At 37.9% G+C, this 72,089-nt stretch overlaps 1 protein-coding gene and 3 pseudogenes across 1 annotated transcript; 2 read left to right on the top strand and 2 right to left on the bottom strand.

Annotated features, from left to right (window-relative positions):
• Positions 1–10,596: 10,596 nt before the first annotated feature.
• LOC143409580 (eukaryotic translation initiation factor 4H pseudogene) lies at positions 10,597–11,391 on the top strand (annotated as a pseudogene).
• Positions 11,392–26,430: 15,039 nt separating this feature from the next.
• Positions 26,431–27,096, bottom strand: LOC143385887 (fatty acid-binding protein 5). The gene has a single exon (XM_076841358.2). The coding sequence runs from the start codon at positions 27,047–27,049 to the stop codon at positions 26,642–26,644; it is 408 nt and encodes a 135-aa protein (XP_076697473.2). The 5' UTR covers positions 27,050–27,096; the 3' UTR covers positions 26,431–26,641.
• Positions 27,097–44,860: 17,764 nt separating this feature from the next.
• LOC143385878 (importin-5 pseudogene) lies at positions 44,861–48,218 on the bottom strand (annotated as a pseudogene).
• Positions 48,219–52,416: 4,198 nt separating this feature from the next.
• On the top strand, positions 52,417–54,511 carry LOC143410420 (kinesin-like protein KIF3B pseudogene; annotated as a pseudogene).
• The last annotated feature ends 17,578 nt before the right edge of the window (positions 54,512–72,089 follow it).

Here is a 72,089-nt window from a genome sequence, read left to right as displayed (position 1 = left end):
GTGAATAGCAATAAACATTTCTTTCTTTATTTCCAACAACACAGCAATTAGGATCCTAATCTGTCACCACCAGCTTCAGGTTTTGGCTTTCATCAAAAGAAAAGGAATTTTCCAAAGAGAAAAACACAGTGCTACCTTCAATCTAAAAATAGTTCTGTCTTCTACACAATCTGCACTTTCACATAGCTCCAGCAAACCTTGCTTTAAGCAGTTTCCAAAGGAGACGCTAGGAGAAGTGCACAAAAGACACAAATATTAGGTACTGGGTTAGCTTAGAGAGATGCAAATAAGTAAAAGCTGATAGAAAAGCAGAAAAGACAATGTTAACAAGTAAATGAGGCCTCTAATTTGTTGATGTTTCTTGAGGGAATCAAAATGAGATACAACAAAATAACTGGACATAGTAAATATACCTAACCTCTAATATACCTAATTTTCAGAAACTTTTAAAAAAGTCTATACCAAAGGGCTTATTTGTAAAAAGTTGAGTCATGAGGATTACATGAAACACTTTTTATTAGCAGAAAACCAACTTAAAAACAAAGAATGAAGTAGAGACAATTCCCCAGATGGTATTTTACTTAGCATAGTCATAGGTTATCTAAAAAGTGATAATAATGATAATTAATAGCATTATTATAACTACTTATTAAATGCTTTTCATATACCAGGCACAGTACTAAGCAAGAACTAAGCATGCACATTATCTTCTTTAATATTCTCAATAGCATCATTAGTTCATAATATTATCTTAATTTTCCAGTAGATTCCAAAACTCAGAGGGGTTAGGAAACTTGCTCTAAGACTTACTATTAGAAAAAGCCACTAAACTGACAGTAGTTTGTTGAAGTAGTTAGTGTTCACCAGTAATTAGTTTCTCTGAAGTTTTCACAGTGATGATGTCATTTAGGTATCTATTGTTTACTTCTCATTACATCATTGTGTTTCTGTGAGATATAGCAAATAAGAAAGAAGTGAGGGCTGGAGATGTGGCTCAAGCGGTAGCGCAATCGCCTGGCATGCATGTGGCTGGGGTTCGATCCTCAGCACCACATAGAAATAAAGATGTTGTGTCCGCTGAAAACTAAAAAATAAATATTAAAAATTCTCTCTCTCTCTCTCTCTCTCTCTCTCTCTCTCTCTCTTAAAAAGAAAGAAAGAAAGAAAGAAGTGAAAGTGTTCTCACCACAAGGAGACCAGGAATTTGCCTTGGATCAGTTCTTGCTCACTCTTGATGTTTAACAAATGTGAGAAAAGTAGCTGGATGCCATGGTGCTCACCTGTAATCCCAGAAGCTTGGAAAATTGAGGCAGGAGAATTGTGAGTTCAAAGCCAGCCTCAGCAACTTAGCAAGGCCCTAAGCAACTTATCAAGATTCTGCCTCTAAATAAAATATAAAAAGAGCTGGGATTGTGGCTCAGTGGTTAAGCACCTCTGGGTTCAATCTGCAGTAAACTCCCCTCCAAAAAAATTAAGCAAAGTTAATTTATTCAATAATAGTTAATAAGCACCTATTATTTACTAGGCAGTCACTGTTCATCCTAAACTTGACTGTGGAAAGAAATGAAAGAATTTGTTCCATCTATAGCTAGAGTTTGCCCAGTTCTCATTCATGCAACAAATAAGGTTGCATGAATCAACTAAACTGGATTTCATGGCTTTCCCCCTCAGCTCATCAGGATGCCACCATCAATTAAGCATTTCCCACAATAGCTCAGAAGTCCCTCAATGCATCTCACCTGTGATAATGAATAAAACTTGTCAGATACTGTGGCTTCCAAATTCTCCTGCCCTTGTCCAGTCCTCTCCATGGATGGCATAGGAACTAGAAGAGAAGCCCTCTCCCTTCTGGCTTTACTGCATTCTATCAGAGAGATCTCCAAGTAATCTTGTTTCTACCTCCAGAGTTTCAACAAAACAACTTTCTTAGCACTAATTTGTAGCTTTCCCCTCAAGTCTCTAAAGGATTGAGTCTCAAGGGAGGCCAAGACTAGAGACAAATCTGAGTTATAGACACCACACCATTCTCAGAATGGCCCCTCTCCCCTGATGACTAACGCTTGTTACTGAATCAAGCTGTCGCCCCTGGATTCCTCTTTCTCTATAATAAGCATCTCCTATGATGATATTCAATCCTCCTACAAAAGGACTCTGACTGGTCCTTCCTACCAGGAATTTTACAATGCCCAATAATAGAAGACACAGTTTGAGTGTATGGCCATGTTCACACCCCACCCATCCACACAGCCCTTAGTAGGAAACAAGCACCTTGGAGCTGGTCATGGAGTACTAAAGATGGAACTAAATTATGCCTGCATTCGGATACGGTTTATTTGGAAGATTTAGGAGACAGACAGGATAGAGTATAACTTCTGAGTAATTAAACCACCAGAAGACACTGATCAAGATCGGTCCCAAAAACAGTACTGTAAAATTGCAAGAATAGATTGAGTTCAGACAGGATGACTGTTAAAGGGGATTTCAAGGATAAGCATAAATTAGCTACAAAAATCGCAAAGCATTAAAAATCTATTCTTATGATCTCTAACAGAACAGGTTATAACTTGAGAGAACGTAAGTCCAGTTTCCTCATTTTTGACAATGGTCTTCTGATACAGTTGGTACCCTACCCAAATTCCCTTGACCCACTCCTGTAAATTTGGTTTTCTATACCTTTGGCAGATGGCCTCCTTCAAAACACAATGGGCTGGGCTGGGGTTGTGGCTCAGTGGTAGAGCACTTGCCTAGCACATGTGAGGCACTGGGTTTGATCCTCAGCATCACATTAAAAATAAATGAGTAAAATAAAAGCATTGTGCCCATCTACAAAAAAATAAAATTTTAAAAGAGGCAATGGGTTCCTAGCTCAAACATTTGTGTCTTTGCCTGCAGGTCAGAAATAGAGGAAAGCTAATTCGTTCAAAAACAACCTTTTATTCCTGAAGGCAGAGGATAGCAGGTAGATGCTGCAGGTTCTCTGCCTTTTGGGAGTCTCTAAGAGGGTCCTGGAAGGTCAGAGTTCCAGGTGCCCCCAGAGGTAGTCACTCCTGAATACACCTTGATTGACTTTAACTCATCCCTGTCCCATATTCCTACTCATTCATGGTGTTCCTGGGACAATTTCAAAAATAAACCACTTAACTCCCAAATAACCAGCTTCATCACTTAAGAAGTGACTTGAGTCCAAAATTAAAAGATAAAGAAATGTTTCCAGGCAAGTTCTCATGGCCGTGCACAAAGTTTGGGCTTATCAGGGAAGGTAAAAGGATAGAAAAAGGAATCCCTCTTTCCTCACAATTTCATCCTCTCTTTCAGAAAAGTGTCATCTAGAATCCTCAACAGAAGAAAAAAGAAGAGCAAACTGGAAAACCCATCCCAGAGGTGTTCCAGTAATTCTGGATAGATAGTATATACAGTCTCTGCTAGTTTACTAGGGTTGCTGCAACAAAATACTACAAACTGAGTGGCCTTAGACAAATAGATTTTTTTTTTCTTCTCACAATTCTGGAAGCTACAAATCTAAAATCAGGTGTTGGTACACCTCAGATAGAGCATGAATCTCCAGGATATATAAAGAACTAATAAAAGCTTAACACCATAAAACAAATAACCCAATGAATAAATGGGATAAAGAACTGAACAGACATTTCAAAGAAGAAGAAATACAATTAATCAACAAATATATGAAAAAATGTTCATCATCTCTAGCAATTAGAGAAATGCAAATCAAAACTACACTGAGATTCCGTCTCACTCCAGTCAGATTGGCAACTATCAAGACTACAAGTAACAATAAATGTTGGTCAGGATATGTGGGGGAAAGTACACTCATACATTGCTGATGGGACTACAAATTGGTGCCACCACTCTGGAAAGCAGTATAGAGATTCCTCAGAAAACTTGAAATGAAACCATCATTTCACTCAGTTATCCCACTCCTAGGTTTATACCCAAAGGACTTAAAATGAGCATACTACAGTGATGCAGCCACATCAATGTTTATAGCAGCTCAATTCACAATAGCTAAACTATGGAACCAATCTACATGCCCTTCAACAGATGAATGGATGAAGAAAATATGGTATATATACACATTGGAATAATACTTAGCCTTAAAGAAGAATGAAATTATAGCATTTGCCAGTAAATGAATGGAACAGGAGACTATCATGCTAAGCACAATAAGCCAATCCCAAAGAACCAAGGGCCAATGTTTCCTCTTATAAGCAGATGTCAATTAACAATAATTGGGGAAAGAATAGAAGTATTTTGGACTAAACAGAGGGGAGTGAAGGGAGGGAAGGTGGTCTGGGAGTCAGAAGGATAGTAGAATAAATTGGACATTATTACCCTATGTTCATATATGATTACATGACCTGTGTAACTCTACATCATGAACAATCAGTAAAATCTCCTAGGACTCGTTTACAATATTTTCTTGTTTAAAATACCAATACATCCTCCCTTGTTATAAGATAAATTGAAGCAAGCAAACATAATCCCAGTGGCTCGGGAGGCTGAAGCTGGAGGATCACAAGTTCAAAGCCAGTCTCAACAACTTAGCAAGGGCCTAAGCAACTTAGTGAGACCTGTCTCAAAATAAAAAAATAAAAAGAGCTGGGGATGTGGCTCAGTGGTTAAGAGCCCCTGGATTCAATTCCTGGTACCAAAAAAAAAAAAAAGAAAGAAAGAAAGAAAAATGGAGGCATGTGAGTAGAGCATTCCACAATTTTTCATTAAGCAGCTTCAGACCATAAGCTGTTTGGGGGATCTTGCCAAGGGGGCCTGAGGGGAAAACTTTTTAGGATGAGCACTCAGAAGCAAGGTAATGAAAATACTTGATTGTTAGGGTGGAGCAATAGCCTTCCTTGGACCATTCCAGTGGAAAGTCCATAAGGTAATTAGGGGTTTCTGATTGGTTAAGCAATTTTAGTGTTTACACTGAGTTGAGCTGGGGTCTTTACATAGAAGCCCAGTGCACTGGAGCCACCTCAGCCTAATGCCTTCCCAATTAATTATTTTAATAACCTGAATCAGAAGGCCATGGGAATCTGGCTTTCTGATTCAGGGTATTAATATATATCTGAGATATATATATATATATATATATATATATATATATATATATATATATATATATATTAGTTGTAGATGGACAAATACCTTTATTTTGTTTATTTATTTTTATGTAGTGTTGAGGATCAAACCTAGGGCCCCTTACATGCTAGGCAAGCACTTTACCTCTGAGCCATGACCTCAGCCCTGGGAATCTGTAACTTTAACATGCATCTACATAATTCTTTTATTGATAGTTTGAATGATGGGTTCCTGCCCTTAATGAAATCTCATGCCTTATTGTTCTGTTTATCTAATTCACACAGGTCCTTTCTAGGGATATTCCTGGCCACCATGTCTTCTTTATGAACAATTCTCAGATTCTCTGTTTATGTTTGTCTGAAATGCCAAGCCCACCCACAATTCCTTAAAAAGTCAGTTAGTAACAATGCATATTTTGCCATTTAAGTCACCACCTTTCTTTCTTACACCATTTCCTCTTTTCCATAACCAAATGGTTCAATGCTGACAGAAGTCCAACCATCTCACTAAATGCAAGTATCATTACAGGCTTTTCCAATGTAACCTTGTTTTTTCAACGAAATAGAACTTTCAACAGCAATTACATGGGTGAGGTCAGCTGAAGTCCTGAAGCTAGATGGAATTTGAAAGGGTTCTGAAATTTTCAAAATATTGAAAATCTCTGTTCAATGCATTAGCTGTCCCTGGCTTCAGGGAAACCCTAGCAGAGTTCTTGTTTTTCAGAACAGCCACCCTTTTAGTCATGTTTGATGTATTTACTTCAAGGCATGGCAAATTTAGAATACAAACAATTGTGTTGATTTTCTTGGGTGGCAACAAATTATAACTTCACTCAGAAAGCAGACATTTCTGTTGTTGTCTCTTAGAGGCTGCCTGCAATGAGTAATGATTAAAGGCTAGCATCACACAGGCATGAAGGTGACCAAGGGAATGTGCTAGGAGAGATTAGAGTGCATCTCCTGTGTCTATTTTCCTTCTCAGCAGCTGCAAATATTGTCATTTGTTGTCCCCCACTTCCCCACCCCTGCCAAAGGTTGTTTTGTCTTATCTGATGTTGAAACTCTTCCACACAGCTTTGAACACCAAAACATAAGAACCAGAAATCAGTTGGAAATGTGTTCTTCTCTCTTCCTATGCTTGACATTTTCACACTGATAAGGCACAGTTAAATATTGACTTTTGGGTTAAGTTTGGATTAGGTGTCTGGCCCATCGGCATTGATCGTGAACCATTATCTTTCTCCTTCTTCTAGAGGACTGAGTTCTCTTATAAAAGCAGAAATGGAAAAAGGGAAAAAATTGTTAGTTGCAGTATTGTCATTAATTACTTCAAGTTCTTTCCTGAGGTATGATTAAAATTGTCATTGAGTTTTAAGATAGGGAGCCTTTCTGTTAAAGATGGTATCCCAATACCATCAGCAGCTGCAAATACTGTCATTAGGACAGTACTTAGGACATATGGAAACACCCTAACATTAGGACATATTAAAAATGATATTTTAATGCTTGCAGGTTATTCACACATTTTTAAATTCTTCCATCAAGGAAAATGCTACCCTATGAGCAATATAAATGCACAAAATAGATAACTGGCTAATTTTAATTATTTTCCAGTTAAATGTATACTACTGCCATAGTAAAGTCAATTGGTGAAGACCTCTGCACTTAATTTAGCCAGCACATACCCAGATTGACTGATTAAGCTTCCTAGACCAATGAGTAATGATCAAGGGCCAGCATCACTCAGGTACTACTCCTTAGTAGGAAGCTAGTCAAATGCAAAACAAAGGTTACTTTGCCTCCCTGAACCTTTCTTGAGCCCCCACATTGTCTCCAATTGCAGACTATAAGTTCCTGGAAAGCAGGAAGATCTCAGTTGATTTTCCAAGATGCAACACTTTTTGTCCTCTGAAAATATTTCCTTCATACTCCACCAGTTTAAATAATAAAATACTATTCAGAATGCTCTTCACAGCACATGCTCAGCCAAATCAACAGATCTTGCAGGGCCACAGAGGGTCAAGGTATATATGTACAGTTTCTGCTCCTAAAGAGTTCATAATTTAGTTAAAAATAAAGTAATACAGATTACTTGCTAAAATAATGGTAGCAAAGAAAAAATCATTGAGTTTAACAGAAAGAACCCTCACTGTGGACTAAAATGGTGACAGCAGCCTTCATGAATAGATTTTCCCTGGGCCTTGAAAGAATTTTCAGGTTTTCTGTGAGACAGAACATTCCTATTACAGTGTTTTACCCACAACCTCTGAAGATTAAAATATTTTATGTAAAGAAAATTTTGTTGGGCTGGTGATGTGACTCAGTGGTAGTGGTAGAAAGCTTGCCTAGTATGCATGAGGTCTTTCTTGGGTTCAATCTCCAACACCAGAAAATAAAACTAAGAATATTTTGTTTTAGAGTCCAGGTGACTGGCTTAATTGCTTTTAAAGAAAACTAGGCACTCTCTTTGTTATTGTATTGGCAAGGCAGCTAAAATATAAAATATATATAAATACATACATGTCTGGTTTTGATGTCCAGGAACTGTAATTTCACAATATTCATTATATATATATATATATATATATATATATATATATATATATATATATATATGACAGAGAGTGTCAAGGTAAAACATCTCCCTTAATTGGAGCAAAATTTCCCAACTGTGCTAATTTTTAGTTGTACTAACATCTAACAGGCAAGTTATAAATTCTCAAGAAAGTAATTTTTATCAACACTAGTACATGTTAACTATAAAGTCTCTTCCCAGTATCTATGTAATGACCCTGACTTGCAAGAAATATTGCTTGATGATTCAAGTTGTGAATAATGAAACAAAGATTCCCATTCAGATAGGCAGTTCCATCAGCACTTCAGAATTAGGAATCTACACTCCAATCTACCAGAAATCAGGAATGTACAAAATTGAAAGTCTTGAGTCAGATCCCTACTAAAAGCACGAGTGAACAGACATGAGAATCCAGCAAATGAACCAAAATTAAAACTAAATTAAAAAGACCACTATGGGTATCTGCGCCTGAGAGAAAAGAGAAATTCAGAGAAGTCTGGTAGTGAAGTGAGATTGTCACAGAGCTAAGGAAAGCACAGAGAAGTTTGTCTGGTTTTCTCTATAACCAAGAGAACCTCATTCTGACCTCACACAGGGTACAATCCAACCTAGTCAAAGAAAAAAAAAACTTCAAAGTTTTTTTTTTTTAATATGGTAACCACATTTAAACTATTCCCACTCCCCCCCAAAAAAAGTCTTTTCCAGAAATTGCATTAGAGTTTATGACTGACTGTGCTTGTCCTCTTAATCTATAGATTCAACATGAGAATTTCTCAAACTGGAGTTTGCTAACCCATTTCAGATGATTTGCATATTCTCTGTTTGGAATATATTATTAAGAATTTATAGGAAGTATCAAAATGACAGAATAGGGAAGGTCACTTTTCTGGGTGTTTCATGATGTGAAACCAAGAAAGCAAACAGGCAGCTTCTCAACAAGGTGGGTGAACAAAAAAAAAGGGGGGGGGAGGACTTTACTGGAATTTAATAAACTGGAAATTCAATGCAGATCAAGGACTCAGGAAACTGGATATAATAAAGAAAAAAATTCCCAGTGCCACAGACGTTGCTGCAGCCAAAGTCACCAGCCAGGGCAGTCCCTCTGAGAGCAAAGTAGAGAGAAAAGGGAATTAAAGGAACCCCCATTTTCTTGAGGTTTCTGGGTATGGAGAGTTTAGAGACCAAGGATACTGTCCAACTAAACTTAAAGGCATGCTGAACAATATCCTTGTGCAGGAAAGAAACCACCATATCTCCAGGCTGCAGACAGGAAGGCACCATTTTGCAGACAGTGCAGGAGCTGGCAGCTGAGGGAGCTGATTCCTGGCAAACCCAAGTTTTGCCTGAAATACAGGCCTGGTAAACCCACACTGCACAACATAGAGTGTGCCTAAGTGAGCACAAGAAAACCAAATGTGGAGAGAGGTTTATACAGGAGACTACTGGTCATGGAAACCCGCCCAGCTCTACCCCTTCACCTCCAACCCAGCTGCTTGCAGGACTGAGAGAGACATGCCTGGCCAGGAATTCAAAAGAGCAGGAGCAGGAGAGTTTGAGTTGGGAGGCTGAACCTGAGACCAGGAAGCAGGGGGACTGCAGGAGACATAGTTGCCTGAGAATTGGCCCCTCAATCACAGGAGTGGAATCCAGAGGAGATACCTGGGGTGCAGTCTTTCAGTGCAGATTGACCCTGGAGGTGTGCTGATTTAAAGTTTCCAGACCAATTGGCATCCAGCAAAGAGCATGGAGCCCACCTGAACCTAAACACTGCCTCTAAGAATTCCACTTACAGGATCCTCTCTCACTCCAGCAACCCCACCTAACACAGCTGAGAAGAGAAACCGAGAATCTTCTAAACTCCAATGGACACAATTCTTTAACTTTTATTCAAGATCTTTTTTTCTTCTTCTTTGTTTTCTCTGTTTAATTGTGACCTTAATGATTTATGGACATTTATATATCATTCATATTTGCTTTTTTTCATTTCTAGCATTTTTTGAAGCCAATTATTTTTCATGGCTCAAAATTTTGAGGACTAGGATTTTTGATTAGTATATTTCAATTTTATTTTGTATTCTTTTATTATTTTTTAAATTATATATATATATATATATATATATATATATATATATATATATATATATCCACATTTGGTATTCTCTCACTTATCTGTTTACCTTGATACTCTTTCTCTCTTTTCTTCCTCTAACAGCCAATCTCTGCTGTTCTCTTTCACTCTTTAATTTTTTACTTCTATCTTCTCCTCCCTTATAATCATCACATCCTACATCACTTCTGTTCTCCCAGCAGACCATTCAAAATTGGAAAACTTTTGCAAACTTAACTGTTTTTACTGTGGGCAATAAGTAACCATATAATTTCTGCTTATTGTGACAATTAGCATTATAGATGCCTTAGTAGAAACTACTTCATTTAATGCTGGATATTGTTTGCATTGGTTGTTATTATTATTTGTCTCCCCCTAAGCTATGAGGTACTAGAAACCTTCAGGGACATAACAAGTCCACAGGATAGAAAGTCTTTTACCTCAGATCCATACTGCTAGATGGGTAAATTCACAAATAACATAAAAAATCAAGCCAACAAATTGCTCAAACTAAGATACTTCAATTACAGAATGTAATGACACCATGGTATAAAAAATGTCAGAGAAGTAATTTAGAATGTAAATAGTCAAACTGATCTGTGAAGTAAAGTTGATGTAGGAAATGAAATCAGAAAGGAAATACTGGGAGTAAAAAATCACTACAAGATAAAAAATTGAGATTCTGGGGGATGGGAAACAGAAATCCTTGAAATAAATAAATCAATAAACCAAATTAAGAATTGAATGGAGCATCACCAACAGAGTCGATCACTTAGAAGACAGTTTCAGCCTGGTTCCTCTCGGAGCGGAGAAGGCAAATGGCGGACTTCGATACCTAAGACGATCGGGCCTACAGCAGCTTCGGCGGTGGCAGAGGGTCCCGCGGCAGTTCTGGTGGCCATGGTTCCCGTAGCCAGAAGGAGCTGCCCACAGAGCCCCCCCTACACAGCCTATGTAGGAAATCTACCTTTTAATACAGTTCAGGGCGACATAGATGCTATCTTCAAGGATCTCAGCATAAGGAGTGCACAGCTAGTCAGAGACAAAGACACAGACAAATTTAAAGGATTCTGCTATGTAGAATTCGATGAAGTGGACTCTCTGAAGGAAGCCCTCACGTACGACGGCGCACTGTTGGGTGATCGGTCACTTCGTGTGGACATTGCAGAAGGCAGAAAACAAGATAAAGGTGGCTTTGGATTCAGGAAAGGTGGACCAGATGACAGAGGAATGGGTGGCTCTCGAGAATCTAGAGGTGGCTGGGATTCCCGGGATGACTTCAATTCCGGCTTCAGGGATGACTTCTTAGGAAGCAGGGGAGGCAGTCGCCCCGGTGACCGGCGAGCTGGCCCTCCGATGGGAAGCCGCTTCAGAGATGGCCCTCCCCTCCGCGGATCCAACATGGACTTCAGAGAACCAACAGAAGAGGAAAGAGCACAGAGACCGCGACTCCAGCTCAAACCTCGGACAGTGGCAACACCCCTCAATCAAGTAGCCAATCCTAACTCTGCCATCTTCGGGGGAGCCAGGCCCAGAGAGGAAGTCGTTCACAAGGAGCAAGAATGAGCTCACGGTTGGGAGGGAATGGGGGTGTGGGGGAGTTAGAACAAGACCACAGCCTGGTGGCCCTGGACCGGCAGCCCTGCAGTCACCATTCCTGCGCCTGACATTGTCCTCCTTTCTTACAATGGAAACACAGAGCTTGTGACTGCATGTCAGCTGGTTTTTAGTACATTCTTGGCTTCGCTCTGTCTCTAGTGCCTGTTAGGTGCTTCTTCTCCCCGTCCTTTCCTCCTCGCCCTCCTCTGTCCCCCCCCTTGCTCCTTGTTCTCTGTACAGCACGTGGGGTCTGCGGGGTCACGCAGTGCCGTGTGGGAGCCTCGGCCAAGGGGCTGCTCCGCTGTCCCCTCACTTCCTCGTTTTACTTTGGCACTGGCCAGACTCCAGGCGTTCCCTTGGTTTTTCTCAGTGCTTCTCCTGTCCTGCATGCTGAGTTCTGTTGCTGTGGTTTCCAGAAGCAGCCGAGATGCAGCAGCTCCACCAGCCGCATCTCAGTTTGTATCGATCTGTGATCAGCAGACAAAATTGACCCTTGTTTTAAAACAAGGAAAAACACCTGTCGATCCCTGAAGGTTGCTTCCTGCTGCTATTTAAAGGGGTCCCTGACAGTACCCCCCTGGGGGACTGTCCGGGCCAAATGGGCTCATCTCCAGAAGCCTTGGAGGGAGGAATAGCAGGCGTCGGGCAGGCGCACATTGACCGATAGTGCTGTGCTCCCGGGTTCTGCTGCCGCTCTTCCAGGAGTGTCCAGTGTCCTCCCTCCACTCCCAGGTGCTTGAGGCTCTGGGCTCTACTGGGTGTAGCGTTGACAGCTCGGCTGCACTGCTCCCTCCAGGCGGGGGCGCCATGGGGCTGAGGGGTGGTGCTGGCCAGCGCGGCCAGGCCAACGCAGCTCCTCCTGTCCCCCTGTCATCTGCTGTGCATCCCCTCGTGTCTCTGTTCCCCAGCACAAGCAACACAGAGGCTGCTTCCCACTCCCCCATGAATTCGCCTTGAAAGTGGGCATAACATCTTTGTATGGTTCAGGAAGGGCATTAATTCTTCAGAAGCTAAAGTAACATATGCCTTTAGTCATCTAACTAAATTCAAAGATAAAATACCCAAGTGGGTAGATAGGGGGCATGTCTCTTGGATAATTGTTCCTAAATATAATTTCCTTCAGGCAAGCTATTGGTAGATAGAAACCAAACATCCGTCATTAAAGATGACAGTTACAGACTTGGACCTGTAGCTAAGTTACTGAGCGAGTGCATGTAGTTTTATTAAATATCTCTTGCCTGCTTCAGAAATAACTTGAAAAAGAAAATTACAAAATAGAGGCCTGATACATCATATGCCCCAACCAGCAGGAACTTAAGTTTTCTTTTAGACTTGTCTATTCTTTAAGTCTAAAAGAAATGCTATTCAGAGCCCTAAGTTCAGATTTGGTGAGTCAGGGGTTATACATACCAGGAGATGCTGTGGTTTACTGATGGAATTTTTTGGCACATCTTTTCTAATGCCTGTAATGTAGAGATCTATATTTGAGTTAGTCCCAACAAAAGACTATAATGGAAGGTTTAGTTATCCTTTGATTATTTCTGCTACCACCACAGAATAAGGGAAAAACAATTAATATCCAATAATATTGAACTTAAAGTAGAACTATAAAGTACAACTATAAAGATCTTGTGCTAATAATCTCTTCCATTTTCATCACATTTTTCATCCTTTTATGCATGGTCCCATCTAATCCTCACAAGAATCTATGAGATGGTGAATAGCAATAAAATCTGACAGTAGCGATACTAAAATATAGGGCAATTGTGTGAGTTGATCCAAATCACAGAGCTAGTCAGTAGAATAATCAGGACTTAAATTCATGAGTCCTGGCTACAAATCCAGATGGCTTTCTGTAATTCCTGGTTAGCCATGCACTCTTTGATAAGAGAACCAAGGTACGAGTCTATCACCCCTTCTCTTCCCAGCACAAGGTTTTGGGATCTTCATTCCATCTGTTACATGGTTGGGAGGGTGTTGAGGTTTGAATATGTCCTCTGAAGGTTCATCTGATGGAAATTAATTTCCAAAGTCATGTTAAAGGTATTTTGAAGTGGGACCTTTGGGAGGTAATAAGGATTAGGTAAGGTCATGAGGGTAGATTTCTCATGATGGTATTAATAGATTTATAAGAAGAGGAAGAAATCTTCCTCTAGGCTAAGAGGCTTTCTGTCTTGTCAGATGATATTCTGCATCATATTATGAATCAGCTAAGAGGCCTTTGCCAAAAACTGAGCAGATGTAGGTGCCATGTTCTTGGGCTTCCCAGCCTCCAGAACCTTGAGACAAAATAAATATTTTTCCTTTATAAATTACCTGATCTAAGACATTTTGTGATAGCAACAGAAAATGGACTCAGACAGTCTTGTATGCACACACATCCCTCTATAGATCTTCCCTACACCTACTGTCCATGATAGAATAATAAAGCTTGCCTCAAACATATCATCTCTTAAATGTGGAGGCCCAGTACAAAAAGGGAGTGTTCATCATGAACACTTTTTTAACGTTCTTTAATGAACTGGAATTGCACTTAATCAGAAACTAGAGCAAATGCAAATCTAAAAACTCATAGATCACATCCTGAATGAGATATGAAATAGATGGTCTTTCAGAAATAAGGGTCATAGTTTAAGGTTTATAAAAAGTTATGCTTTCTTTCTTTTCCAGTTGGATTCTCCTACATGTGGAACTAAGTGTTATGAGATAAAATGAATTTCTTCAAGTATGAAATTGAGCTTCATGCTGTGGGAGGAAGGAACCAAGGGAATAGCTGGCCTTGCTCAAACAATGTAGGAAGACCTGGGGACAGCACTGCACAATGTAAGCAGGACGTTCTTTTCCACAAGTGTCAGAATTGCTTACCTTCAAATACCAGAACAACAAAGCTACTGGGAGAGCCAAAAATATGTTAAGTAGCTCGCCTAATTTTAAACCAGTGTTGACCTTCATTTATTCAAATGCATAAGCATACACTGAACTGCCAAAAAAAAATCATTTTGTATTCCTTTTCCCACTCAAACTGCCTAACAAGTATCATACCTGATACAGACCAGATTTCAACAGTCTCGAATCCTCTCATGGGTAAACAAGTGTCTGTTTCAAATCATTCTTCATAAATATGATTCCCACAGGTAGTGTAGCTCTAAAAAGGGTTGCCCTGACATTAGCAAAATACACATTCCCATAGAGACTGGGTTAGTCAGTTTTGCATGGCTGTGACCAAAATACCTGACAAGAACAGCTTAGAGAAAAGAAAGTTCATTTTGGCTCATGGTTTCAGAGAGGCTCAGTCCACAACCAGCTGAGACCATTGCTCTGGGCCTGAGCTGAGGCAGAACATCAAGGCAGAAGGACCTGGCTATGGGAAGCTGCTCTGCTAATGGAGGCCAGAAAACAGCAAGGGAAAGGGACTTCAGGGAAAATGAACCCTCCCAGGGCACCCACCAGTGCCCCACCTGTAACAGCCACGCCCCACCTGCCCATCGTCACCACCCAGCCTTGTCAATCTAGGATGGGCTGATGAGGGTGCCACTCTCACAATATAATTGTCTTACCTCAAAAGTAGCTGCATTAACACAGGAGCTTTGTGGGGACATCTCATATTCAAACCATTACAGAGGTGACGGTCACTACCCCATTGTCATCGGTGATGTGAAATCTTCAGTCACAAAAGGGAAGAAGATTAAGCAACGAAATAAGTCAGGTTTCACACTTTACTTAATAGGCAGCTAACCAGAAGGGTCTGTGCCCTATGAGGTTGACATAACTGTCATGGTGTGAAAAACTCAGGCACAACACGAAGAAGAACCCCTTTCTTTTGCAGAAAGGGCACACTTCTCTGTCCATGTCTCACAGCCTGAATTTATTTTTTTAATTTTTTTATTTGTTCTTTTTTATATACATGACATTAGAATGTCTTTTGACATATCATATATACATGGAGTATAATTTCCCACTTTTATGGTTATACATGATGTGGAGTTACACTGGTCATGTATTCACATATGAACATAGGAAACTTATGTCCAATTCTTTCTACTGTGTTTCCCATTTCCCTCTACCCACCCTTCCAGCCATTCCTCACTGTCCAATCCATTGAACCTCCCCTAATCCTCCCCCACTTGTATTGTGAATCAGCACCCACATATCAGACAAAACATTTGGCCATTGGTTTTTGGGGATTGGGTTATTTTGCTTAGCATGATAGATAGTCTCCAGTTCCATCCATTTACCAGCAAATGCCATAATTTCATTGTTCTTTATGGCTGAGTAATATTCCATTGTATATACTACATTTTCTTTATCCATTCATCTCACAGCCCAAATTTATTAGAAAGACTCATAAAAGAAATTCCATCTTTCTCCATGATGAGTTATATATTCCAGAGCAGGAAAACCAATGCTACAATCATTGAAACACTTCCTGAACAACCAAAAGACATCAAATTTAGTGCTACTGAGCTGCTTTGTAACAATAAGCAGACTGTTACTTATCAAATATAAATTTTATGGGAGAGAGTATCATATTAATTTTTGCATTTTTTATCTTGGGCCTTCTAAAAGTTCTTTGATGTTGCATTAGGTAGAATGAAATCAGGGAGTTAGGGAGAGATATCAATTCTTAATAGTAAAGACTCACAGTCAGGGTTCAGGGAAGGTGATCACACATTATCACTGCCCCACCAAGAAGGGGACCCTGTAGCATCACAAATTCATCCATGTGGAAGAATTTGCTTAATTCTTACTGAGTTTACCACTTTTCTCCTGAAGACAAACTAGTACTTAGAGTAGTCATAGCATAAACCCAGGGTCTTAAAGTAGAAATAAGATAACAGATCACTTAGCACGACTTAGTATTTAATCCTCACAGTAACCCAATGATGTAGACTCAATTACACTGAAGCAATTTGACCAATACGTAATTTAAAAAGTTTCTTCTTTTGTGTTTTGCTTTAATTCATATCAAAATGTTTTCTAGTATTTGCTGAAATTTCTTCCTTGATCCAAGATTTATTTAGAAGTGTGCTGCTTAATGTCCAAATATTTGAGGATTTTTTTAGTTACTTTTCTATTAGCAAATTCTAGTTGAGCTCCATTATAGTGAAAGAACATTACATAAGATTTCCATCTTTTCTTTATATGTCCCAGGATAGAGTCTATTTTTGTAAATAAATCATGGGAATTTGGCAGGGTAGAAAAGGTCATTCTGCAACTATTGTGTGCGGTACTTTTATGAATGTCAATTACATCAAGTTACTTACTGGTGGTGTTCAATTCTTCAATACTCCTATTCTGTGAGTATATCTATCAGTTTCCAGGAGAGGGCATTAAAATCTATTTGTTGCCGGGCACAATGGCACATGCCTGTAATCCCAGCAGCTCAGGAGGCTGAGGCAGGAAGATTGTGAGTTCAAAGCCAGCCTCAGCAAAATCAAAGTGCTAAGCCACTCAGTGAGATCCTGTCTTTAAATAAAACACAAAATAAGTCTGGGGATGTGGTTCAGTGGTAGAGTGCCCCTGAGTTCAATCCCCAGTATGCCCCTATCACCCCAAAAAAGAACATATTTGTCTATTTGATCTTGTCAAAGTTTGTTTTATGTATTTGAAGTTATCTTAAATATATCTGTTGTGATTTCCTATTAAATTAATCCTTTCAGCACTAACAAATGTCCCTCTTTATTCCCAGTAATATTTTTTACCTTAAACTCTACTTTGAAAATTATAGCCACACTGACTAACTTTTGATGTTTACATCACTTTACTTTCAATCTATCTATGATCACTCATTTAATGAATTAGTCCTATAAACAGGACAATATTTGCCTTTTAGTTGGAGTGTTTAACCTAATTACATTTAGTATTATTAATGATACACTGGGTCTAGTCTACATTTTGATATTTTTTTAATCTGTCCCATCTGGGTTTTGTCCCTTTATTCTGTCTTCTATGCATTTCTCCAGATTAATAAAGTGTTTTTATTATTTAATTTTCAGCTCCTATATCAGAATTATGTATTATTCTTTTGATAGTTGCTTTGAAGATTGTATGTAATATTCACTCTTGATTTATTATGAATTATTTTAAATTCCATACTTTTAGATTTCCTTAATAATATACCAACCTTAGAATAGTCTAACTCCTTTCCTCTCTTGTCCTTTGTGCTATTTGTATACACTTCACATCTACATGTTATAAAACCCATGAGATATTTTTATTATTATTACTCTAAATAGTATTATTTTTATTTAATTCTCTGGTGATTTTCATTCCTTCCTATAATTTTATGCTTTCATCAGGGATCATTTTCCTTCTTGGATTTCTTATAAATCAGATACAAATTACACAATTTTTGAGTTTCTTTTTCAAAAACCACTTTTCCACTATCATTTTTGGAGGATTTTTTACTGAGTATAGAATACTGAGGTGGCAGTTTCTTCCTGTCAGTCCTTTAAAGATGTTGTTTCATTGTCTTCTAGCTTTCATGGTTTCTATTGAAAGTTAGTCATTAGTGTCATTGTTATTCTTTTGATTGTAATAGGTCCTTGTTTCTCTGGTTTCTTTTGAGATTATTTTTATCTTTATTTTAAGTAGCTTTATTACTAATGTGTATAGGTAATTTCCTTTTGCTTTTTACCTACAGGAGATTAAATGAGTATCTTGAACTTATAACAAGTTTTTCCTCAATTTTGGAAGATTCTCAGTGATTATATTTTCAAATATTGCTTGCATTCTTTCTCTCTTCTCTTCTGTAATTCTACTTGCAGGTATGTTAACCTATTTGACCATGTCACACCTATCTCTTATCCCCATTCTGTTCTATTCCATTTTCACTCTATTTTGTTTAGATCATTCATTTAAATATTTTAGTGTGTTTGATGTCATTTTTTTCTACTCTCTGCTGTATTGAGTATGATGTAAAATCTGTTCAATGACCTCTTAATTTGAGATATTGTATTTTTATTTTTAAGTTCCAGGGTGGCCATTTTATTCTGTATGGATACCAATTCTCTATTTAAATCTTCCTTTTTAAAAATACATTTTCCCCATATCCATCTTTCCCACTATTTTTTATAGCATACCTATACAGTTATTTAAAGTCTATTTCTTTTACAGACAATTTCCCCAGATCAAAGTACTTGGTAGATGTTTTATAGGGGTAAATTGTGATTTTTAAACTCCTTTTGATTTAAATGTCATACCTGTGCTTATTATCATCAAATGCTCCATGGAGACAGGTGCAGGGTACAATTCTGCAATCCCAGTGGCTTAGGAGGCTAAGGTAGGATAATTGCAAGTTTAAAGCCTGTCTCAGTCTCTTATCAAGGCTCTCAGAAACTTAGTGAGACCCTCTCTCAAAATAAAAACATGAAATAAAAATACGGGCTGAGATGTGGCTCAGTGGTTAAGCACCCCTAAGTTCAATCCCTGGTACCATAAACAAAAGCTCCATGGAATTCTTTCTCCTTCTAGAGACCCACTGCCTTGATTAATCTGATCCTCAGCATAGCTATAACATGTAACCTAAGACTAAGAGAATATCTTCATGGAAGAAAATGGACATTGATTTCAGTTACCCTCAGAAACATTCTTCCCTGTATAGAATTTTAATTCACCTAGTCTTCTTTGCTTGCAAAAATCTCTGATTTTTTTTAAAATATGACTTTTGTTATTTGTCCACATTTTCCTATATATTTAATCCGCATTTTTAGATGTCATAGTAAGAGGAACCAGTATATTCTATCTTGAAATGAAAGTTTTATTTTCAGAAATTCTCACAAGTTATTATAATAGGCAGGTGCAAATAGCATAAGGTAGAAAAGCCTTTCTTAGAAGGAGTTTCTGAAAATGTTATATAGCAAATCAAAGTCTCAAACCCATCTCATAAACTCAGCATAAAGAATATTGGAAGTTGATATCTAAAACTACAACATGCAAAATAATATTTCAGTACTGTATAATACTTATTCAAAAGATATTAATTCAAAGCCTATTATTGCAAAGTACTATATTGGCAACTAGAAGGAGATGAGAACAAGAAGTAGCATAATACCATCCCTATCCTTCCAAGAATCCCACTAGAAAATGTAACACAGCTATACCAACAACTCAATCACAATAAGTAATGGATGCCTCATTCATTTAGATGAACTTCATTCATTCTTGTGTGTTTGAGTAGTGCTAAAGGAGTTCATTCAGTAGGCTTCCACATGAGTGATTATGCAGACTCCATGAGGGAGGCATTAATTGAATTGAAGCCAGAATAAAGGACATAATTTTGATGGAGAAGGCATTCTAGATCATTAGGGAAAATACAAAATCTCAATGACTAAAGAATGGCAAAACATTTCAACAACAGTTAGGATTTCACATAAGTTAAAACAGCAATTTTTAATCCTGGTTGCACAGAAAAACATCAGCATCATCTGGGAAGCTTTGAAAACATACTGACTTTTGTATCTGCTTCCCTCAAGCTGAGCAACCAGAATTTCTAGAAATGGGCCCTCAGCTTTTTAATTTTTAAAACTCCACAAAATCCTGATGCAGTGTGGGATGACAACTACTAGTCTGTTGCATATAAAAATTACACTAATATTGTGTATTTGGATCAAACAATAGATAATGCTAGGCTGAAGAGTAAGTACTCTATTGAATGGGTAAAGTCACTAAGTTAAGTCATATGATGAATTTAGTGGCAATGTGCTGGACCACTTAGAAGGAAAAAAAAAAACTAGAATTAGAGAGACCAATTCATTGGTAATTGAAAGATATAGCAAGGATTCAAACTTTGGAGAGGATCACAATTGGAATTAAAAGAGGGGAGCAAATTAAATAAATGTTGATAAGGAAATGCTTAGAAGACAGCCAGAAGTTTCAGAGAAATCAGCAACAAATATACAGATCTAGATATCTGAGAGATATTCACTAGAGGTATTATTTGAAAATAGGGCTTGAATGGAATATAAGAACAGAAAGAAATGGGAAAGTCCAAGGGGGTAATATATCCTTCTCATCTCATTCCATTGGCCTTTCCACCTACCAATTCTTCTTCCACATTCCACCCTAGCTAATAGTCCCTACCTTCCATGTCAGACAGAAGCAGATTTGGAAGCAGTAACTACAAAGGCAACAATTAAGTCTGTGACTTCAAGAAGAAAATGATGGAGGAAGGGATTGAAGGGCATCCCAAGTAATAGGAGAGAGAAGAAGGTATTCTAGGTGGCCAAACAACTGAGGCAGTCATATGTAGTTTAAGATGTGTACATAATAGATCTTTCATAATTTGAGCTGGGTGAGAGATTGTCCATATATTCCAAATAGTTTTGTCTAATAGAAACCAAGTGTCTTAAAGTAAGAGTTTTCTTATTCATACTTAGTCACCTTTTCAAATTTTATATAATCAATATGCACTACTGTTTCCATGAGATATATCTACACATTTTCATATTCACTTTCTTTCCCACTCTAAACTGCTCTTTTTAAAAAAAAAATTATAGTTGTAGATAGACACATATGCTTATTTATTTTTATGTGGTGCTGAGGATTGAACCCTTGCTTCACACATGAAAGGCAAACACTCTTCTACTGAGCTACAGCCCCAACCCCTAAACTACTCTTTAAAATAATTTTTTACAATATTAGGTAGAAAGCTCTGGTGTTTGTCATAACCTAAAATCAAGGTATCAGTAGGGAATTCAGCAATGAGAAGAACAGTTTTGTTTAACACAATCCAGAAACAGACACCATCAGGAAAGTGAATAAAATGCTCCAGGGCTATGGAGAACCTGTATATTATTGAGCAATAAAACAATATTTTAGCTAATTATTTTAATTTTTTATCTCTGAAGAAAGCTTCACGTGTATTGTCAACATTATAACACAAGGACCTCTAGGGATTATCTGCTTTTATGCAATTAAATATCTAGTTATTCAGGATGAAAAGCTGTCTGAGCTCTTGGAGTTCTCTCCAGGCTTCCTGGACAACATACTCCAAGACTCTGAGGTTATGACAAATTTCATATCATACACTTGATTGTGAAATAGAAACTGTATGGGTAAAGAGAAGCAAGACACTTCAAGTCAAGTATAAAGTCCTATCTCAGTCCCAGTCATTGCTTTTGAGAAAGCAAAATCAAGCCCAAATAGTATCCATGTACTAAATTCTAAGAAAGTTGGATTTAGAAGCATGGTTGAAAGGAAATTTCTTACAAGATCCTATCTGGAGATGTGCCAATTTTTAAAAGGAGGTAAAATATGAAAATGAACATTCTTTTAGGTATCAGATTATTGCCAATTATCTAGTTACTGTCAATTGGAGAGGAGGCCATTTCCTTTTTACAACTAAACTGAAGTTATTCTCCTATGAATAGATCCACCTTCAAAAGTCAATACACACGATCAAATGAAATACATAAGCACTAAACATCTCTTTCTATTGTGGAACAAAATTATAAACTGTAAGTATGTGTTTGATTGCCAATTTCCTATTGCCATAGAATAAAGCCAAATAACTAATCCTTACCAAGTGCATGAGCAGATCAGGTATCACTTGAAAACTTTAAAATAGAATTTTTAAAAACCTGCAAACCAAAGCAGCACACATAATGGGCATGCTTGCCATTCCTTGGGAAGTCAAAGTTGAGCTGCTGCTGCTGCTCTTAGCAAAGATGATCCACCATTAAATGATAATGCCACATTTTGGTGTCATTCACAATTTAAAGCTGGAAAATTTACCTCCCCGTAAATTGCAATTAGCTGTTTATCTTATAATAGTTGAATAGGAGCAAAGCCATTTGATGGTTACGCTTTCATTATTAACTAAAGATTGTTTACTATGACATCATTTTATGTTACCCAGCAGTTCTGATGAAATCACGTTGCTTTTACGCAAGATATTAAATGTATGACTGATCCTTGGAAAACTTTCTAAGTTTAGTTTGTAAAAAACATGTGCTTCTTTGGAAATTTGCCCTCCAAAAATCCAATGATGAATCATGTCCTCACAAGCATTTGCATTTTTATGGACATTAACTAAATGTTTATCACTGCTAACAATTTTTTCTCTTTTCTTAATGTCACTGTTTTTTATATATTTATTTTTTAGTTGGACATAACACCTTTATTTTATTTATTTTTATGTGGTGCTGAGGATCAAACCCCAGTTTCTCAAATGTGTTTCTGCTGAGCCACAACCCCAGTCCAATTATTGATTACAGACTAGGAATGTCACAGATTCCATAATGGTTTACAGAGTTGCATTAACACTAAATTAAAGCAGCTATGATTGCATTATTTTAGTAACCATTTGGGAAAAGTAGATAGATCTTCAGCTATTAAAAACTGTTTAGCCAACATTTGTATTTTCTTAGCAGACATGTATTTTTCACATTAGCAAGTTGGAGGACACAGAGATGCCCTTCTGAACATCACCACATATCATTATCATTTTTCATGGTGCTCAAAGGGCCAGTTCTAAGGCTTTCCCTCCAAACTGTTGAGAGACTGGCTTATTTTCAATCCAAGAATGTATAATGACAGGAGTTACATGGAACTGCCTTATCTAACATTCCTAGTAATATATCATGAACTATTTAGCTAAGATTTGTTAACTTGTCCCCCTGACAAGTCAACACAGCTCAAAGTTCATATCACCAAAACAGTACCAGGCATTCGATTCACAGTACTCAACACTCCCAGGTGTCATGTATGACCAGACCATTCTACTATATTGAACACAGTCATGATTAACCTCATTTGTGGCTGCCAATCTGGAAGAGGCAGGCAGGAGCCTGTGAAGGATCTTAAGTGAACTCTCAGCCACACTCCCCACAAGACTGCTCTTATTTAGATAGCTGTGCAGATGGACATATCATAAAATGTGCTCACAATCTGAAAATGTGCCAAAAGGAACAAGCAAGTCCTAACTTTGGTTTAGAGTCAAAGGTAGGAATGTGGATATGATCCAGGACGATGCAGCACTAAGCAGACAGAGTGGATAGAAATTTAGTGATTCATCTAGCCAGTTGGTTTTCAGGAGGGATGGAAAGGCACCGGCTCCTGGCACACTTAAAGAGGGTTGTGTTTTGTTTTGTTTTCCCTAGCACTGCAGGCCCCGAAACAAAGAGCATGGAGCAGGGAGTAGGCAAGTAAGACAAGAGGAAAATTGTGGTTATATTTGGGCACTACCTTATTCTCATCCCCTGAGGTTAGAGAAATTGTTTCTTTGAACTGCATAAGCTCATGTCTTGAAATAATATCATGGAAAAGACACTGAATTTTTTTTTAATCAACTGAAACTCCTTTCAACAAATCTTTATGACAGACTTTCTAAATTCCATCTCAGGGCTCCATTCTAAAATTGGAAAAGACCCTTTGTATGAAAATGCTTTCATACAATGAATTTCCATCCAGTAAAATTATTTGCTCTTTTTTTTCTGACTACCTTATCTGTAATGGAAGCACAAAGGAATGACTTGATCCCTCCCTCCCTCTCCCTCTTCCCACCCCCCACCTCTCTCTCTCTTACACAAACACAAACACACATGCGCAGTGTCCAATAGCTCCTTCCTGTCCACTCCAATAAACAATCATGCCTAAGTAAAACCACTAGACTGGTTACAGCTACATAAAATTACCCTGTTCCCCCGTCTGTCAGATAGCCATCCCAATTAAGTCCTACATGAAAATTCTGGAACAATAATGCCTGCTTTCCTTATCTTCATTCACTTATATTTGTAGCTCCACATTTCCTAAAAATGTGTTTCATTCCAAATAGAAAACTCTGATACCTTTCAAATTCTCTGCTGTCAAGACAAACCCACTGGAGTTATCTCATTCTAGACAAAGGCACCATAAACATACAGAGGAGAAAAGATAGCCTCTTCAACAAAAGGTTCTGGGAAAACTGGAAATCCATACATAATAAAATGAAACTAGACCCTAATCTCTCACTCTGCACAAAACTCAACACAAAGTAGATCAGGGAACAAGGCATTTGACCAGAGTCCCTGTGTGTACTAGAAGAAAAAAAGGCCCAAATCTCCATCATGTTGGCTTAAGAAGCAAATTCCTCAATAAGACTTATAAAGCTCAGGAAGTAAAATCAAGAATCAATAAAGGGGATTGTATCAAACTAAAAAGCTTATTAAAAGCAAAGAAACAATCAAGAACACAAAGTTAGAGTCTACAGAATGGAAGAAAATCTTTGCAACATGCATCTCAGAGTATTAATCTTTAGGACATATAAAGAACTCAAAAAACTTAATAACAACAATAACAAAATAAAACCCAATCAACAAATGGGCTAAGAAACTGAACAGACACTTCACAGAAGAGGACATACAATCAGTCAACAAATATATAAAAAAATGCTCAACATCACTAGCAATTAGAGAAATGCAAATCAAAACTACTCTAAGGTTTGATCTCACTCCAATCAGAATGCCAATCATAAAGAATATAAGTAACAGTAAATGTTGGAAAGATGTGGGGGAAAGGTACACTCATACATTGCTGGTAGGCCTGCAAATTGGTACAACAATTATGGAAAGCAGTATAAAGATTCCTCAGAAAACTTGGAATGGAACTACCATTTGATCCAGTTATCCCACTCCTAGTTTATACCCAAAGAACTTAAAATCGGCATACCATAATGAAGCACTCATGTCAATGTTTGTAGCATCTCAATTCACAATAGCTAATCTATGGACCCAACCTAAGTCCCCTTCAATAGATGAATGGATAAAGAAAATTTGAGATATATTGATAAATAGATAGATAGATAGATAGATAGATAGATGATAGATAGATAGATAGATAAAATGGGAATATTACATAGCCATAAAGAAGAATTAAATGATGCATTTGCCAGTAAGTGGATGGAACTGGAGACTACCATATTAAGTGAAATAAGCCAATCTCAGAAAACCAAAGGCCAAATGTTCTCTTGATACGTGGATGCTGACTCACAATAGCATGATGGAGGTGAATGGGAGGAGTGGGGAGAAGAGAGGGATGGTAGGAATGGGAGAGACAGTAGAATGAATAAGACATAAATTTCCTATATTCACATATGAATACATGACCACTGAAACTCCACATCATGTACAACCACAAGAATGGGAAGTTATACTCCAAGTATGTATAATATGTCAAAATACATTGTACTGTCACATATAACTAAAAAGCACAAATAAAAAAAATTCTCTGCTGTCAAAAGGTAGGTCTTAGTAGAGAAAAGAACAAAATTAATTTAATTATTTTAATGATATTCCCACTAAACCTCAATCATCATCTTCTGTCCTTTCTTTCTTTATTTCTTTTTTAGGATCTGTCCTTGAAAAGAAAAATGCAATCCAATATTTCCATTACTGTTACTAATAGAATTCCACATCATGACATTTGACATTAGTAGATGGAGAACAAGAATGTACTTATCAAGATGAATACCCGTGATTGGGATGAACCTCAATCTTTAAAAGATGACACCTGAACTGTTGGAGTATACTTGTGGGTAGGGTTTTCTAGTCCTCTGGAAGAATGAAAGCTCTTTGTGCCCCTATGTATTTGTGCCATTGTGGTATCATTTTATATATTCTACTAGAGTTAATTACTAATAAGCCAGGACCTTTCTAGATCATGAGCTACCTGAGGGCAAAACCCATGCATATTTATCATTATGTGGTCACTTCTTCACAAAAAGCTTATCAATACACAAGTCACAAAAAAAATGTGTGTTGAGTGAATGAATAAAATGAAGACAGCCTGTTATAGAAGGAAGAGCTGGTTGTCCTTTTTTTTTTTTTTTTTTTTTTTTGGTACCGGGAATTGAACTCAGGGGCACTCAACCAACAGAGTAACATCCCCAGCCCCCTTTTTTATATTTTATTTAGAGATGGAGTCTCACTGAGTTGCTTCAGACCTCACTAAGTTGCTGAGGATGGCTTTGAACTTGGCAATCCTCCTGCCTCAGCCTCCCCAGAACTGGATGTCTTTTGAAAGAGAGTAGATGGGGTAGAGCTTTAGTTTAACTCAAAAGTTGGGACAATATTAAATTTTTTTTAAGCACAAACACATTTATTTACTAACCAAAGGGATGATCTTAGTTAAACCAACACTTTGAAATAGTTGCATGTAAAATGTTTGTGATAGAGATAATTGAACACAGTAATGAAAAAAAAAAAAAAGGCAGTCTGGAGATTGGCTCATTGAACTGAGCTTCTTCATTCTTTCAGCTAATTCCTGTCCAAAGTGATGATGGAATTTTTATTCTACTTTCTCATAGACTCGAGTACAGGTAACATTATTCATGACACACTCCACCACTAACTTCCCATCTTTCAATTTTCTTGTTATTGTGCTTTCCTTCCCATCCCATTCCTGATGCTGAACCAATGCATCATCAACAAAGCTGCAGACCGTCTGAGTTTTTCTGCCATCAGCTGTAGTTTCTTCAAACTTCTCTCCCAGGGTACAAGAAAACTGTGTTGTTTTCAAAGTGCTTTCAGTTTTTATGTTGAGCTTCTGGCCGTCAAGGGTGATGATACAATCTGGTTTGGCCATTGCGCCCATTTTCCTCATAGTCAGTCCCACTCCTAGTTCTTTCATGTAGTCATCAAAGCCTTTGCTGTCCACCAGGTGCCATCTTCCTTCCAGCTGCTGAACAGTGGCCATGGTGGGCGAGGGCGGGCTGGTGTACGCGGCTAGGAGAGCTGCTGGGAGGCTGATAGCATGCTCTGACAATATTAAATTTAAAAGAAGCCATTTTTTCCAAAATCTCTATGAAATATCAGTTTTATGACCTAATTAGACTCATATGTATGAAGATACACTCTATATTTTAAAAGTATTCATTCTGAATGTGATAAATAAAAGTCTATCTCTGGAAGCACCTGGCCTTCCAAGTCTTAAGTCTAGAGAAGTAGACAGAGCTACAAACCGAGCCAACAAATGTGACGAGCCTCTCTCATCCTGGTTTCTTTTGACAATGGGCCCCTGGGCATGTTGAGGCTCCACTGAGTGGCAATGAGAGTCATGTGGAGTTCTCAAGAGAAGTCAGTCTCTTGAGTGAAAAGTACCTAATTTTCACTTTGACCTCTTTCTTCAGCCTGCAGCATTTGAATCCAAATGACTATTCATGAGCCAATGGGGATTTCATGGAAGGAAACAAACAAAATGGCACCTTACGTGGGAGCCACAAGGCCTCAGAATCATCTCAGTTATGCAACTGAAGGAAAATGACTTAGACAAACCACTATAATAAGAAGTCGCCTAAATCCAAGAAATGGCATCAACTAAAAATACAAGATCTAAATTTTTACTTACAATGTAAATTTGTGTGTGACTAAATTAAAAGATTTTTTTATATTGGTCATCATGAAAGAAGATTTTTAGGCCAGGCATAGTGACACATGTCTGCAATCCCAGCTACTTGGGAGGTTGAGGCAGGAGGATGGCAAAAAGGGGTGAGGGGGTCAACAGTAGACCTCCCCTTGGTTCAATCACTAGGACCACAAAAAAAAGTAAAAAAGAATGAAGAGTTTTAGGAAGGTTTCTACTGTCAAAATTGGTCCTTCGGGATCTGAAAACTAGTTCCCCATAAAAGAAAATCTAAGGCCTACTTTCAAAGTCAAGAGTACAGAACGTACACCTCTCCTTGGTTCCTTCCACAAGATGCCATCACAGTTATTCTGATAAGCTGATGCTCTCACTGTGACCTCTTTCTCCAGCATTCACGATTTGAATCCAAATGACCATTCACAATACTAACAGAATCGGAATACCATGTCTTCTCAAACACTAGTCTCACAGCTCTAGAACAAGGAAGGATACATAAAGATCTCAATGTCTTCAATCTTTTGCTCCCACACTCAGTGAATTTTCAAGGGAAAGTAATCCAATCCGTAGAATTTCAGGTCACCATCTAGACACAAAGCTGGCCAAGAATGACGTGTATATTCCTGGCAGAATAAAAATTTCGAACTATTAAGACTATGCTAACAAATAGGAAGTACTTTTCAAAAAAAATCTAGATGCAAAGTATACACAAGCTGGAACACATGTTCGTTTAACAATTACCCCAAAATAGGTTCATTGAAAAAAAAAATAACTTCCAAGTGAGTATCTACAGTCAGAGATAACTAAACTCTACCCATGAGAATCAACCTGAGTGGCAATATCACTGTAAAGATCTAGGAACCAAACAAGTTTATTAAGAACATAAATACCCAGAAATACTGAATCTTATAATGCCAGCAAACTAAACATGAAGAGTAAGTGTGAAAGAAAATTTTTGAGCTGATTTCAAATCACAGGCATATGTTTGGCTGGATAAAACATATTGAGGAACACACACTTCAAAGGAAAATCCTTTAGAAATGGAATCACTGGCACCAGATGCACTGCCTGTTATTTGACCAAAAAAGACTACTTCAAGAAGCCTCAGCTCTTTACCCCAAAAACCAGAGCAGGAATATTTGGAAACAGTCCTGAAACCATAACTTTACTTGTGACACAATCCCTTTTCCATAACTCTAGCCAAATAGTCCAACTCTCTAAGGAACTAAAAATCAAGCAGCTTCTTCCTCTTGATATACCCTGCCCCAATATAAGGACTTCCAAGAGTGATTAATTCTGATACAAACAGAATACAATACTACTCCACAGATTCAACACTATTTGTAATAGTCATATTTCTATTACTTTTCATTTCCTATAGGCTTATTTCTATCTCCTATAGAGTATGTGTGTGTGTGTGTGTGTGTGTGTGTGTGTGTATACATATACCTTATAGTATGCCAAAAGAACTTCATTAGAGAACATAAAATAAATGATATGTTTAAACCACACAACAGAAGGTTTGAGAAAATTTTGTCCTTGATTTCTTTTCAATTAATCAAGTTTATATTTAATTCTCTGTGTTATTGAACTACTCTTGAATGAAAAAAGGCAAACAGAAGACAATAAAGTCTCATAAAATATATTTTTCACACATGAAAATCACAAATAAGCCAACCAGATAAAACAGTCTCAGATGGAATATCAATTGTACATGTAAATATGAGTTATATATAGAAAAATTACTGTCTACATATATGTGTATTTCTGGGTATTTATGTTCTTAATAAGAAGACTATAAGATGGTACAATTGCCTATACAAGGTGCCAGAGTATTAAAATCATTTAGCAATAAATAATTTTCAGGAGTTTTTCAAAACCAATCCTTTTCCATACATTTTATGTTCATTAGTTTTACCTTTCATTTAGAATTAAAAATTAGAAAACTTGTTAAAAAGTTAGAAAATTTGTACCCATGGACAAAGATAAGTTGTCTGTGTTTCTATTATTTTCTACCCAACACATGGGATTTTCTGACTCTTCACCAGTGAGAGGCAGCTTTCTCTTTACATTTTCCTCACACATGCTTATCCATTCATCTGGATAGACATGTTTTCTGCCCTGCTTTTTGGCAGGCCTTGGGTCAGAAGAATTTCAGGGCATCAAAAAATTTGGTAAGCTAGCTAACCACAGCCCTGATGTTCAGGAGTTACAAATTTTGGTACCCACTGGCCCTGGGTATCAAAAGCATCAGGGAAAGAGGGATCCAAGCAGCAATTGCATTGCATGCTAAAAAAGGACAGCAACTTCAATAAAGGGCAACAGTTTACACGAAGCACCATAAGAAATTCCCTACCAGGACCACCACCTTCCAAATCTGTCTCTTGCTTTAAAATGTTTTCACTGTGCTGGATTTCATCATTCTCTTCCCTGCTAGATAGCTCCTAACAGAACATCAAGACAGTTCTTGGTGAACCCAGTTAGATAACATCATGTTGGTTCTACTTTTTCCAAGTGAAATGAAAAGCAAAAGATATTGCCACACCAGGCTTATGTTGACTCTCCACTCTGAAGACTAGACTATGGTACATGGCAAAATGATAAAAACTCAACCAGTTACTATCACACTCAGTTATCACCTCTAGGTCAGCATTAGCTCCATGCTTAGCAATTAGTTGAAAGAGAGGGGGCGGGGGCGGGGGGAGAGAAACTCCTCTTTCCTTTCGTTTTCAAGATTTTTGAAAGGAAAAAGAAGTTTTCAAAGAACTGAAGATAAATACCAAATGATAAAAGAAACACGTTTTTTGGCAGACATTTTCTTCAGATTCACGTTCATATCTTTGTCCTTATTTGGTAAACCTCCAAAATCTCACACGCCCCTCTCCTCTCTGCCTTTCCATCATCCTAACCCCACCCCCAAGTTGGAATGAAACTCATTCTTCTCATGTTCCCATAACATTTGGTTCAAATAGAATAGATTTCATGTCGCTTTTTTTCTCTCCAGTGTGCCTTGTAATAAATGTTTGTTAAATCAAATCAAAGATCATTAAAAATACTAAAAATAGGTAAATCCCTACTGCAAGGATAGGATATTTATCATGAATAGTCTTAAAACTGGAAATTGTCCCTATATAAGGTACATAGTAAAAGCTATGAGAGAGTGGTGAATGGACCTAAAGTATGTCAGATTAGCAGGAGGATGAAGAGGAAGAGGAGGAGGAAGAGGAGGGGGAGAGTGATGATGATGATGATGATGATGATGATGATGATAATACAGAATCATATTCAGAAGCCAAGACAGACCTCCTATTCTCCATGTGACTGAGAGTCTTTTAAAAGTTAGACTGCATGGGATGTTCCTAAAGTAAATGGGTACAGCTAAGGAGAAGCAGTTTAGAGTCATGGTTAAGAATGCAGCCTTCATCCAGGTACTATAGTGCATGCCTGCAATCCCAGCAACTCAGGAGGCTGAGGTAGGAGGATTGTAAATTCAAAGCCAGCCTCAGCAACGTCCAGGCACTAAGAAAATTAGTGAGACCCTGTCTCTAAATAAAATACAAAATAGGGCTGGGAATATGCTCATAGGTCAACTGCCCCTAAGTTTAATCCCTAGTACCCCCACCCCCCAAAAAAAGAATGCAGGCTTCAAATGTAAACAGTCTCTAGTGGCCAAATTGGGGAATGTTCAAACAACAAAATAAATAATAATAGTAATAGATTATAACTAATAAAATAGAAATCCATGCAATCCCCACTGACAAAAAAAAAATGATTGCCCTTCCTTATACGAGAATGCAACTAATAACTATGGAAGGAAGGAAGAGAAAATCACAAGATGGTAGATACCACTATCTCATCCAAGTATCATCAACAAATGCTAAATTTCATCGCAAAAGTATGATGAAAAACGGAAATTTATATTGTCTCAAAATGTCATTTGACAGCAAATGAGTGAGACTTAGTTTTTTAATTTTTATTTTTAATTGTAAATTGACAAATTATAGTTATATATATTTATAGGGTGCAAAGTGATGTTATAATTTATGAATACAATGTGGCTTTTTTTTTCAACAGTACTCACATTGAGCACATATCCCACTTCCTAGACTGGCTCTTAACAACTGTAGACTTTTTCAAAAATTCAGCCTCATACAAAAATATATTGAAAGAGATGTGCTTCAGACTCAACAACAAAAAAAATAAAATAAAATAAAAATAGTTTTTTAAAAGGTTCCAAAAATACTTTGATTAATAGATGGAGTTTTGAAGTAAGTAAATAAGAAAAGCACTTTGAAAAACCATCCACATTTCAGATATACAGATTCTGGACTCATATTTTTAAAAGTCAGATTACATTTTAGACAAATTTTGTCTTTGTTATAACCAGAAAATCTTTTGAATCAGATAAACTGCAGTCTCTGCCTTTTTGTACTTGGAACTATAATTGCAGCTCTTTGTTTGACTGAAACACACACATATAAATCCTATTCCTAAATATTTTTACAGCAAATATTTTATTTTAAGGTACATTTAAATTGGGGGTGCCCCGTGATAGTGCACAGGACCTCTTGGGTTCACCGGTAGCACTCTGGGATTTCACAAAATCCAAGCTGGAAATTATAGTCCTGAATTAAGACTCCAGCAACACAGGATTATAGAAAGTCTTGGTATTATTTCAAGTCAGGATTTTCTTCCATATCCAATTTCACCCAAAGTTGAGCATTAGTCAGCCTGCACCTTTCATATAGCAGAAAGGAGATTTGATTAATATGATTTCGTTGTAGAAAAATCTAAGAAGATTAAGGCACAATGATATAGGGAAAGCATGCCCTTTCTCAACGTGACATTCTTCAGCACTATATAGAGGTCTGAAGATCTTTCTAGTCATTAGATTGTTCACACCAGCTGCATCTGAAAGAGAAAAAAAATCTATCATCAGGGAAAACTTTCAATTTTTCACATTTTAGTTTCTGTCTCACGAACAGGTCAACAAATCTAGAGGTCGGTATTGATTTCATTCTATAACTAGGCAGGAAAGGGCATTTTTCAAGGAAACATTTTTAGATTGTTCCCCCATCTACCCCACCCCTCCTTTTGGGACTGTTTTGTGATGGTCCTTGGGGAAAAAATTAGAACCTTCTAAATGACTTTTGAACTCAGTAAGGCACAATGCAAAATAAATCCCGTTGGGGATTTCCAATAACTGTTTTCCATCTGTGCATTCTGCAAATCTAATACTAATCAGGAGGCATGCTTTTCTGATATGAGAAAATTAATTCAAAGCTGGTTTAAAATATATATATATATATATATATATATATATATATATATATATATATATAATCATCTGCCTCTTCCACTTTTACTTTTTATATATTTTTGTGAAAAATATATATTGAGAAAAAAAGAATAAAATTAAAATAATTTTCCCTAGACCCTCTCAACTTTCCAAATGAGTATTATACTCCCTCTGCTTCGCTCAAATGTAGGGCATTTGAGAATGTGATAGATAAGGAAATAAATTACTATCAATAGAGCATTTCCAAGGTTGTTTTCTCCTTGGACTATCACATGTCAATTTGGTGGATATGAATCTGAAGATTCAGTTACAATGGAAAGGGCTACAAGGTCAGAACTCACTGTGCAGCCATTTTTATACCTCTCAGCCACCCAGCTAAGACACCTCAGTGCTCACAACTTAAAGAACTCCTATTGTACCAGTCAGGGGCCTCTTGATCCCACACTCCTCTTCAGAAATCTGACAGCCCACACAAAGCTATTTAAATTGACATGAAAACTACCTTACTTCTGGGGAGGAAGGAAACTGATAAACCTGGCATTTAACATCCAAATCCTCAAGTATACTTTATATACACCTATGATGTTGCTGACACTTAGCTCCTAAATATTAAAACAAGACAGGCTTTTGATAGTCACTGTTATCACCATCTTCATAGCCAAGGAATCTGTAGAATATTAATATGTTAGTTAAGTAGTTACCTTAAGAACTACTCCTAGTTTTGATGCATGAATCCTAGTATTGGTAAAATATGAGAAATAAACTACAACATAACTCATCTCAATGAAAGCAATATAATTTTGGAATGGAACAAAGTCACCAAACTCCATATATGTTCTCAAGGAAAACCCTAAGGTTTTATTCTTAACATCACAAAGAAAAAATATGCAAATTCAAGAATTCTCATACTTTACAGTGAAACAATAACTAGAATGCATCAATGAAGCCCTTATAGTTTATTCCTAATAGGTCAAACCTATAAAAATGTCATTTTAGAGGTTAAATACCAGAAATTTTGTGATGCCACCTAATGCCAATCCTGCACTTCATTCAAGTAGATCTAGAATGAAGCCACTTATCTCCATTACTACCACTGCCCTAGTTGAATCCATCATCTTTTCCTTGGTCAATTTCAATAGCCTCCTAACAGATCCCCTTGCTTCCATTCTCCTCTAAAGTTTATTCTCTCTTCTTCAGCAATAGTGATCCTTTTTTAACTTTTGAAGATTAATGTACATAAACAAACTGTAAAAAAAAACATGAATTTCAACTTGAGGAATTCTCACAAACTGAACACATCCATGTAGCCAATGCCCACGTCAAGCAATAGAATATTCACATAAATAGGCTCATACCATGTACCCCCCTTTTTTTTACTACATATTGTATTTGTGATGTGTTCTCTCAAAAATCTGACCATAATGTTAGCTAAATGGACACTATACCTACGTTAGTTCTTGGAAGGAAGGAAACTGATAAGCCGAGTGTATAATACTCATATCCTTAAATACAATTTGTGCTCACATATGATGATGCTGACACTTAACTCCCAAGTTTTACAACAAGACCTTCATGTATAAACAATAAGACTGTTACATATAGCAACAAATCTTTCATTCTCGTTGCCATGTAACATTCCATTGTATCACAATTTATTCTTTCCACTGTGGATGAACCAAAGTCATCTTTTTAAAAATGTAAGAACAAGCAGCTTCTCTACTTAAAACTCTTCATTTTCTTCAATTTGCATTTAAAAGATCCAAAGTTACCCTAGTGCTGCCCCATCTCTACGCCCCGCCCAAGCCCTCTCTACCCCACGCTCTACCACATAACCTTCTTTCTATTGCCTCTCTCAGTTACATGCTAAGCTCTTTTCCATTCCTGAGTGGTTTTTCCTGGCAACTACATCCCATCCTCTACCCACCCAATTCAAAGCCAAAGGTGTGGGGTTGGCTTGGTCGCATCCTTCCTCTTTAAACTAAGGTTGCCTTCTCAGAGATGCCTTCGTGACCTTCTTGTCTAGAAGAGCACCACCTTCTATTTCACACCATCCTCCTTGTTTCATTATGAATTTTCACTTTGACTCTGAGAAGAAAATATTAAGTATAAAGTGCCACCGTTATTGATAGCAAAGAGAACTATAATTCTGTTCAGGGCTCCACCCTGGGAAAAATGGGGATGGGGTGTTAACATCTAGGGTACAGCCAAACCTCAATTCATGAAATCAATTCAATTTAATAGAAATGTCATTCTAGCCAATTTATACAAGATAGAGTTATTGTTTTTTAAATGGTTAACTATTTAGTTTTTTAATGTTACTTTGGCATCATAGACAGTCCATATAGAATTAAGGGTTCTAAGACGTTCACAACTATAGAAACTCAGAGACCAAAATCTTTCTATTCCATCTCCAGATTCCTAACTAGAATTCTAAGGTGCCCTGCAACATGCGTCACAGGAATGTCTCCCCTGCAGGAAAGTGGCACAGACTTCCCACAAAATGATTAAAGAGTTCCAAGAACAAAATCACTTCATCTGCAGAAAGGGAGGTTTTTATATGGAAAGCATTTACAGTGTTTTCTACAAAGTACAAAATGTTTCTACAAAGAAAAACAAAGCAAGTTTTACTCAGCTTTTCAAACTAAGCCAGAGTTTTCAATAAAGCAACTAGAGAGAGTAAACCAGTGCATTTATGCAATTTGCAAGTCCTGGACACTCCTAATTAAGCAAAGAAAAGTGGTATATAAAAAAAGTAATGTATTTTTAAAGGGTAGTAGAGAAATTAAATGTGTTGAGTTTAACTTCTTCATGAAATAAGCTTCTTATCCTGGTAAGAAATGGGTCACAGGAATAAAAGTATGCTGTAAATTCAACTTGACAAATGAGAAAATGAATTACTGAGGGTAAGGCCTATTAAAGGAATATTTCAATTTGATCATGCAATAAATATTTTTGAGTAGCTTCTATATACAAGAAACTGCCTTACATACTTTAATGAGGTAAAACATAGTGTTAGTTAATATAGTAATTTGTTCTATTACTAATTTCTCAGAATATAAAAAAGGTCAAATATAAGAAAAAAGTTAAAACCCTATATAGAGATGCCAGCTTCCAATATTTGCTTATAAACTTCAAAATTCAATGTGCTACACCCACTGCTTAAAGACATGAGCAGGGCATTAGTCATTTCAGTGAGCTAAAGTGACCTGCCTCTTCAGCATAAAATGTGATATGATGCCACCTTATGGCTGAAAATACAACGTTTTGGTTTGGGATGATAAACAATCATTTTCAGATGTATGTTTTCAGATCCCCGGAGGAAAAGGTGCCGAGTATGACTAAACCTGTAAAATTCACGATTCTAAATACCCAGAATCAACTTAATCTTGGAAGAAAGGACAGAACAGTGACAATGCAAGGGAGCAATGTCTAGCTTACAGGAAGAAAGCCTCTTCAGGTAGCCTTCTGTCAAGGGGGCTGCTCACCCACCTGCCCACTCAAGGTATTTTCATAACTAGTGTCAGCTGGGTTTATTTTAATTTTTTTAGTTGTAGATGGGCACAATATCTTTATTTTATGTTTTTAGGTGGTGCTGAGGACCAAACCCAGTGCCTCACACATGCCAGGCAAGCACTCAACCACTGAGCTACAACCCCAGTCCCTCAGCTGGATTTTTCTAGTTCAATATTTATTGCTCTTTATTTCCACGTTCATACAAACAACAAAAATATAAAATGCAACCAAGTCAAAATTTTTGGAATTAGTCACAGATAGCTTATTAGTAGGTTGAATCATATGAAAGTACCATTTTTGTGGATCAAAAATTATCAGATACTGGAAATTCCATAGAGTTCCTTCAATATGCACCTTAAGCATAAATGGCAACATAACAAACTCAGACAATAAAACTAATATAATAGTAGTGTTTATAAGAAATGACAAAATCATGGAATTTGCAGGGAAATGGATGGCACTAGAGCAGATTATGCTAAGTGAAGCTAGCCAATCCCTAAAAAACAAATGCCAAATGTCTTCTTTGATATAATGAGAGCAACTAAGAACAGAGCAGGGAGGAAGAGCAGGAGGAAAAGATTAACATTAAGCAGAGTCATGAAGTGGGAGGGAAAGGGAGAGAAAAGGGAAATTGCTTGGAAATGGAAGGAGACCCTCATTGTTATACAAAATTACATATAAGAGTTTGTGAGGGGAATGGGGAAAAAATAAGGAGAGAAATAAATTATAGTAGATGGGGTAGAAAGAGAAGATGGGAGGGGAGGGGAGGGGGGATAGTAGAGGATAGGAAAGGTAGCAAAATACAACAGTTACTATTATGGTATTATGTAAAAATATGGATGTGTAACCGATGTGATTCTGCAATCTTTGTAATGTCTTGAATAACCAATAAAAAAATAAAATTGAAAAAAAAATAGTAGTGTTTACCCAATATTAAACATCCAATCCTTTCTCACTAAATAACTAGTGTGACACATATTTGGGAGACCTGATTTTACCCAAGGCCATTCATCAATGGCACTTCTCTAAGGCAAACTGAATCTCTCCTTGGGAACCATTGGGCCCCTATCTGCTCCACTGATCTACCATTTACTTCCTTGTAAGCACTGTAAAAATTTCCCACTCAGTCTGCAATTGCTCTAAGTTCCAACTTTCAAGTCAAGCATCATGATCAACCAAATTTGTGTATACCCAGTTAATCCTGTTTCTATGTATTATCAAACAACTTCTATGTACTATCAGGAACGTTGGGACATGTAGATCTCATTTAATGCATATTGTAGAAAATGCTGTTTTCAAATTTTTTTATCATCTTAGTATTGCTATAAAGCCTCAATTCCTGAGAGGATAAAGTAAACTAAAGAGATCTTCCCTTATTCTAAAGTTGTCTTGTCACACTATCAAATATTCCTCTTCCTTCTGCTTTCTCCAACACTGGTAACTGTGGTTAAGACTCCCCAGTGACTTTATAATGGAAATTTTCAGTGCTCAACTGTGGAATCTTTATCATATAGGAAGATTATTCAATCTTTCCTACATTGGAAAGGCATAGAATCAAACTCATTTGTAAACAAGACATTTAAGGAGCACTCATGTACATAAAATTATTGTAAAATTCTGGAAATAAAATATAAAATGTTAATATTAGAGACACTGTGAGAGGGATATATGGGAACTCTCTAGTTGTCTTTACAACTCATCTATGTATCTAAAATTATTCCAATACAAAAGATTTATTTAAAGAAAAACAATTTAGGAAATCCAAACTGTAATCAACTGAAATCAGAATGTATTATTTTGTCTTCTCTCCAATAGCTTTACCATATTGGGTTCTTCTTTCCCTCCTTTGCACTTTTTTGTGTATATTCCATACCAATGGGCTCCTTTATATCTAGAAAGGGATTGGAGCTTTGAATTACTGCTGAGGAAAAAGTCCAGCTTGATGGCTCCTGTTTCAAAGTTTCCTATTCAAATACCAATGTAAAAATAGATATGATTGCTCTGTGAGCTTGGTCAAATCAATTCCCTCTCTGTGCTTTGGTTTCCTTTTGCCCAAAGGAACAGATAATCCATAACTCTACCTTCACAAGGAAAGGAAGGAAGGCTAACACAGCTATCTGAACATATTTTTAAGTGCCCATTTCATACACAATACACACTATGAATCTTAACTGTTTTTGTCAACCTTAGAGAGTAGGCTCCTTGGGGAAAATTCTACTCTTTAAATCACAAAAGACAAGCTGGGATCCCGTCACAAATAAGAATACCAATCCTGAGTTAAAATTTTAATTCTGAAATTAAAGATTCTTTCATTTCAGTTTTGCAGTCACCAAGAGTACATCAATCTTAACAATGTACCCGTTTTTCCTTTCCTTTTGAATTCTGTTTACATTCCAAGAAAGGACTTGTGCCCAGAATCACATAACAACACATAGATATCTGTTCAAGGGGCCTCTTGGACTCTCCCATTTGGCTGCCTTCTCACTCCTGCCGCTCTCTCTGTTTAACCTTTTGGTTCCTTGAGAGAAGTAGCAGAAGCCACAGCATGAGGAATGGAGGTTCTTAGAAGTCACTGAGATCAAAGGGTGAACCCTGCATGAGCAGCATTTCTCTCTTCCTGGGTAGTTTTTGCTACCGCTATCTGGTGGGGAGAGGAGGAAAGAGAGGGTTTTTTTTTTTTTAATCCTTCAGAGGAGGAATTTAGAAGTTTCATAACTAGAAAGAATGTATAACTTAATGGTGGCTGGTGATGGATACAGCCTATGTGAAGGAGACAGAGCCTAAAGATTTTTAAGGCAAATGAGACACCACCACCCAGACTGTGTATGAACAAATCAGTTTAACAAATGCTAGCTTCCTGCCCACCTCTTTCTTTGACTAAAGATCTGCCTTTCTTTTTTTTTTAATTTTTTTTATTGTTGGTTGTTCAAAACATTACATAGTTCTTGATATATCATATTTCACAGTTTGATTCAAGTGGGTTATGAACTCCCATTTTTACCCCGTATACAAATTGCAGAATCACATCAGTTACACTTCCATTGATTTATATATTGCCATACTAGGGTCTGTTGTATTCTGCTGTCTTTCCTATCCTTTACTATCCCCCTCCCCTCCCCTCCCCTCCCCTCTTCTCTCTCTACCCCCTCTACTGCAGTTCATATCTCCCCCTTGTATTATTTTTCCCTTTCCCCTCGCTACCTCTTGTATGTAATTTTGCATAACCCTGAGGGTCTCCTTCCATTTCCATGCAATTTCCCTTCTCCCTCCCTTTCCCTCCCACCTCTCGTCCCTGTTTAATGTTAATCTTCTTCTCATGCTCTTCGTCCCTACTCTGTTCTTAGTTACACTCCTTATATCAAAGAAGACATTTGGCATTTGTTTTTTAGGGATTGGCTGGCTTCACTTAGCATAATCTGCTCTAATGCCATCCATTTCCCTCCAAATTCTATAATTTTGTCATTTCTTAATGCAGAGTAATACTCCATTGTGTACAAATGCCACAATTTTTTTATCCATTCGTCTATTGAAGGGCATCTAGGTTGGTTCCACAGTCTTGCTATTGTGAATTGTGCTGCTATGAACATCGATGTAGCAGTGTCCCTGTAGCATGCTCTATTTAGGTCTTTAGAGAATAGACCGAGAAGGGGAATAGCTGGGTCAAATGGTGGTTCCATTCCCAGCTTTCCAAGAAATCTCCATACTGCTTTCCAGATTGGCTGCACCAATTTGCAGTCCCACCAACAATGAACAAGTGTACCCTTTTCCCCACATCCTCGCCAGCACTTGTTGTTGTTTGACTTCATAATGGCTGCCAATCTTACTGGAGTGAGATGGTATCTTAGGGTGGTTTTGATTTGCATTTCTCTGACTGCTAGGTATGGTGAGCATTTTTTCATGTACGTGTTGATTGATTGTATGTCCTCCTCTGAGAAGTGTCTGTTCATGTCTTTGACCCATTTGTTGATTGGGTTATTTGTTATCTTATTGTCTAATTTTTTGAGTTCTTTGTATACTCTGGATATTAGGGCTCTATCTGAAGTGTGAGGAGTAAAGATTTGTTCCCAGGATGTAGGCTCCCTATTTACCTCTCTTATTGTTTCTTTTCCTGAGAAAAAACTTTTTAGTTTAAGTAAGTCCCATTTGTTGATTCTAGTTATTAACTCTTGTGCTATGGGTGTCCTATTGAGGAATTTGGAGCCCGACCCCACAGTATGTAGATCGTAGCCGACTTTTTCTTCTATCAGACGCCGTGTCTCTGATTTGATATCAAGCTCCTTGATCCATTTTGAGTTAACTTTTGTGCATGGCGAGAGAAATGGATTCAGTTTCATTTTGTTGCATATGGATTTCCAGTTTTCCCAGCACCATTTGTTGAAGATGCTATCCTTCCTCCATTGCATGCTTTTAGCCCCTTTATCAAATATAAGATAGTTGTAGTTTTGTGGATTGGTTTCTGTGTCCTCTATTCTGTACCATTGGTCCACCCGCCTGTTTTGGTACCAGTACCATGCTGTTTTTGTTACTATTGCTCTGTAGTATAGTTTGAAGTCTGGTATCGCTATACCACCTGATTCACCCTTCCTGCTTAGCATTGTTTTTGCTATTCTGGGTCTTTTATTTTTCCATATGAATTTCTTGATTGCTTTCTCTATTTCTATAAGAAATGCCATTGGGATTTTGATTGGCATTGCATTAAACCTATAGAGAACTTTTGGTAATATCGTCATTTTGATGATGTTAGTTCTTAAAAAATGATCCATCTTTCTCTCCTATAGGCCCAGACTATATGTCATTGAGCCTCAAGAAATTGAGAAATCTCCAAATGCATCACCAGATCCTCTTCTGACACTTTGCAACTCCAAGATACAAGTTACTCCTGCTTTCCAGAAAATTCTCAGGGAAGATGCCGGCCCTTCTTCAGAGAACTCAAGAGCAGAAAGAGACAGCTACCTTGGATGTAAGGAGAAGTCTGAGCCCACTACATCTCATTGTCCACAGCTGGCTGAAAATCCTCTTCATCAAAGACACAGTGAGCAGTGCATACTCACTGAAACCCATTAATTGGTATAATTGATACATGCTGATAAAAATGATTTTTAAATTTTTTAAATTTAAACGTGCTTAAAAAGGCATAATGAGGACCATCAGCATGTGGAAGGACCCAAACACAATCAGAATTTAAGAAAACGTATGGAAATTTTAGAACTGCAATGTCTAATAAGTAATTACCAGCCACATACAACTATTTAAACTAACTTGCATTAAAATAAATTAAAAAATATCTTCCCTAGTATATAAGCCGCTTTTGGCTTTTGCATTGAACAGCCCCAAAATGGAGCATATCCATCACTACAGAAATTTATACTGGACAGAACTGATACAGACAGTACAGGAAGGTTCCTTTGGCCCCTTCAAACCCTCATATATCATCTTTTTTTTTTTTTTTTGGCGACTCTGGTGGGACCCGAACCTCATATATCATCTTTAATTCATTTTAGTAAACATTGAGCATCAACATCATGTAGGACATTGTACAAAACACAATGGCATATACAAAAATGAACATGACAGTAATTGAGCATCAGGAGTTTATATTTGAGATTTAGAACTAGATGTGTACATATATTATAAGACAGAAATACATAATGTGGTGGAGGAGCAAGCAAATCACTGTGCTCACACAAGTAGAGACACATGAAACTATTTCACACTGATCTTTGGCAGTCTCGGGATTCCAAGATAATGAGCACTTTCCTAATTGAGAAACTGTACATTTCCATGCTGTCAGCTCAACATAAACAACATTTGGATGTGTTCCATTAAAACTGCTTTGAAAACTGGTCCAAAAAAAATTCAGCTCAACATAAACAACATTTGGATGTGTTCCATTAAAACTGCTTTGAAAACTGGTCCAAAAAAAATTCACTTTGGTAAGAAGAAGACAGAAGAAATATAAGAGGCACCACATGCTAATGGAAAGAGCATAAGATTCAGAGTCAGAAGATCAGTTTGAGAGTTTACTCTGTCCTTACTGGCTGTGTGATCTTGGGCAATCCACTTAACTTCTCTGGGCCTTAGAATCCTCACTGTCAAGGTGAATAAAACAATCCCTACCCTGTATGCTCTGTAAACAAAAACTATAAAGATGAATAAGAAATGGAAAACACCTCAGAAACAGTATAGTGTTATACTATTATTATAACCGGAACTTTGTAAGACGTGTAAATCCTCTGCAGCCATGACAATCTTGAACTGCATGTAGAGAAGCTGAAGTTCTGCACAAAGAATGTAATCAAATTCTCGATCTGTAAATCTTTACTTAGATTTAAAAGCAAAAATACATACTCCCTGTCAACACCCCTATCTCTTCTACTGCAGCCAGCCCAAATTCACTACATCTTAATCCCAGAAGACAATTTGCCTCGTGCCTGTGTGAAGAAGGCCATAACATCAAGAGTGAGCTTACACTGAATGACAAATAATTTAAAATTCTCTTGCTAGGGTAAGTCATCCAAGAAGGAGAAACATCATATTTGATATGGAGAAGAGAATGGATTGGAGGGATTGTTGCTAATGCTGTTCAAATAGGAGGAAAGGAGGCCTTGGAACAATTGCTAAATATGTGTTCTCTTGATTTCATGAGTAATTTTAATAAGAATTTCACACTTTGTAATCACCAGCTTTTGAGTTTGTCCATGAAAATACTGAATGCTTCTGTAAACGTAAAGTGACACCACTTTTACTTTCCCAATAACGTGGGATGATTTCTTTTTCAGCAGAGAGTACAGCTAGATGTTCAGGGAATGGTTTCAATTACCTGGTGCCATGCTTTAATTTTTGAGCACCCCCACGAACCTATTGGGTTTGGCAGCTCCAACAAAAGAAGGGAACCATGGAGGGGCCTTCCAGTCATCCAAGCTATGGTTTCACCAGGTTCACCATGGAGCTGGCACAGGCTCGTGTATAATAGAGTAAAAATGCTTATGCTGGGATGCAGGGCACTGAATTTTAAACAAGGAGGTCTAAAGTTAAAATAATAAACTTTAAATGATGTATGCCACATGTGACATTTTGGTTCCAGACGTAACAAAACCAAACCAAAGACTTTTGCTTGACAATTTCAAAACAATATTACTCCGATAGGTTTCTGATTTTGATTTTGCCTTAATTGCTCACAGATTAGACTCTGGCAAACTTGGGAGACAACACAATACTGTTTAAAATGCATATGCCAGGAAGCCTGCATGATGTACTGCACTAAATCATCCCTGAATTCTTCGTTCAACCTAACCATTTCCACAAATGTGGCATGGATTATTTTCTTTCTTCTGGAGGAAAATTTTAAAGGATAACTATAAGTAAATAGTATCATGCACTCTTCTCCCTTCACAAATAAAACAATAGACATCTGTTCTTATATAATTGATCATTTATACCAGATTTTAGCAATTTATAGCTCCCTTGTCTAAAAATGAAATTGCAACATTTTAATAGCAAATTATAGACTTATCAGTCATGGAAAAGTCCAGAAGTGGGCTTCAAAAAGCCCAAATATTGGTACACATTTCATAACCCAGTTGAAAGATCCAATAATCTTTTCATTTCTTTACTATTTTAATATTTTATTTTAAAACTATTTTGAAGACTTTGAAGCCTATATTTTATCTTGAAGTGCTTCATTCTTAGTGTCCATGTGTTTATTTTATTTATTTATTTTTTTTTTTTGTATTTCAACGTTGTTTATTGAGGAGTGAATGAGAGACTACTGCCAGACATGCCAATGACACTTCACATTCAAGGGCTGGAAGCTGAAAATCCTCCCAACTGAGTCCCTGTATAAGCCTTTTGGGAAAAACAACCAAAACTGACAATCAAATGTGACAGCCTCATGCGTGTTGTTTATCATCAGGTTTTGGTTTTTTTTCCCCCCAATTTTTCCATCTACTGCTTTGCTGGGGTGAAGGCTTCCTTTTACCCCACAAAAAGACTCCACTCCGATTAATAGAATGAACACTAGATGTCTAGCAATTTGTTTTAACACACACCTACGCTGAGTAACTCATCTTAAAGCTGTTTTTCCTTAAGTTTCCTTATGTCTAATGAGAAAAGTTAATTTTATTTCCCTTCCCCTTCACATGGGTGGGATATACCAATAGAAAAATACTCTTCAGTGCTACTGTAGGGCTTACGGGGAACTCCTTCAGTGATCTGATAGAAATCCACTGCAACTCCACTCCACACACAGGGATGCTCTTCCTGCTTGTGGATCTCCAGAAGAATGGCCTACACACAACACTACCGCTCTCTTGCTCAAAAAACAAAACAAAGAAACCTAAACAAAAAGGGTAAATGTTTATTTGGAGTTAGTTTTCTGGTGGGTGGTATTAAGGCCCTTCAAGCAGAGTTCAGGAGCTCCTGTATGGCTGCCTGCTGCTCGGGACTGAGCTGTGCTATGCATTCAGTCCACAATCCTCCAGAAGTCTGTACTTGGCGAACTACATTAGCCAAACGTTTGGCACAAGGATCTTCATGTTTTATGGCCTCATGCAATTCTCCTTCTGCAATTATACTGAATATTTTGGGCAGATTGGTATTGTTTGGGCCAAGAACAATTGGGTGATTACTTTCGATCAGGTCACAGAGATAATTAAAAGTCTGAACAGCTTCTTCTTTATCTTCATGTAGTGGAAGCCAAGACAACCAATGTGGAAGGACTTCTTCAACGTTTACACAGTCAGGCTTGAACTTCATAATTTTCCCTACAGCTGAGATGCAGTTCTCAGTAGCGTTCACATTTTCTTTGGTCTTAGAATCTGCAGACTGAATAACTCTTACAAGCAGCGGTAATGCTTCTGTACAAAAAGGGCGATAGTTATCTCCACCATACTGTGCAATGACTCCCAGGCCATATGCTGCTGCTTGCCTGACTTCTGGGCTGTTGTCACATACATATTGGAGCACTGGCCTTAAGAAATATTCTGCATACTTAAATGAAGCTGGACTACAATGTTCTATGACATCATCAAAGATGCACAATCCTCATTGTCTGTCTGGCCATGGTCTATGTGGACAAATTAGGTTGACAATTAATGGAAGAAACTGTTCAAACCATGGTAACACCTTTTCCTTGTAGCTGCTGAATATTGAGTGTAAAATATCTGACACTTTGGTCAGAATATAAACATCATTATCATCCTCATCTTGTAGTGACTCTTCAACCTGTTCATCATAGTCTTCATCTTGTCTTTTAACTTGCCGCAATTCTTGATTTTTAAAATGTTCTTCAAGTTTTGCTTTCAGTATACCCCCCAGTTCTTCAAAGTGTTCATTATTTAGGCATCCATCTCCCATTACTTCAATGCACTTTGCAAAAGAATGCATTATTTCTGAGAGGACATCAGAATCTGGTTCTGTGCCAATGGCCTTGAATAGAGCATCACACATGAAATGACACATTTGGGTGAGGTACTCAGGACCCCGAACCCGTGCACACTCCAGGAGAAGAGGCATGGACTCCGCTGCTGCCACAGGAACACCTTCATGGAAATAAAATTTCAGTAAAGGGACCATCAGCTTGACAACCTGTTCGGTGTATTCCACAAAACCTTCTTTTAATTCCTTGGCGTAGCAAACCAACATCTGGCAAGCAGTTGATTTTTCTTCCAGTCCTGCCGTTTTAATACCAAAACTTTGCTGATCTCCAAGGTTCACAAATTCCCAACCATCATCATCACTCATATTCTCCATGTCTTGGGTATCTAAAAGGGCTACTTCAGGCTTAATTGAAGCTGTCTTCATTAAAGGCCCCATAACCACGGGAAGGTATTGCTGAAATTCTTTCCCAAGGATTTTGCACATTCTGGCCCATGCTGAGATCATGTAAGATATCTGAGGATCATCATCTTCCATATCATTGAAATCTGTCTGAGTCTTCAACAATAGCTGCATCACATCTGAGGCATCCTGCATGAATTTTTCCTTCCCAACTGCCAGGCCAATGAGACTGATGCATTCAATAGTTTTCCCTCTCAAAAGTCTGAGTTCCTTTTGAACTGCATTCTCAACAATGTGCTTCAGTGATGGCATAAATAAATCATAGTAGGGGACAAACTTTTCTTCTGCAGTATCTGCAACTGATGCAATGGATGTCACAACTTGTTCCAAAACTAATTTGGTACCTTTCTGAATCAACTCTTGAAGTTTAAGTACCATAATAGAGTGCAGATGTTTCACTAAATTATGTAAGTATGGAATAAGTAGAGACTTGGGACAGTCTTCAGTAAAGTTTATGAGAGCAGCACCTGCATGGGCCTGTACCCGTTGGTTGCCTTGGTCTTCCATGGTCTGGAGCAAAGCTGCAATCACCTTTTCATGAAATTTCTTTTGGAAACCAGGTGCAAAATCTGTAGCCATCTGTCCCACAGCATTGCAGGCAGCATATCTTACTCTTGGATGAGGATCTTGAAGGAAAAGCAAGACAAAATTTACTATCTCATTTAGAATTCCTTCCATTTGCTGGTGGCACCCTTCGCCAATTGCAGATAAGGCCATCAATCCTGCATGCCAGTATTTCCAGTCATGGTTTTGAAGCATTTGCATAATGTGTTCCTTGATCATTGGCAGAACAAGCTTTCCACCAAGTCCACAAGCCATCCGGTCTAAAGCGCTCTCACCAGCAACTGCATTGCTATCAAAATCATCATCTTCTAGTTCATCAGCATTTGCCCAGTCCTCATCTTCTTCGAGATCAACCATCATTGCTAACATCTGAGGAATTGTCTGAGCAACAATATTAGTGTGTTTTCTTAACATAGCAGCTGCAGTCTCTGAGAGTGTCACGATCACTTCAAGGGCAAGCTGGCGCTGCATGTTGTTGAGGCTTGTGTCTCCACATAACTTTAGACTTAGCTGTAGAGTTGCTTCCAAGTGAGGACGCAAATACTTTGGAACGGTATCTGCAATCTCAACAAGAGACTTTAAGACTGAATCATCATTCTGGTAGCACGAATCATTTACAGCCTGTAAGAATCCAGGTAACAAATCTGCAAAATGTTTGAACAGAGCAACATTATGCTCATTTGCAAGTATGAACGCAGCAGTAGCTCTAGCAGATAATGTCCTGATCGATGGATGTTCCTGATCTTGCATACACTGAACTAACATCCGTTTGATGACGTCTAAATAGTGCTGCTGCTGGTTCCCAAAAATTCCAGGGAAGTTCCAGAATATGTGAAGGGCAGCTTCCCGCAGTCCCATATTTTGAGAGCTTACGGAATCGAAAAGGAACTTCAAACCTTCAGGCCACTTGTTGTTGCCATCCTCATCTATTAAATTCCTGGTCAATTCTGCAGCAATGTCACAAATTTTTTTCCTCATGCTAGACTGTGTTTCCATCTGAATAATCATCAGTAGTTCACTCTTGATGGCAGTCTGAACATCTGATGGAAGAGTTGGATAGACTTCATCAAATGCAGAGGACAAAAGACGTCTTAGGAGTACAGCAGCCATTTGTCTAGCCTCCTCAGCAGCTGTTGTATTTCTGATGGCTTGTAAGAGGAACGTGATCTTTGACTGACCTGGGATATTTTCATAGGTTTCCTCCGCCTGTTTCTGGACCACATTGTCGGGGCTGAGCAGGTTTCCCAGGAGCAGGTAGAACTGTTGCTGCTCCGCTGCGGCCGCCGCCATTGCGCTAGGCATGAGAAAGAGAAGGAGGGAGGGGAGACAGGAGCCGTGAGGCGCGCTGGCGGGCCGGCAGGAGGGGCGGGGGCGGGCCCAGCGCGGGGACCGGCACCAGAGGCGGCTCGGGGGTGGGGGGCTTCGTGTCCATGTGTTTAGAAGTATAAAACAATCATGGGAATAACTGTTACTTAGTTTTCTGTTCAGTCACCATATCTTTATTGAAGAAGACAGGTTTATTGATAACCCTCCCTCATTATGTTGTAGTAAGTTTAGTAGAAGACCCGAGATCACACAAGGGATTAATAATGAAGCCAAACAGTGGCAAGTATCTGGGGACTTGAAATCTAATTTATTTGAAAATATAATAATGATGTATTCATACTTTAGTTTAACTACAAAGGCATAGATAAACTTGAAATTAATATACTATATAATACAATAATAAAAAATCATCCAGACTGTCTACACAATACAGTTATTGTTGCTAGGAGGCTAAATGTTGTTTTGTTCTGTTTTGTTTTCCACATCTTCAGCAAAAGTCCTTAAAGGAACAAGGAGAAGGAAAGAAGTGAAAATCAAATGTAACCCAGGTACATCCAGATGAAATCTAAAGGAAGTAATGCTTTGTGGGAGAAAAGCCAAAGGAAGGCAAATAACCATAGAGTTCCAGAGCCAGATGGACCTAAGAGAATCACCTATTCTACCCTAGCACTTTACAAATGAGGAAAACGAGGCCCAGATAAGGAATTGATTGAACTGAGAATGGAGTTGGAACCACAGTCAGGTCTCTTCCTCCTCTTCAACCAATGTTCATCCTCTCTATTCATCTATACTGGTTCTGGCCACGATAATTGTCTGTGAATAGCACACAAAAATCCTTCCATACCTCTGACTTTTCCTCTATAGGACAGGATAATATCAACTCTCCTATTGTCTTCATAAGATGATTGTGCAATATCATTATATAGGCAATTAGCATAATAAAGTGCATACTCAAAAAAAATAAAAAGGGAACATCAAAGCAGTTTGTTTTCTAAAGATTATTTGAAGTTACAAATGGATAGGAAATTCTCAAAGTCCAAGGCCTTAAAGAAGGTTAGAGCCAGTAAATGTACAGGCCAGTCATAAAACAAAAAGACATTTTATCTTCTTTCAAATGCCTTTCCAAAGTTATCCAAGCAAAATGATTACGGAGAAGAAAAGAACATAATGGCATCTGAATTAATAAGCATTAGACACTTGAAACATGGAACTGCAATAAATGTGCAAATTTAAATTTGGGAATTTTCCTTTGTGTATGCCTCATAGTTATTCATGATACAGGCAATATCATTTGCAAGAAAAGATAAATATTCTTTACTGATGCCAGCAAACATTCTTTGTAGCAGAAACTTACTAATGAACATCTTCTCACCAGTGGGCCCCTACCTCCTACCAAGAAGAAAAACCAACTAATTATTTTTCTTGAATTTTTTTCAATTCTTATATTATCTTTTATATATTAAGCAAAAAGATGACTGAAAGTCTATGAGCCTTTTGAATCATATTTTATTGCATTTCTTTTCACCTAGTCTTATTATAGGAAGAAAGAAAGCATTCTATGGGTAATTTATGAAATATGCCAGTATATGATTACTTTTCAACTCAAATTACATTGAAAAAAATTGGCATATGAACAGGTTATTAGCTTATTTCATCATAATTAATGTCCCTTTGGTGGCTGAAGGAAATAAGGATTCTACATGACCTTCAACCTAGAGGGATTCTTTGTACACAGAAAAGTCATGGTTTTTTCTGTTATATCCCAGCCTTCCCAGCCTAAGAACATGGAATAAGCATAGGTTCTGTTATGGTTTCAATCTGAAATATCTTCCAAAAGCTCATGTATTGAAAGCATGTCCCCAATACAGCAAGGTTCAGAGATGGGCCTTTTGGACAAGGACTGGATCATGAGGATGTTGACCTCATCAGTAGATTAATCCATTTGATAATCAAATGAGTAATTGATATTGATAATTAAATGGGCTAATTCACTGATAACTAAATGAATTCCTTGGGGATGGGACCTATTTTTAGGAAGTAGATCACTGGGCACACATCCCGGAAGACTTTATCTTCTCTTCTCCCAGTATCTTTCTCTCTCCATACCCTCTTCTTGTCTATCATGAAATGAACAACTTTCTTCCACCATATCCTTTCACCATGGTGTTTCTGCCTTGGAGTCAGCTGACCATGGACTAAGTTCTCTGAAACAATGAGCCAAAACAAACCTTCATCCTTTAAGTTGTTTGTCACAATGACAAAAAACTAACCCAGATTCCAGTTTTTCCATTTATAACCAATTTAAATGAATAATAAGTTGTTTAAAATCAAAGTTGATTAGAAATGAGTTTTTTAAATGATCCCATCACAGAGACTAACATGCAATCATTTGTATGGTCTAGAATCAAACAGACCAAGCACAAAGTTATAAGGATTGTTTCAGCTATGGGCAAGTTCATTCTGTTCTGTTCCCTAAATGTTAGACTAATTCTCTGATCCATCCATACCCATCATCCTACTCAAACCCTTAGTCTCAAGAGAAACTTGGCAAGACTCTGTAGTGAAAGCAAATCTCTTGACACTATAGTATTGAAGGGGGTCATTCTTCAAAGTGGAGGCCCTATGGTAAGGCAGTAGGGACTGAATGTGGGAAAGGACTTCCACTTCTGGCCACAATACAGAAACCTTTTCTCTTAAAAAAAAACTATAAAACTTGGCAAGACATATGGAATAACTTTTCAGATGTTGGGCAACAGGCAATCCCTGAGAAAAAGGAAACAAACAAGCTTAGCCCAGAAATACTTGGAGACACTTTGGTGTTGGGAGCTAAGGAAACATTTCAGAATTCATGGTCACCAAGGCAGCTGTAATTCATGGGGTATGAAACTAGAGAGGAAGGGGATGTGTAATCTGCTTGTACAATATATAATTCCAATTTATAAAAGTGCTATAAGTGAATGAATAGGAGTTCCATAAACCTAAATCAGAGTCTGAATCCTTGAATGAATACTGTGCAATAAGTATATAGAACAAGACTCCACAAAGCCTAGGAAAGAACAACTACCAAAGATTCCACAAGTTTCATCCTCACCAAACACCCTAAGCATTCAACAAACCCTAAGGTCCTAAAGAGGAAGACCACCCTAGGAAGACCAAGCAAGTCACTCTACCTCAAAAGGATCAAACTAATGGTTGTTTGGCAAAACATACCATATAAACCCTCTAAATCAAGGTGTTAACCATTCTGCTTGTCATTAAGTCATGGCCAGTGTGTGTTTATGTTGTACAGATCAGACAGGCTTACTCCAGATCTACAAGCAAAAATCCTAAGTGATAAAGAAGTAAATGGTTTGGGAAATATATGTGGACTCTGTGCCCCATCTGATTTTATTTTGAAAATTTAGGAGGGCCGTTGATGAGGCCTTGAAATTTATCTCAGTATTTTCATCAATCCCTCAAGCACCATCAAGGGCCCTCCTAAATTTCTTCCTTATAATACTTAACATTTAGGGTACTTATTGGTGGGTAGCAATGTGCTGAGCTGTAGATATGCACCATCTCATATCAAAAACCATATGAGATGGGCTAAACGATACTCTTATTTACAGATGAGAAAACAGAAATTTAGTATAACCTGCTAAATGTCACACAGATTCTAAAGGATGAAGGAAGTTTCTAACCCTCAACTATAGGATGCAAAGCCAGACAATCATAACATTCACCCCTTTCCCACACGGACATTAAACACATGGATTCTACCTTTAGATACTCTCAGAATTCATTCCCACACAAATACAGCAATCAGGTAAGTAAATAAATGCCAGACTTTCCTTATGTTTTTTGACTGATTCCTCCACATCCCAGAGAGCTGGGATAAACAAAATTATAAGTGCTTTTGTTTTGATTAGGGCATGGGTGGAGGTATGGTAGCATTTTTAAAGCATAGGATCTGAAAAACTATTGTGGTATTTTTATCAAAAATGGAAATTTCGGGTGGCCGCGGTCTCTCCCCATCCGGGGCAGTGGGGAATGGTTGAGCCCGGGTTTGCCGCTGTCGCCGCAGCCACCGCCGCCGTCGCCCGCTGTTGGCTCGGGCCACAGGACCTTAGCATCCTGAGACATTTTGGATTTACAGCCCTCGAGACTGACACAGTCAGAGCTCATCATGTCAAAGTTAAAATGCTCAGAGTCAGTTGGGGTGGTGGTTCGCTGTCGGCCCAGGAATGGCAAGGAAAAGGCCGCTTCCTACGACAAGGTGGTGGACGTGGATGTGAAGCTGGGTCAGGTGTCTGTGAAGAACCCCAAAGGCACAACCCATGAAATGCCCAAGACCTTCACCTTTGATGCAGTCTCTGACTGGAACGCCAAGCAGTTTGAACTCTATGATGAGACGTTCCGACCTCTCGTGGACTCTGTTCTGCAAGGTTTCAATGAGACAATTTTTGCCTATGGACAAACTGGGACTGGGAAAACCTACACTATGGAAGGAGTCCGAGGTGACCCTGAAAAACGAGGTGTCATTCCCAACTCATTTGACCACATCTTCACCCACATCTCTCGCTCGCAGAATCAGCAGTACCTGGTCAGGGCTTCCTACTTAGAGATCTACCAGGAGGAGATCTGAGACCTGCTCTCAAAAGACCAAACCAAATGGCTAGAGCTCAAAGAGAGGCCTGACACAGGAGTGTATGTGAAGGACTTGTCTTCCTTTGTCACCAAGAGTGTGAAGGAGATAGAGCACGTGATGAACGTGGGGAACCAGAACCGCTCCGTCTGGGCCACCAACATGAACGAGCACAGCTCGAAGAGGCAACGAAGATCAACCTCTCCCTGTCAGCCCTGGGTAATGTCATCTCTGCCCTGGTGGACGGGAAAATCACTCACATTCCCTATGGAGACTCAAAGCTTACCAGACTCCTCTAAGATTCCCTGGGTGGCGACGCCAAGACTGTGATGGTAGCCAATGTGGGACCTGCCTCATACAATGTGAAAGAGACTCTGACCACCTTGAGATATGCCAACAGTGCCAAAAACATTAAGAATAAGCCAAGGGTCAATGAGGACCCAAAGGATGCCCTCCTTCGAGAATTTCAGGAAGAAATTGCTCGGCTCAAGGCCCAGCTGGAAAAGCGCTCCATTGGCAGGAGGAAGCGGCGAGAGAAGCGGAGGGAAGGTGGTGGCAGTGGTGGGGGTGGGGAAGAGGAGGAGGAGGAGGGAGAAGAGGTTGAGGAGGAAGGAGATGATAAGGATGATTACTGGAGGGAACAGCAAGAAAAACTGGAGATTGAGAAGCGGTCCATTGTGGAAGACCACAGCTTGGTTGCAGAGGAGAAGATGAGACTGCTGAAGGAGAAGGAGAAAAAGATGGAGGACCTGCGGCGGGAAAAGGATGCTGCTGAGATGCTGGGCGCCAAAATCAAGGCCATGGAAAGTAAACTACTTGTTGGAGGAAAAAAATATAGTAGATCATACAAATGAACAGCAGAAAATACTGGAACAGAAACGGCAGGAAATTGCAGAGCAGAAACGTCGAGAAAGAGAAATCCAGCAACAGATGGAAAGTCGAGATGAGGAGACCTTGGAACTTAAAAAGATGTACAGCTCACTGAAGCAAGAGGTGGACATCAAGACCAAAAAACTCAAAAACTCTTCTCCAAGCTTCAGGCAGTGAAGGCCGAGATCCACAACCTCCAAGAAGAGCACATCAAGGAGCGCCAGGAGCTGGAGCAGACGCAGAACGAGCTCACCCGGGAGCTGAAGCTCAAGCATCTTATTATAGAAAACTTTATCCCTCTGGAGGAAAAAAGTAAAATTATGAATAGATCCTTTTTTGATGAAGAGGAAGATCATTGGAAGTTACACCCTATAACCAGACTGGAGAATCAGCAGATGATGAAGCGGCCACGGTGGGATACAAGAGACCATTGAGCCAGCATGCAAGAATGTCCATGATGATTCGTCCAGAGACACGATACAGGGCAGAAAATATTGTGCTCTTAGAGCTGGACATGCCCAGCTGGACCACCAGTGACTATGAGGGTCCAACCATTGCCCCAAAGGTCCAGGCTGCACTGGATGCAGCTCTGCAGGATGAAGATGAGATACAGGTGGATGCATCATCCTTTGAAAGCACTGCAAATAAGAAATCCAAGGCCAGGCCCAAGAGTGGAAGGAAGTCGGGATCCTCCTCCTCCTCCTCCTCCTCAGGAACCCCTGCATCTCAACTGTATCCACAGTCTCGGGGGCTGGTTCCCAAGTAAGGCCAGGGCCTCCTCTCCCAGGGCATGACAGCAGCATTGCCTTCTGAGAAAAGAGACGAGCACAAAGCTGCAGAGAGGACTTGAGCCAAACTCAGAACTGTTCCCCTGGGGAGAAGCAATGGCCTCTTTGCAGAGTAACCAACTTAATCTGGTCGAATGTGCTAGTCCTAATCTGGCACTCAGCTTCTCTGGGAAACGTTCTTTAATTAGCATCTCAGAAATGCATGGGTAAGGTAAAGTGCGATAGTCGAAGTGGAAAGCAAGAGAATGACCATAACCTTGCTTCACTTCTCCCTCTCCTCCTTCTTCCCTGCCCTCTCTCCCTCTCCCCTCTCCTTTTTGAGCCTGTTCTTCACATTGGGTTCTCTTCTTCTTGAACAATAGGGCAGAGTCAGGAGTCCCCTTAGCAGGACCATGTCTTTGGAGCCTCAGGATAAAATAACAACAAGGTTGAAAAGTGAAAGTCCTAAAACTTGAGTAGGTGCCTGTTCTTATAGGGAAAAAAAACAAGAAATCTCATTTGAACCCAAGCCCCAGGAGGTGCGATCAGTAATCTTGCTTCCATGCCCCTCAGTAAGAAGTAGAGCTGCCTTTGGGGTCTGCTGAATGTGGATGACTCTTCCAGTGTCTGCTCCTGAAGGATTCAATGTCAGAAGCAATAGAAATAACATTCCCTTTGCCTCCTTGGAGAGTTTAGGGAAACAGCTTCTTTAGAACCTCAAAACCATGATGATCCTGTCAAAGACCTAGATCTGTAAGCTGATGCCACGTCCTTCCACCTTGTCACATTACTCTTCACTTGTCCCCATCTTTCCCGTGCATGCATCCTCTGAGTGTCCTTCTGTAGGGCCATCCTCCACCTCAGGAGCGTGTTCTGTCATGGGCCTGTTTTGTGGGAGAGGCTCTGTCTTCTCTGATGGGACTAGCATTGGAGAAAGGTGGCACTTTTGGCACTTTGGTGGCACTTTTGAATATCCCATTTTGTTCTGTATTGGCCAAGAAAGCAGGAGAGTGAGTAGGCAGATGTAGAGATGGAGACATAAGACCCAGACAGTGGTGAGTGAAGACATACAGAGGCATTGGATCCTGCCTGCCTTCAGCAGGGAGTGCACCCAATCCTGGCACTGCGGCTCCTCCTGGGCAGAGCTTAAGATGCTGGCGAGGAGCGGCTTGCTCCTGAATGGCTCAGAGGAGAGAGTTCAGAATTCCCATTTACATTGACTGGTTTGGTTTGTAAGTTTTTGTTCTTCCTATTATTGAAGTTCAGAGTTTTGTTTTATGTTGGTCACTAGGTGAATGTTACTCATTTCCCTTCAAGAGCAGCTTGTGTGGGTGTGTGAGCGTGGCAGCGCCCATGAGTGTGTCTGTGTGTGTCTGAAGAAAGACAGAGACCAAGAACTTGCCCAGTTTTAGAAATACACTAATGTGCAGTTATTGCCTTTTGTCTGTGTTAAAGACCCGTTGAATGACTAATCCAGGCTGAAAGCACTCCCACGTGGGTGTCTGAGTCCATGAGCAAAGCCTGAGGGGACAGGATGAGTCCCCAGGTCTGCCGCCCTGGCGCATCTTGCTGGCACAGTGCCTCAGGAATATAGCAACCGAGGTGGGCCTTGAGTTATGTTTTAACTCAGCTGCTCAGTTCCCAGGGCACATTTCTGGATCAGACCACATGGGGATTAGGAGGTACCAAGTGCAATGTCTTCACATTCTGCAAATGGAGGTGTCTTTGTTTTGCAGCCTCTCTCCTCTTTGGTAACCATTCTTTCTGAACCCAGGGCCCTGTTCAGAAGTTCCCAGAACATAATGGGTCCTCCCCTTATTTTTCCTGCTTCTTTCTTATTTACTAAGAGTTTCCTGGTTTGAATAAGAACCAGGTGATGAGGTGTGTGGCCCAAGATGGTTGTCTGCTGGCGACGCGTGTCTCTCTCTCACCACATTTCCTAAAAGCTATTCTGAATTCTGTAGACTGAAAATTTATGTAAAAAATCTGAGAATTGGTAACTGCAGATAACAGTGTACCTTAATACTGATGTTCAAGGTAGTGGTCGTGGCCAAGGGTGGTTAAGTGATCCATAGAATTTTTCCAAGAAGGCAGAAGAAGAAAGCCGCGTTGACAGGTGTGATTATTAAAACAAGCTCGCTTTGTGCTCAGCTGTGTCGTGTGGTGGTCTGTGGAAACTAAGTGAAAGGACACTCGCTTAGAGATGAAGCTGTCCCTTTCCAAGCAGTCTATGGTGCTTTTCTTCTCTCAGAATGAAGAGAATAAACATTTGAATAAAAGCAGATGGCAAAATGACTTGCTGCCACCAGAATGCTGCTGCTTTGGGTTGTGAATTGAGCCCGACGTGTAGAGGACATACCAGGTCCGCTAAGGGACCAGGTTTTCATGTCTGCACTTATGCTATTATGTTCCAGGACAGCACAGGGCCTTTGTACCAGCGGCAGCTAGTGAAGTCTGAAAGCAGCTCTTGAACAGGATCTAGGAAGACCATCTGGGAGGAGGAGTTTGAGACTATGTATGCGACCCTCACCAGACCCCCTTTTGCTCTAATCAGCAGAGTGTATCTGACTTCATTATTTTTTAAAGTCACACGTCTCCCAGACCCCTGGATTCAGAACCCAAGGCCACAAATCATAGGCATGAAGCACTTTCTTAAGACTCTGATGCAAGGTTGAATTGTTCCCGTCTAGGCCCGCATGCTGCTTGACCTGCTCCACCCGCACCTCCACGACCAAGGGCGCCAGAGTGTTCTGCAGCTCAGGCACGGGCTGCTCTTTGCTTTTTCCATCTGACTCTTGTAAGTCCTTCTTCACTGAATGTAGACTTGTTGCCAAGTTTCAGAGAAGTGTTGATTCCCTGTGAACTTAAGATATCAGTGCTGCCTCACATTTCCCACTTGAAGTCAAGGCTCACTGTGAACAACCTTGGATCATCTGAATATCATCAGCGGACAAAATTGGGGCTATTAAACAACTCTAAAAGCCATACTGAACATGCTCAGAGGGAACTTGATGAGAATGGCGGGCCTGGCCGTTGTCTGTCGTGCAAGGTTTTGTCCTGTGTTGTTCAGAAATCAGGCACCGCTCTCCCTGCCTTTGTTTCTTGAATGAAATGCTTTTGGGGTTATTTATGAAAGCAGTGATCCTGGGCAGGCAGCAGGCTTTATGGCTCTTTGGAGTTACTGTGGATCTTGACTTTCTCTTTGGCTACCTTTAGACAAAGAATATGCCAATACTTGGGGCTCTGAGTTTTACAGTTGATATTTATTTGTATCATCTTTTTGTCTAGGAATGTAAAAGTGATTCTAAACTAAGATGTGTAATAAAAATCAGATTTATTGTACCTACAAAAAAATGGAAATTTCCAAAGTAGGCCAGATTCTTTGATATAGATTACTCAAAACACTCATCTCTAAATTCTATACATAACTTTCCCTGTTGGTTTGGTTAATCATTTAAAGATGCTATAGACATTCATAAATGTTTAGACTTTCATGAAAGACCTGATTCCTACAAAAGCTCACAGTGTAACTTTACACAAGTCAGTAACTCTTCCTGGGCCACCGTTTTCTTATCTATAAAAGATGAACCTTGAATTACATTGAATTACATTCTGAATGAGGAACCACAGAACACCAGTCCTAAGGGATATTCCCCTCAAAAAAGAAGTTCCAAGGGCTGGGGGTGTATCTCTGCAATAGAGTACTTGCCTAGCATATGCAAAGCTGTGGGTTCCATCCCAGCCCTGGGAGAAAAAGAAAGAGAAGGAGGAGAAGTTGTTCAGGGCCAAATATGTAGAAGGAAATCTACAAGCAATAACCCCCATTTAAGATTCATAGTCCACTAGTAGTAGATAATCTGTATTAAGATAATAGATAATCTGTATTAAGTCCACTAGTAATAGATAATCTGTATTAAGACCCCAGAAAGTCTTTCAGTAAAGAAATCTCTTTAACTGTTTACTCTAAAGTTTTCCAAACTCAATGTCCATGAAACCATATCCCTTGGGGGAAAAAATGTCTATAAACATCCCATGAAAAAAATCCCCATTCACAAACTTAAAAAAACTATCCATTGATGGTCTAGTAGACACCAAACATTGCACTGTGAATTGGAGATACAATGGTAAACAGAATATTGTCCCTGTTCCCTCAGAGCCTGTAGTTTAGTTGGGAAGACAGACAATAAAAGTGTCAAATATGATTCCAAGTCAAGAAAAGTGCTTGGAGATACTAATATAGTTAGTATCATTTAAGATATTTGAAGAATGAGAAGAGATCTGCATGTGAAGAGTAAGGAAGGTATTCCAGGTAAATTACCTGCAGCTGTGAAAACCACAGGATATAAAACTGCTTAACATCATCAGAGAATTGAAAGATCAGTGGGCCAGGTTTGTGGCTCAGTGGCAGAGTGCTCGCCTAGCATGCATGAGGCACTGGGTTCAATCCTCAGCACCACATAAAAATAAATAAATAAAGGCTGGGTTTGGGCTCAAAGGTAGAGTTCTTGTCTAGCATGTGTGAGGCACTAGGTTTGATTCTCATCACCACATATAAATAAATAAAGTCTATTGATAACTAAAAGAAATATTAAAATTAATTAAGTAATTGAAGATATTCTGTCCATCTACAATTTTAATGTTTTTAAATTCTGGGGGTATAGCTCAATGGTAGACCCCCATTGTTTTCAATCCCTCATATCATAAATAAATTAATTAATAAATAAACAAATACTATATTTTTGAAAGAAAGAAATATAGTATCTGTTCAAGGGTATCTTGTTAGTGACTCATCACATTCCATAACATAGAGGGAATGTTGGTATGTTAGCTATTACTAGATTGAAAAAAAATTACCCCAAAGTTTAGCATCTTAAAAAGAAAACCCAGTTTTGACAGATCAGAATCTGAATGTGGATCTTCTAGGTCTTTTGTTTCATGATCTTTTATAAGGCTATAATCAAGATGTTTGCCAGGGCCCTCAATTAAAGGCTCAACTGGGGAAGAATCCAATCTCAAACTCAGTTATATAATTACTGGAAGGATTCAGTTCCTGGTGTGTTGCTGTACTGAGGGCCTCAAATACTCACAGGCCATTACTCTTTTCCATGTGGACCTCCACACCAAGGCAGTATACTTCATCAAAGCTAGAAAGAGAGATTAAATAAAGTCTACTAGAAAATCATAATCTATTATAACTTATTTGTAGAAATGACATCCTCTTAGCATCACCATGTTCCATAGGTGAGAAGCAAGTTTAAATTACACAAGGATTATAGATAACAGGAGGCAGGGATCACTGGGAGCCATCATAGAGTCTGCAAAACACACTTTGGTATTGAAGAAGAGGAAGAATGACAAGGACAAAGAGGAAGAAGGAGAGAAGGAGGAGGGGAAATACAAAGTGAAAATGGAAAGGAAGTGAGAAGGTGACCTTCACATCAACTTTTTTAGGGCGATGTAGAGTGCTTTCAGGAAAGGTGATTAGAAAACTAATTTTGAGTTATTAAATAATAATAATAATAAAAAGAATGACTTGAGAAAGATTGCAAGCCAATTTGGAAGTAACTTATAAAGTTTATAGCAGAAAAAAAAGATTAGGACAAGTTATTTTTAGATATTTTTAGTTCAAATTAAGAAGACTTTTAACAGAAATGGAACAAAATATTATATAAAAAGAACAATAATATTTTGGAATATTTCTCAGTTTTCCATTTCTTAGCAATAATGAAAAATCATAATAAGTGATTACTAATGGAAATCTCTTAAAAATAAAAAGTTTTTAAATTCCACAATCTTGTATGTCATCTTATTCATTGACAAAAAAATAAATAAATTAAAGTATAAATATAGACAAGAAGCACTCCCCTGGTCTTCTCCTTGGTCTTCTCAAGAAGCATTTGTGACTATGTCTACAGTCTTCCTTTTCTCCATTCTCTTCATTTCTTCAACATTAGAATAACCTGAATATTACTTTATTAGACTAAAAGCCTTATTATTTCAATTTTGAAAAATAAAGTTGGCACTAATACAATAACAAATCAACATAGGTTCCATGGGTTGAAACAAATGTTCCATATTAATATGTTAACTAAAGGGCAAACTCAGTAGAGAGTAAATGGGAAATTTCTGTGGTATCTCCATAATTTTTCAAAAACTATCCCCAAAATAATGTTTATAAATATTTTAAAAAGTGAATCAACACATCAAAAGACTATATATTATGATTCAAGTGGGCTTCATCCCTGGCATGCAAGCCTGGTTTAATCAATCATTGTAATAGATCACATGGACCGAATGAAAGATGAAAATCACATGACTATTTCAATTGATGCTGAAAACACATTTAAAAATTTTCAGTACCCCTTCCTGATAAAAGCTCTTAACAATTTAGGTATAGAAGAAAAGCTTCTCAACATAATTAAAGTCATTTATGAAAACCCACAGCTAACATCATAATCAGTGGAAAGTAACTGAAGCCTTTGGCACTAAGAAATAAACAGTATCCAAATCAGAAAGGAAGAAGTAAAATTATCTCAATATGCCTAATCTATTTGTAAAACACCGCCTAAGTTTTCATACACAAAAACTGTTATAACTAATATAAATATATAGTTTCAGTTTATAAAATCAATGTATAAAAATTAGTAGCGTTGAAGCCAGGTATGGTGATACACATCTGTAATCCCAGCAACTTAAGAGGCTGAGGATTGCAAGTTCAAGACTGGCCTCAGCAACTTCGTAAGGGCCTAAGCAACTTAGCAAGACCCTGTTACCAAATCAAAAAAAAAAAAAGGGTTGGGGATGTGGCTTAGTGGTTAAGCACCCCTGGATTCAATCCCCAGTTCCAAAAAAAAAAAAAAAAAAAAAAAAAAAGAAAAGAAAAAGAAAAAGAAAAAAATCTGTAACATTTCTACACACAAATAACAACTCTGTTAAAAGAGAACTCAAGAAAATAATCCCATTAATAATAACCTTTTAAAGAACTAGAAATAAATTTAACTGAGGTAAAAGATTTGTACACTTAAAACTAAAAAATGTTGAAGAAAGAATAGAATAAAACACAAATAAATGTAAATAAATTCCCTGCTCATGAATCGGAAGAATTAATAATATTAAAATGACTATACTGGGCTGGGGTTGTGGCTCAGTGGCAGAGCACTTGCCTAGCATGTGTGAGGCCCTGGTTTTGATCCTCAGCACCACATAAAAAATAAAATAAGTAAAGGTATTATGTACATTTATAACTAAAAATATTTTTAAATGCCCATACTACCCAAACCAACATATAGATTTAACACATTCTCTATTAAAATTCCAATGGCATTCTTTAAAGAAATAGAAAAAAATCCAAAAATTTATATGAAACTACAAGAAAACCCAAATAGACAAAGCAATATTTTCTGGCAGCATCACACTTCCTGATTTAAAATTATATTTCAGAGTTATAGTAAATAAAACAGTATGGCACTATTTTTTTTAAAAAAAGGAAACAGACCAATGGAACAGAACAGAGAGCACAGAAGTAAATCCAAATATAGAAAGCTAATTTTCTTTTTTTTAACCATATGATTTATTTTTATTTTTTTTTAGTCATACATGACAGTAGAATGCATTTTGATATATAATACATACATGGAATGTACATACATCAATCATAATGTCTATTCTATTCTGCTGCCCTTCCTATCCCCCATTCTCCTCCCCTCCTCTCCCATCCTTTCTCTCTATCCAATCTAAAGTACACACTTTTCTTTTTCTCATCACAACATCATATATGTATTCTGTATAACGATGAGGTTCCCCTTCCATCTTCCATGCAACTCCCCTTCTCCCTCTTTTTCCCTTAGAAAGCTAATTTTCAACAAAGGCACCAAGCAGACACAATGGGAAACTGGATCTCCACATGCAATATAAAGAAATTGGACCTTTATCTTACACCATACAAAATGAATAAAGGGCTTAAATATAAGACCCGAAACCATAAGCCTCCTAGGAGAAAACCTAGGGGGAAATTGCTTGATAATGGCCTTGGCAATGATATTTTGTATAATAGACTTAAAAGTTCAAAAATGCTTTATTAGGGGAGCTGGGGTTATATATATATATATATATATATATATATATATATATATATATATATATATATATATATTTTTTTTTTCCCCAAAGAAGAAGGAGCTCCTGCCATTGGCCACAACATGATGGCTGGTCTTGGAGAACATCATACAAAGTGAAATAAGTCAAAGAGAAAGAAAAATATTTCACCATGTTACTTATATGTGGATTTTTTAAAAAAACTCAAATATATAGAAATAAGGAATAAAACAGTGGTTACCATGGGTGGAGGTAGGATAAATGGAGAGACGTAGGTCAGTGGATACAAAGCAGCAGATACATACAACGAGCAATTCTAGAGATCTGGTGTACAATATGAGGCCTATGCTTAATAAAATTGTTAGGCAGGGCTGGAGTTGTGGCTCAGTGGTTGAGCACTTGCCTAGCAAGTGTAAGGCCCTGGGTTTGTTCTTAGCACCACATATAAATAAATAAAATAAAGGTCCATTGACAACTAAAAAATATATATATTTTTAAAAATGTTAGGGATTTTTGTTAAATAAGTAGATTGTAGCTACCTTGTCACAAAAATGTAACCATGTAAAATGATAGATGTGTTAATCTGCTTCTCTCCAGTAACCATTTTATTATCTACATAAGTCCCATAACATTGTGGTGTGGTAAAAGAAGGTGGCAGGCTGGTCTCTGCCTCTTAGATTTTCCATCAGACTCCAGATAACCACAGAAGATATATATAAAGTTATCCTTGCCATCTGTTAAATCTCCTGTCTCTTGATTTGAAAAATACACTCTCTCAAACCACCTCCTTGCAGAAGAAGATAGGCCTGAGCAAAACTCTCTCCAAAAAAATCCTTATATTCTTAAGATCATTCCCATCCTCTCTACCCTTTTATGACCTGTATGTGGGTAAAGGATCCCAGAATCCTGTAACCAGTTCTTAGTTTACTCCTTTGGAAATTCTGCCTAAGAACTACCTCCTCCTTTAATATGCAACACTAATTATGTCTTTGGATTTGGGAAGAAATTTCAATTTTAACATTGTTACACATGTGAACAACATCCATCACATATTTGGCAAGGGAATAAAATTGAAAATTGCTGCAACGTTTTCATATTTTCTAGAATTCAAATGAGAAACATGAGCCAAGTCCAGTGGTGCACACTTGTAATCCTAATTTCTTGAGGGGCTGAAGAAGGAAGATTTCAAGTTCAAACCAGCCTGGGCAATTCAGTAAAACCCTATCTCATAATAAAATTTAATAAAAAAGTTGGAGTGCACAAAAATGGGAATTTATACCCCATGTATATATTATATGTCAAAATGCATTCTACTGTCATATATAACTAAAAAGAACAAATTCTTAAAAATTTTAAAAGGGTTAGGGTATAGCTCTTAAAAAAATGAGAAATATGACCCTAGGATAATCATAGGTAAGAACCAAGGTCATATTTTTATATACAAAGGATTTAGAGGAAAGCAAACGAGATGATTAAGGTGTATAAAAATTAAGGATAAAAGAATTATAGTCTCTTAAAAGTAAATACCTAACTATAGCCTACACACATAAGAATGAGTAACCCAAAAGGGTTGGTGTCTGGGCTATTTTATCTAAACTCCGAATAAGTTTGACTTGGTTATGACAAAACAAATGAACTTAAATCTTGGCAGGAAGAGTTATTCAATATTTTAATGGGTTATAGATGGAAGTCATGGTTCCTTATTTGGAGTTAAATTTTAAAACAGAAGAACTTCTCTTTGAAATAGTTAAGCAGTAGTCTTGTTCTAAAACAGGGAAGTGACCTCTTTAATACGCTGTGAAATTTCTGAGTGTACGACTCTTGCTGATTTTTTTCCAACTCTAGTTTTTTTCTCTTATTGGTGCCCTTTGCTCCAATCTTCTTTCTTTTATCCTGTACACCTCCTGTTTCAGCACCTTGTGCAAGCTATTTCTAGGAGGCAGGATTACTGGTAGTTAGCTTTTGACTACTGTTTAGGAAAAGGAGTGAAGACACTCTCAATCCATAACTAAAACACAGCTCTGTGCCTGGATTTATGATTTTGAAAGACCTTGAGATGTTTTCTCATCTGTACCACCCACAGAATTTCCTTCTAAAGTCTGAACTTAATTTTAATATCCTGTAGAATTCTGTAGTTAAAGAGGAAGCCTTCAAAGGTTTTGAGAGTCTGCCAGTTTATGGAAGGTTTTTATTGGCTGCAAGTTATGATTGAATTTATCTACTTGCTATTCAGTTTAATATGTTAAGAGAGATTTCTAAATGGGCTGCCTCAGGTTTGCGGTGCTGTCTGGAATGATAATGTAAAAACTGTACAACAGCATGAGAGACAAAAGATAAAGTCAGAAGAAAACAGCTCAATGACCTCCTCCATAAATTTAATAAACACTCTATGCTTTTGTTACACATTCCCTCTGTCCTTCAACTCTAGTGACTATTATCTCTGCATATGAAATTTCCAAGTGTTTAATGAATTCTTATGTGTGTGTGGATATAATAAATACATGTATATAACATATATATGAGTTTGCTGGCACATGAGACATTTCATATTTCCAAACCTCAATGAAGAAGAAAAAAATATTTTTGGAGAAGGAAACTGATATTTGCATATAGATAGATACGCGAATATCAAACTCCCAGCTTACTATTCCTTTCATCACTCTGAATCCCTGCAGCCAAGGTATGGCAGCACTATAGACCATCTTTTTTCCATCTCAGGAATTCCAGTTATTTCATATGTAGAAAATGAAGCATATTATGAGTTAACAATGCAAAAACCTTCATGTGTAGGAAATGCAAATATTTATCATTATCTTCAACAGAACCAAACAGATCACACAGGGAAGGACATTTTAAAAACCTGTGATAAGGTATTGACTGAGAAGATTCAAGGATCCAACCTAATATTTCTGCAAGAGCTAATTCAAAGGACCAAGGTATCATTCCAGAAAACCAACTTGAAAAGAAAAGAGGCTTATTTTTGTAATCAATCTTTCTTCAGTAGGGTTGGTTTCTATAGCCACAGGCTTTTTAGATTTTTAGCCAGCTGGTCTGGCTAATGATGACCCTGGGGAGGCAACAATATGGGTCTACATTTCTCCATCCTATTTGCAAAATACAGCCAAATTAGTTCTAGAAGTTGTCTGAAAAGGAGACTCTTTATCAAGTGTGGACAATACTCAACTCTCAGGGCAGCAACATCCTCTGGAGAGGAGTAGACAGTAATTTTTTTTTGTCTATAATCCAATACCCCCATAGGAAGCAATAATAGTGCCATGGAATCCTCCTCAGCCTGAGGAAAAAGGAAAAACAACTCTTCTGCCCCCTTGTCAACAGTTCAAATGGTTTTCACTGATACTCAGAACTCCCAAGTTTCCTTTCTGAACCTCGACTGCCTCATCAGTAAATTGAAAGGCTTTCTCAGAACCTCCCTGACCCAACACCCTGTGATTCTGCTCCCTGACCTAACAATTTTTGTTCCACCATATACATTTTTCTTCAACCTTTCTCTTCCATTTCTCTTTTTCAGCGCTAGCTATAGACCCACTTTCTAGCACACCTAAAGGACACACCTTTGATTTATTAAGCCAAAAGTCACATAATTTCTCTGCCTTTGTAACTCAACTGCCTCCTTTGTTTTAGCTCTTGATTGAATTGGAAACTAAACACTCAAGCTACTGAACAATAAATTTATCAAAAATGTGTCTCATTTTAAATGCACAGTAATGTCTTTGTTGATCCTACTGATTTTCCATGCTACTTTTGAATTTCTCTCCTTTTCTGACAAATTTAATTATACAGTCTACACATCACCTTTCTTACTGTCACTAAACAGTCACCAAATCTCTTCTAAAACACCTCAGATTACATTTCCTCTACACTCCACTGAAATATCTATCTTGAAGGTCACTAATGACTAACTCTTGAAGCTAAAACAAATAAATTTTTCTCAGTTCTCGTTATCCTTAATATTTTTTCATCATTTGACACAGCATTTTCAACATTTAATGATCTATTTTTTTAAATTGTTTCCTCTCTTGAATTCTCTGACACTTCTATCCAGATGTTCTTTTCTGTGGCTACTCCTCCATTTTCTTCATTAGTTTAGCTTTTACCTCTTAGATTCTGCAATTTTTCACTCTCAATCCTCTAAAAACTTATCCAAAGTGGTACCTGTGATTTTCAAGTCTATAGCTCTGAGCTCTCATGGCTCCATATACTTAGCTATTGAAAACTCCCTTCATTAAATATTCTCTTGTGAATTTTCAAATCAACATACCTAAAGATGAAGGCTTTATCTTCCCAGTCTTCAAACTAGTTACTCTAAATCTTCTACCTCTCTAAATCTTCTATACTTAGTCAGTAAAAACACCCCCCTAAAGACCTAGGAACATTCATTTACACTTTACTGAAGATGGATTCATCGCCTTTTTTGTGCTTCATCAAGTTTATAATGTAATATGCACAAATACATAGGTGCAGACTTCATCATTAATTCAAGGCAGTGTACAATAAGAAATAAACAAGTATGTGGATTGAGTGGCCTCCAGTCTTTTTCATTTTGCAACCCCATTAAAATTTAAAACATTTTTAGCCAGATATATATAAAATAAATAAAATACATATTTCATAGAATATATATTTATAATATATATTTTTTATCATTAAACTTGTTTATTTTGTGCTTTTTTTATTTATATATAACAGAATGTATTACAATTCTTATTACATATATAGAGCACAATTTTTCATATCTCTGGTTGTATAATAGTATATCCACACCAATTTGTGTCTTTATATATGTACTCAGTATAATAATGATCATCATATTCCACCATTATTTATAACCCCATGCTTCCTCTCTTCCCCTCCAACCCCTCTGTCCTATCTAGACCTTGTCTATTCCTCCCATGCTCCCTCTCCCTATCCCACTATGAATCAGTCTCCTTATATAAAAAAAAATTGGCATTTGGTTTTGGGGGATTGGCTAACTTCACTTAGCATTATCTCCTCTAAATCCATTCATTTACCTGCAAATGCCATGATTTTATTCTCTTTTATTGCCTTTTTAATGGCAGGCACAATCATTTGAGATAGGACAAGAGAAAATGGCTCAGTAGAGTTTGAGTATGAGCACAAGGAATGAGAAGCTCAAGATGAAAACTGGGAAAGTAGAAATGGGTCCCTCAAATATAAAAATCATGGTATATGCTATAGTTTTAATGTCCCCTCCAAAACTCATGTTAAATTTCAATGGCCATTTTAACAGTATTAGGAGGTGGGAATTTCAAGAGGTGATTAGTTCATGACAGCATAGTGGGTTCATGAATGGATTTATGTCATCATTAGAGCAGGTTTAATTACCAAAAAGAGGTTTTCAATCCCCTTTTCTTCTCTCTCATGCACACTCACTGCCCTTTCATAATGTTATATCACACCAAGAATGCCCTCGCCAGATGCCATCAAAGTGCTCCTGGACTTCCTCATCTCCAGAAATGTGACCCAAATAAACTCATATAGTTAACAAGTTGCCCAGTCTGCTGTATTCTCTTTGAGCAGCAACAAATGAAAAATCAATGTATTGCGGGTTCAATCATGTCCTCCAAAAAGATGTGTTGATGTCCTTATTCTCAGTACCTGTGACTTTACTTAAAATAGGCCTTTATAGATGTAACCAAGTTGAAGTCCTTAGAGTGAGCTCTAATCCAATATGGCTGGCATCCTTATAAGAACAGGAAAATACCATATGGAGACAGACATACAGGGACCATCCCACAAGACAAAGGGATAACAGACAGAAGCATTCAAGCTGCAAGTCAAGGAACTCCTGAGTAACCAAAATCTAGAAGAAGATACACCTCTAGAGGCTTCAGAGGGAACAAGTCACTGCTGAAAACTTGATTTCAGGATTTTCTGGCCTCCAGATACATGAGAGAGTAAATTTCTGTTGTTTTAAGACACCAAATTTATGATACTTGGTTACAGAAACCTTAAGAAACAAATAGAATGTAAATGATAAGAAATGTACATTCACATCCATTTTTTTATATTCATTTTTTAATTGTAGTTGGACACCATACTTTTTTTTTTAATTTATTTTTATGTGATGCTTAGAATTGAACCCAGGGCCTCACACATGCTAGGCAAATGCTCTACCACTAAGTCACAACCCCAGCCCTCCCACATACATTTTTATGTCCCATTCTGTCACCTTGCATCATAACTGGCATCTTACTAACATATTGGTCAATAATTATTAATTTCTACTTCCAGTTCCTCATGTCAAAATTTCTCTAATTTAACTATTCTAAAATGAAAGTTTTATACACATTTTAATATTTCTGAAATAGGCAAATATCTTAAATTCTATAGCATTTAACCTTCAGTGATAACTTAGAATTGCTGTTGTTCTAGATTGAAGTCAGATTCTTCTAAGTCTTCCAAATCTTCCAGAGAGGCTTTGCTTTTGCATTTGTCAGTCATCAACAGTACTACTCTGCTGAAATTTTTTAAATTCAATTCTCTGTTTGAGGTTTGTCTTGTTATTCTTGATACTCGTGGTTTATTTATGTCATGTGTGTGGATGTATGTCTATGTGCTTCACACTGTTAGGATAAATTAAGATAGAAAACCTGAGGGGCCAGGGTTGTGGCTCAGTGATTGAATGCTTGCCTACATGCATGAGGCACTGGGTTCAATCCCCAGGACCACATAAAAATAAAAACAAACAAAATAAAGGTATTGTGTCCATCTACAACTAAAGAAAGAAAGAAAGAAAGAAAGAAAGAAAAGAAAAGAAAGAAAGAAAGAAAGACTGAGTGAGTCACTGGTTAGTTATTTAAATTCTGAAAGGATTTTATTCCCATCATACAATGTCGTTTATAAATTTAAATAAATAATTATAATTATTTGTATAATGTGTAAGGAATTATATATGCTGTGCAATTATGTATATTTAACATTTTCTTGCTGTCCTTGCATGCATGACAAATTTGTTTCTCATTTTCTATTAAACTGAAAGCTTAGCCTTCTAGTGTCTCAGTTATATGTAGGAGTCTCCCACTAGAAATCCTAACATGAGTACTTTTTCTTTTTTTAATAATAAATATAGTATTACAAATAGTGGTGCCTTCTGTTTGCTGAAATATGCTATCTATGGTGAATGCACCATCTCCTTTCCAATCTGCTTTGAGAGTCTCTACTGGACTAGTTTCTGAAAAAGCAACAATATGGAAGAGTAAAAGTTACTTGACCTTGAACCCAACCTAGTTTCTGTATGTAACTAGTCACACCAAATTCAGTGACCGAAAACAACAATCATTTATTTTGCTCACAAGTCTGCAATTTGGTCAGGAGCTCAATGGAGAAAACTTATCCTTATGCCATAAGACATCAGTTGGGGAAACTCAAAGGCTAGGGGTTAGAATCATCTGCAGGCCCAATTGGCTGTTGGTTTGACCTCAGTTGGCAACTCTCCTTATGAGTCCTTGACTTCATTACAGATAATAAATTGGTTCCAAAATCAACTGTCACCAAGTGGAGGCTGTACCACCTTTTATGACTGAGTATTAGAAGTCACTTACCACTTTTACCAAATTATATTGGTCAACTCATGACTAAGATCAGTCCAGACTCAAGGAGAAAGAACATAGAGTCCGTCTCTCAATGGGAGGAGTGTCAATGAGTTTTTAGATGTTTTAAAACCTATAATGTTCTAATAACAGGGTTATTATGACAATTAAGCAGGAAAACTTATATTAAGTTCCCAGAATTTTGCCACCCATCCTTACTCTCTAAGTTCACTTCATAAAATGGCAGAGTTTAGACTGTGGGTTCAAAATTCATGATGATTCTTGATTCTCTCTCTTACTGGGTTGGTGATCTTGCACAAATTATTTAATTACATGCCTCTGTTTCTCTGTTTGTACAGTGTAAATAACATTACTTTCCTTGTGGGGATAAGAGGATTAAGTGAGATAATGTGAAACAATTAGCACAGTACCTGTAACTGTTGGGAAAAATGTTTTTTATTGTGCGATTGTTGTAACTGTTGCTATTAATGTTACCACTATCCCCTGTCAAAACATTGTCCCAAAAGACCCAAAGGTAGGTTAATAGGTGAGAAAGCTAAGTATTGAAGAGAAGGTTGGAACAGCTCCAGGTAACTGGACAATAAAGCAGCGTTTGAGGTGAGCAGGCCAGAACAAGGGCACAGTAAGAAAACTACATTACATCAGGTCATGAGGACAAAGAAGCTTACAGTTTCATTGGAATAGAGGATGAACCAAGCAGTGACTCATCATGAGACCAAAGTGAATGGAGAAATAGAAGTTAAAAAGGCATCATTTGTTGTTATCAAAGACAACAACCTACACGATTTTCTACAGACTTATGTGGAAGAATAGTCCCTTCTTTTCTGTCCCCTTTTAAAGTAATTGGGGACTTTTATGGTGGACTTAGTTAATTATAGGGAGACAAAGGTGGACTTCAAATCTCACAAGGCCAGATTCTGTCATCTTCAAATCTATTTCTAGAAGAAGTAGTCCTCCTTAAAATCATCCTACACACCACAACATTGTCCATTTTGGTTATCCCACTTGGAGGGCCCTGTCCCATAGGATCACAGAATGAAAAGGAACTTTGGAGGACCTCTATTTCAACTTTGTATTCAAAAGACTGACTTCCCTCTGATGATGTTCCTAATTGTGATCGGCCAGCCTCTTTCCAACAACACCTGGTGATGCAACTCACCCCTCAACTAAGCAGCCTGTCCTATCAGTAGTTCTCACTGCACTGTGATGGACAGAAAACAAGCCTACATGTCTACACCATGAGACATCAGTTGGGGATACTCAAAGGCTAGGGGCTAGACTCATCTGCAGGCTTTCTCACTCAGATGTCTTGCAGGTGATATTATTGGCTTGATCTCAGCTGGCATCTCTCCTTATGGCTCCTTGTCTTCCTTACTTCGATCCAAAATCAAGTGTCACCAAGTGGAGGCTGTATCACCTTTTATTAGAAATGCTTGGGTTCAAATTCAAGTTTCCTCATTGGCAACATTTATAAGATGTCCTCTTGAAATTTCAATCTACTTTTCTATAAGACTCTACCTCATCAATACTACAAATGGCAAAAACTTTATCTGCTTTTTCAGTTATATACCTAGACTCAGAACACAGTGCATGGAATATAATTAGTCTTTAAAAAACAGTTCCTAATTGTATTGATAATTATGATGATTAGACAAAGAAGCAGCTTATGAAAAGCTGTTCAGTGTGGTGCCCAATTCATAGTAGCACTCCTTTCTCTCCCACTCTGTTAATCAAAATATGCTTCCCAATTACTTCTATTACTTAAACTCAGTTGTAGCCCCTGAAGCAACATAAATAAATGTAATTCCATTTCTACCTAAAAAACCATCAAATATTTAATCACTTTTTAAAGTAATTGGGGACTTTTATGGTGGACTCAGTCAATTATATT

This window comes from Callospermophilus lateralis, chromosome 11 (assembly GCF_048772815.1).
Source record: "Callospermophilus lateralis isolate mCalLat2 chromosome 11, mCalLat2.hap1, whole genome shotgun sequence".
Taxonomy (NCBI): domain Eukaryota; kingdom Metazoa; phylum Chordata; class Mammalia; order Rodentia; family Sciuridae; genus Callospermophilus; species Callospermophilus lateralis.
The sequence above is the reverse complement of the archived record's forward strand: the minus strand, read 5'-3'. Positions and strand labels throughout refer to the sequence as shown.

Bases quoted from the DNA above. Each gene is read 5' to 3' on its own strand.
- LOC143385887 (XM_076841358.2), bottom strand. From the start codon at position 27,049: ATGGCCACTGTTCAGCAGCTGGAAGGAAGATGGCACCTGGTGGACAGC.